The following is a 72089-nucleotide window of genomic DNA, read 5'->3' on the forward strand; positions in this document are numbered from 1 at the left end:
TCTTCTTCCTCACTAACACACAATGACACTTTTAGCTCAAGAACACTCACACACAAGCTTAGAACAAAGGTTGGCTCTCTCTTAGGGTTTCACTCTCTCAAATGGTGGCTGAGGATAAGGCCATAGCTTTCTTTATATAGGGCTCAAGTCTCATTTAGGGTTTTGAGTCTGGACCCGCTACGCCCAGCGTAGCCTAGGGTACGCCCAGCGTACCGGGTGGAGTCCGCGTCCAAAACACGCCCATGGGTACTCGCAACGTACTCTTCAGTACGCCCATCATACTCATTTGCCACAATCTACTTTTAAGGGCTAAACAAGACAACTTAGAAAGAAGGAAGGGTTAAATAGATATACCCAAATTCCCGGATGTTACAAGAGAGACATGTAAACACCTCTATTAAGGTGGGTTCATACCACTTGTAGAGGTGTGCTTGAGAGATGTAACATTGAGAGTGTTAGTGTGAGCTATTTATTTGTCTAGATCTACCTTATACTTTTTTGTAAAACCTTTTATGATCGAATGCATCTCTTAAACACCCAAATCACCATGTTCTTTGTGTGTTCTTTAATTCCGCATGCCAAACCAAATGCTCATAATTCACATCAATTTGTATTAGAGCGGGTCTTCGAAGATTGAAGTAGTTTTTGAAGAAACGGTTCTCGATTTGGCAACAATCATCACAATTAGAGCATTTATGGTGAGTCTCTCAATGATCTCTTTAAATCTCTTTGATCTGTGCATCACGTTCTTGAATTTTTGATCATTTTGACTCATTGGATCATTTTAAAAAAAAACCATTTGTTATGATCCAATAAATTTTTTCGTTGATCAAAGCCCGATCCAATCTCATATCCGTTTGTTTGATTCGATTCTAAATTTGCAATGGTTCATTTTAATCCAGATTTAGCCCAAAACCATTTTAAATTCGTTACTGTTCATCATTGGTTTTAAGCTCATAATATTGTGATCTGATTACTATTCATATTTGTTCAATTGTCAAGCCCAATTTTGTGATCTTTTCACTGTTCATCTGATCAATTGGCCCAAAATCAAATTGTATCTGAATTCATTATTAAGCCCAAGAGATGATTAATTCCTTCCGATTTCTAATAGTCGCTGATTGAGTCCACTTTATCATACACATTAAAGAGTTGTACGTTCTTGATTCTCATCGTGTTCCTGTTTCCTGTGTTCCATTTTCATCGACCATTTTGAATAATCGATTGATGCTTGTTTTGATCATTAAAATAGCATTCTTAATCGATTTTATATTATGTGCTATATCTTAAAAACGATTTTGTTCAAATCTTAGTCTAGAAGTCGACAATTGAGTTTTTGAGTTTGATGAAATTGATCAAGAACTTTCAAAATTTTGTGAAGAACATTTTTAGAACAATTGTTTGAACACTTTTTGATATGAAATTGGACATTAGATTCGTCAATTTCGTGTTTATTGATGTTTGACTTCGAAAAGTCAATCCCAGAAAAAGTCAAACTCGACTTATATGGGTTGATTCGTTGAATTGAAAGGAGAAATTGGCTTGTACAAGTTATTTTTGGGATATGAATTCCGAAATCAAGTTTGATTTGGGGTTCTATTTCGAAAATTGGTTAACGGTCGAATGGTTGAAAACGTAGAGTGTTGGAGTGTTCGTTATCTTGGTGTCGAAGATTTTAAAAGGATCAATATCAAGGGTGGATGTTGATTGTTGTTTTGGAGTCGATTGGTGAACAATTGGAAATTCGATATGCACAGTTGAATGTCGATGTTGGTAAATGAAAAGCGAAGGTAGAATTTAACTTGAAGCGTATGTCGACTAATGGGTTAAGGATTGATTTTTACTGAAATCGGTTTTGGTTGAGTCGAAAGCTATGTGGAGTCGACATCGGAAACATATGGTGTATTGGAGTCGACATAAGAAAGAGATTGATAACGTAGGTGTGATAATCGGATTTTGGTGTGTTGATTTCGAAAGTTTCAGAGTGAATAGATGTCGATGATTTTGGAACTGGGACGTAAAATCGAAATTTTGATGTTGATAGTTGTGGGATGTGATTTCGAAGGTTTTGTTAACAAATGGGTTTGGCTATTGCTTGAGTATATACTTTTGGAGATTTTGGAGTCAAGACTAAGAGGCGAATTTCGAAGGTTTTGATGAATTGGGTTAAAAAGTTTTGAAAGTTTTGGTTATGAGAATCGGGTATCGACTAACGAAGATTTTGATAGCTTACTTTCGAAAGTTTGATAACGAGTTGCAAATGGACGAGAAGTCGATAGTCGAAGATTATTACCAAGTGTCAATGTTTCGAAGGGTTATATGTTCGTGACTGGTATAACGAAGCAATTGAAGAAGAAGATAATGGAAAGTTTCGAAATGGGTCCTTAAAGTTTTGATGGTTTGACAGTTTGTAACCACTTTCGAAATGAGGACTAATTTTTGACATTTTGAAGAATTGTGCAGAAGTTTCGAAGTTGGTCCCTACAGTTTCGAAGATTTGGTAGAATTTACCTAACTTCAAAATTGGGCTTAAAATTCTGAGAAATGGGATAATTTTCGAAACAGGCCCATGCAGTTAATGCGAAATGACGCTTTCTACCTAGTTTCGCAAATGGGGGAGAGTTTCGCATTTTTAGCTGTTTTGGGCGCACCGGGTCACTGCAGAATTTTAAAATTGACAATTTCTACCAAAATTTGTGAAATTTTGTCAAAGGCGGTCCGTGAACGAAGCTGAAAATTGAAGATTTTTTGGATTTTCCGGATTGAAGCAAAATGTTTATGTCATGTGTAAAGGGGGAGTTTTGGATAGAAAAATTCCGAATTGAGCACTTTCTCATTCCATTTTTGGTTTTATAATCATTTTTTCGATTATAAAAAGGGGGAGAGATTTATATATGGAAATTTGAAATTTGAATTTTTCATATTACGCGGACTTGAAGACCGAAGTGACCTCGGGTATTTGAAGTTTATGAAATGATTCGATTGGAAATTCGGAAGTTATTTCGGTTCATGATGGGTTTGGACTTATTGAAGATTTTTGGGGTGTGGTTTTATGCTCAACTTTAGGGTGATTATTTGGAGATTGAGAAACTCCTAATTATCCGTTGATGCTCGGTTTGTATAGTCTCACATTCTAGAACCTGGATTGAAAAATCATTGAAGAATTGAAGATTTGAAGTTTATCCCTACATGTGTCACGCTTGAGGCTCGGTTCGTGAAGTTGCTTGATGTTGGAAGATTTAAAGCGGGTCATCCATTCCTAAATTTAAGGGGGAGAATGTTGGGTAAGAAGTTATCCATGTATGAATTTGTAAATGGTTTGACTTTTGTAGACCCACTTGCATGTGGTAAAGTAGCCTTGTGACATGAGATATATAGAGAGAGAGACATGTAAATACCTCTATATAAGGTGGGTTCATACCACTTGTAGAGGTGTGCTTGAGAGATGTAACATTGAGAGTGTTAGTGTGAGCTATTTAGTTGTCTAGATCTAGCTTATACTTTTTTGTTACACCTTTCACGATCGAATGCATCTCTTAAACACCCAAATCACCATGTTCTTCGTCTGTTCTTTAATTCCGCATACCAAACCAAATGCTCATAATTCACATCACATGTCCACGACCTGAAATTACCCAGAACACCCTATAAATAGCAAGTTCGACCCTTTCATTCCTTACACCAAACCTTCTTTCCTCTCTCTCGTTTGCTGAAGCCGTTCCGCGTCCCGAGTCAGACGATCATGAACCACTGACCGTTTGTAGTTAGATTATATCAAATCACGCTATTAAGGTGAGTGCATAGTTACATTCATCTTACGCATAGATATGAAGCATTTAATATAAATTATGTGTTATGTGTGCATATTATCTGTGTTCATGATATCTATGCTAGATGAACGATTTATACATGTTTACGTGATTTAAATTGAATACGTATTTTTATACTTATAAATATATATTGGGTAGCGAGTGGTGATGATAGAATGGTGATGATAATTAGGTGATGATAGATAGGTGATGATAAATAGGTGATGTGAGATGAGAGGAGATACCATAACCTTGACCGGCGATGTAGTCATCTACCGGAGTATAGATGGCGGCCATAGACTATTCTAGACAGTCGTGTGGAAACACCATCAGGTTCATAACCTGTAGGTGATGAATTACGAGTTCAGGCGATGTTGTAACTACGTATTCATGCAATGATACTCTAACCCTTACTAGACACGTATTGAGGAAGTAACCCCCGAATCATTACTGTCTATGCGATGTAGGAGATAATCCTTAGGAAAAGTCCTTAGGAACAAATACATAAGAAAATGCGATGTAAGGAGATGAAAGGTAAATACGATGTAGGAGATGACCCTTAGGATGAGTCTTTAGGGAAGTTTAAATGAAGAAAATTGGGATGGGTAATCAGGTTAATTGAGAGACATAAATTATTTGAAGAAACAAATTAACTATATTATTATGGGTTGAAAACCCTATGTACTCACCAGGTTTCCTAATCTGACCCACTCAGTTTATTTATATCACAAGTATCGATCGAAGCTACATTACACTAAGAGATTAAAGAAGATGTAAATCACTAGTGTAAATGAATGTAAGGTCTGTTTATGCTTATGTTTCTGTATTGACGATGACATCCCAAAGTTTTAATATAAACAAAATACATTTCTTCATAAATGCTTTAATAATATATTTATCATGTTTTCTGGGAATAAATTCCTCAATATATTTTTTTTTAAAATGAATACTCTGATTTTGAAATAAGCATAAATAAAAATTTTAAAATGACTGTGAATTTGGGGATGTCACAGTTGGTATCAGAGCATTAGTTTAAGCGAACTAGGAATTTGTAGGATTTCTAGACTTAAACTTAGAATGCTAAGCGATGATCGTGAGGAGTGTGTCTATTATATTTTAGGTAGTACACTTGAATTGACACACGCACTAGCTTACTTTAGGATTAGATGCCTAAATTGCTTTTATGTGCTAAATGATTTATGTTATAGCCTTATATGCTTTATGATGCTATTATTTTATCGGATCCATGGGCTATTGCCGACCAGATCTGGAAATTTTATGTGTTCAGATTTCTAAACGTTTAATTACGATATTAGAACTGACATATAACTTTTCGGAGTGATAAGGGGATTTATACGTCTATCATAAATAAAGCTTTCTTATCTAAATTATCGTCACTGCACACTGAACGTCTGATTTGGTGCATATATCGACATGGTGAGTACTCGAAGCAGATTCGGAAACGGTAACCCGCAACATGCGCCACAAGTGATTGAGTGTGCACCAGAAGTAGCAGCTGCACCTGAGCCGATCACGATGGCAGGAGTGCAAGCGATGATCCAAATGATGTTGGATCGTCAGATGGAGGAAACAATGCGTTTACTTCAACAGAATAAGGATGATCCTACTATGCCTGTTGAACAACCCGAGCTGAACATTGAGCAATCTGATGAAGGGAACTATAGTCAGACTGTAAGTCAAGCTGAACTACGAGTGGGTAGGAAAAACCACCACAACGAAGGGAATGATGGACAAGGATGCAAGTACAAGGATTTCATGGCATCCAAGCCACTGAGTCTTTCTGGAAGCCCAACACCGTTGGAAGTCATGGATTGGATCTCCGAGATGGAGATGATGTTTGAGAATTGCGACTGCAGCAAGAAACAAAAGACCGCCCTCGTAGTTACCCTGTTAAAATCTGGAGTACTGAGCTGGTGGAAGCTACTAGCTGATACGATGCCCAAGGGAGAAGCTAGCAAGATGTCTTGGGAAGACTTTTTGGTGTAACTGAAGATACAGTATTGCTTGAGCAGGATCTACTGGAGATGAAAAATGAGTTTCAGAACCTAAGGAAGGGAAGAATGAGCGTTACCGAGTATGCTACATATTTTACAGAAAAGATGAAGCTTTTTACTTAACTAATTCCAACTGAACTCTCCAAGGTCAACAAGTTTGCCAATGGATTACCAGCAGACTTTCGTGTAATGGTTAAACAAGCAACCACCTTGAAAGCCGTCATCTGGGCATCTAAGAATTTAGAGACCCAGATAAGAGAAAAGAGTTTAGAAAAAGAGAAGGCAGGAGAAAAGAAGAAGCTTGAAGGATTCTCGAGATCTGATGATAAAGGAAGATTCATGAAGTCTAACCTGGACGACCAAAAGTATGGAGGTAGTGGTGGAACCAAGTGGTGTGAGAAGTGCAAGAAGAAGCACTTCGGAAGATGCGATGGAGAAGTGACCTGCTACAAGTGTGGTAGGATCGGTCACTATTCCAAAGATTGTACATTCGAAAACAGGAAGTGTTACAAATGTGGAGATGGTGGACATATTTCGAAGAACTGCCCAAAGAAGAACGAACCTGCAAGGAAAAACGCACCGTCGAAGCCAAAGGCAAGAGAATCCCAAATGATCCTCGACGAAGCAGGTGACAAAGCGAGGAATCAAGGATTAAGACTTCATATCCGAAGATGAAGATATGAAGTAGCCATAGTGACATGTGGTGTAGCCTGTTAGAGGCATTGTATAGGTTAAACTTGAACGTTTATGTAATCGTTTCAAGAAATAATATAAAGCTTTGTTATGTTATTCAATGTGTTAAATGATTATGTGAAATTCTTGTATGGTAACTTGGAAAACTGCGAGACAATACTTGGGACGAGTATGAGTAGGTGTGAATGGTAGTAGAGGCCTATACTACTGGAAACACAGGACTCACACTTGGATCAGGGAAAGTCACAAGGTTACCAAGGCGCTAGTAATTGATTCTGTTTCATTCAAATATGTCGTTACCATCGTTTCGGTAATGACTAAGAAGATGATTGTTTTTTCGACCCTAGTGGTCATATCAAATCGAGTCCGACTAAAACGAGTATGTTACGTGGTTCAGAGAACCAAGTTCGATGTAACATATGACTTAATCCAGAAGATTGAAGTGAAAGATGATCAAAGCAATCAATAGAAGTATCACAATTATTGTTAAAGTAAGAAGCTTGTAGCTATAAGTGCTACATGCTAGAATGTGATTATATCACATTAGATTATGAAGGAAGGTATCTTTCATTCTAGAATTTGACTCTAAAAGACTTGAGTCTAAGCGTTGCATCATACGATGAGAGGTCATTAGAACATGACCCATCAATCTATTATGGTAATCGAATGAAAGAACTTATCTTAAGTCTATTTAAGAAGAAGTAGGAGTCTCCAGTATGGATCGATTTTGTAACTCTAAGGTTATGATTGAAAGTCCAACATAGGATAAAGAACGGGTGCAAGATTGAGCACCGCCTGCAGACAAGAATTCCAAGAGTTAGATATTCATTCAAAGAAACATGGGAGTTACGGCTATTACCTAGGATGAAGAGATAACATATGGAGTCATTATACAAGCCATGTTTTGTTGATGATTCCGGGACGTAATCATCCTAAGGGGGAGATAATTGTAACACCCGCAGATTCGGGCTAGTCAATTTAGAGATAATGAGCATTAAAAATGACTTTTTGATAGAAGATTATTTAGAGTAAATAATCTTAACCAAGTTATATTATATGTCACAAGGGTTCCGTACATATAAAGTACGCCGAAATCCGAGTTATAACGAAGAAGTTATGACCTGTCGCAGTTTCGCGACAAAACTGACATGATGCTATGTGACGTAAAAAGTGAGTTTACGATAAAGTACTTTTTAGACTTAGCGATATATACTAAATTCGTCGTATACATTAAACCGAGAACGTGCATAAAAAGAACGTCCAAATCTAACTTCGTATGATGAAGTTATGATTTTTCCAAGATTCGGCATAGCAATATGCAGCCCGGGGTTCAAATATTAGATCGAACGATTTTTACCCAACACAACCTAAATGAGAATCGAAGATCTCATTAGTAGGAGCTCATCGATAAAAAAACAGACGAAAACGTAAATCGGATGACAAAGTTATGAATTTTTAACGAACTTTTCCTGTCCCGACCTGTTAAAAATATTACTTTAAAAATAAATTCAAAAATAGCCAACTGAGTATAAATGAAAGTTGTAAAGTATGTCTCCACCTATGCGTGGATATAAAGAACGTAAAAACCGGAGCTCGTATGCAAAAGTTATGATCTTCCAAAGATGTAGCTGTCTGAGGGCATGACACGTGGCAGAAACCCTAGCCGCCTTAAGTCCATGACGTGAACATTAAGTCCACGACATGAACATTTAGTCAACGATGTGAAATTAGTCAAAGACACTAATCAAGGCTAGAAAACATGTGCTAAGGCTACGGCATGACTCATGGAACTCCACGACGTGAACCTAACACTTCCACGACGTGGAAGTGTCATCCGGACACCTTTCGAAGTTAGAACGCAGATGGCAAGCCTACGAAGTGATTCATCCATGAGCCACGACGTGAACATGTCATGTGCACGACGTGAACATGTCATGTGCACGACGTGAACTTGCCAATAACACCCTATAAATAACAAGTTCGACCCTTTCATTCCTTACACTAAACCTTCTTTCCTCTCTCTCGTTCGTTGAAGGCATTCCGCGTCCCGAGCCCGACGATAATGAATCGCTGACCGTTTCTAGTTAGATTCCATCAAATCACGCTATTAAGGTGAGTGCATAGTTACTTTCATCTTACGCATATATATGAAGTATTTAATATAAATTACGTGTTATGTGTGCATATTATCTGTGTTCCTAATATCCATGCTAGATGAACGATTTATACATGTTTACGTGGTTTAAACTGAATACGTATTTTTATACTTATAAATATATATTGGGTAGCGACGGGTGATGAGAGATAGGTGATAATAGAAAGGTAATGATAGATAGTTGATGATAGATAGGTGATGATAAATAGGTGATGTGAGATGAGATGAGATACCATAACCTTGACCGGGGATGTGGCGATGTAGTCATCTACCAGAGTATAAATGGCGACCACAGACTATTCTAGACAGTCTTGTGGAAACACCATCAGGCTCATAACCTGTAGGTGATGAATTACGAGTTCAGGCGATGTTGTAACTACGTATTCATGCGATGATACTCTAATCCTTACTAGAAACGTATTGAGGGAGTAACCCCCCGAATCAGTACTGTCTATGCGATGATCCTTAGGAAAAGTCCTTAGGAACAAATACATAAGAAAATGCGATGTAAGGAGATGATAGGTAAATACGATGTAGGAGATGACCCTTAGGATGAGTCTTTAGGGAAGTTTAAATGAAGAAAATAGGGATGGGTAATCGGGTTAATTGATTGACATAAATTATACGAAGAAACAAATTAAATATATTATTATGGGTTGAAAACCCTATGTACTCACCAGGTTTCCTAATCTGACCCACTCAGTTTATTTATATCACTGGTATCGATACGAAGCTAAATTACACTAAGATATTAAAGGAGATGTAAATCACTAGTGTAAATGAATGTAAGTTCTGTTTATGCTTATGTTTCTGTGTTGACGATGACATCGCAAAGTTTTAATATAAACAAAATACATTTCTTCGGAAATGCTTTGATAATATATTTATCATGTTTTCTGGGAACAAATTCCGCAATATTATTCTTTAAAATGAATACTCTGATTTTCAAATAACCATAAATAAAATTTTTAAAATGACCGTGAATTTGGGGATGTCACACCTTTTGAAGAACCGATACCTCTTTCTCCCCCTTGCGAGACGTGAACAGATTGTTGAGCATTTGCTGGTAGTCGAAGAACTAAATTCAAGATTGGAGCCAACTCTGCTTTGAAACTTGACTCAATATTCGAAACTATTGCAGAAATAGAATCTTGAGAGATGGAAGATTGAGACAAAAGATAAACTTTTGATAAAGTTTATTTAAAATCAGTTAGAAACTCTTCAACCTTCTCAAACACTTTGTGATCCTTCTCAGTCTTGACCTTGAGATCATTTAAATAATCCTTGTTGAAAGCAGTAAGTTATTCTATCAATCGAGTTGTTGCACTGGCCACTACATCAATCTTTTTATTCACATAAACAAATATTTATCTAAGTTCTAAACTTCTTTTGATATCAAGTCTCTAAGCTTATTCACCTTCAAATCAAGAGAAGCTTTCGATTCAGATACCATCTTTTCAAAGAGATCATGACGTTCTTTCGCAACATAACGAAGTTTAGAAATCCCATGATCAAAATTACGAGCCTGATTTGCCACTCGCTCTTCACTTTTCTTATCAACACTATGAATCAAGGTTCTCAGAGGAGAATCTTGAGACTTTAAAAGATATTCAACCTCAAATCCACTAACTGAGTTCTTGTCACCAATATCAGCCAAAAATTAAAGAATATAGATCATTTTAGAATTAAGGATCTTGAATTTTTTACTCGACATGATTAACTCATCAAGTATATCATATTCTTTAGGGTTGAACTGCAAATCAGCAAACGAAACCATAACATAATCAACATCTACTTCATCTTCCGGAATGGTCTTCTCAGACTCAATGGATTGAGATGAGAATAAGGCAACAATCGATTCTTGCATTACAACAACAAATGTAGGAGAAACTGTTGTAGTAGATGTAGGTGGAATAATAGATGTTTGTGGTGGTGAAGTTGGTGGTGGTGGTAATGCAATTGAAGTAACAATAACTAAAGTTTCGATGGTGGAGCTCCCTTCATCCATTGTAACGTCCCATTTTCACAACCAAAAATTCCCATTTTTATTTAAGTAAATCTTCCCAATTATAACTCCGTTATGGAGAAAACTGTTTATTCCAAATACATTTATAAAAATAAGAGTAATATTAAAGCACGAAAATCTTCATTGTTGCTGATCAATGTATACAGTCACGCCTTCGCCTTCCCATGATGACTGATGATACCTGAAACAATAAACAACTGGCTAAGCACAAAGCTTAGTGAGTTTTCCCTAAAATACCCCATACGATAAACATACAAGAATGCATCGGGTCCACTCAGCCATCGGGCTGGAATACCCAGGGTTTGTTGGCCTACCGCCTCAACCCAACCACTCTTCTTGAGCCTCCGTGCCAATGGTTTACAGCCGACCCGCACCGGGTATCTTGGCCTACAACACAAAGCAGTACCGCCTTAACTTACTACTACCATATGTCGACATATAAACAATCAAGGCCCAAGTAGGCACATAATGCACACAAACATCAATCATACAACTCACTACCGCATACTAGTCCCCTTATAACATACAGTCCTGCTACCAGCTAACCTCCATAGAATGCGTAAGCATAAGTAACCAGAGGTGGGATAGCCACCCGAACAGATGATCCTACTCTAGAGCCACAAACAAACAAGGAACATGCAAGAAAGCCTAGATCAAGAGTTCTCAGGCTATCCTACATGACCATAGACAGTACCTAGGGCACTCCACTAGATGATAATCCGCAAGTACAGATGGACACACATATCTATAGATCACTACTACATAGCAACATCCTAAATAACAGGATACAGATCTAACATATCACTATAACATAGCAACATACAAATTACCAACAATCCAAGGAATACATAAACGTATATACTTAGAGGTGAGATAGTCACCCGGATAGGTGATCCTACTCTAGAACCACAACCAAACAAGGAACATGAAAAAGAGCCTAGATCAAGAGTCCTTAGTCTATCCTAAATGATTATATACAGTCCCTAGGGCACCCTCTACTAACAGATAACCAAAACTAGTGGGCCGACATTGGTGCCTTCGACCCACGGTACAGTGAGGCGAAACTTACCTGCATCGAAGAACTATGAACACTACGATATGACCCGTTTTCAACACTGCTTTCTCCCACGAGTCCACCAACACCAGAACCAGATAGAATCTCAATAAATAGCCCAAAATCCTCAAGTTTGACCCAAAGTCAAACTTGGTCAAAAAGTCAACAGTCAATGGTCAACTAAAGTCAACAGTCAGCAGACCCTCACGACGTGACCATCTATGGCTCATTTCGTGAGCCAGTACAGGACAAAATAATCGGTTCTCACCACCCTGACGACGTGACGTGCATCTCCTCACGTCGTGATGTGACATCCCCAAATTCACGGTCATTTCAAAAATTTTATTTATGCTTATTTAAAATCAGAGTATCCATTTTGAAAAGTAGTAATGTGGAATTTGTTCTCAGAACAAAAACATGATAATAATATTATCAAGCATTTCCGAAGAAATGTATTTTATTTATATTAAAACATTGGGATGTCATTATTAATACCGAAACATAAGCATAAACAGACATTACATTCATTTACACTAATGCTTTACATCTCCTTTAATCTCTCAGTGTAATGTAGCTTCATATTTACACCTGTGATATATATAAACTGAGTGGGTTAGGTTGGGAAACCTGGCGAGTACATAGGGATTTGAATCCCACAATGTTATATTTTATATATTTTAGAACTCACAATATATACAATTTCACCTCATATAAGCAAGTTTACCCTACCCCGTCGATCCTCACAACGATACAAATCCATACTCTCGGATCTAAAATTCATGGCTTTACCTGATCCATACTCCCGGATCAGGTATGTCAAATCCATGCTCTCGTATACATGACAAATAATTATGCCCAATCCATACTCTCGGAGTAGGGATGAATGACTATGTCTAATCCATGCTCTCGAATCAATGACATATGACTATTCCCAATCCATACTCTTGGACTAGGGACGAATGACTATGTCTAATCCATGCTCTCGGATTAATGAGAAATTTTAAAGTTCGACCCTCCATGTATATCTCACCCATACTTATAAGGAGATACTACCAGATATTCATCTCAATTAATTTAGGTTTATTTTGTATCCTAAATTATCATATATTATCATATATGCTCTTAACACGTATTTCAGGCAATAACAAAGATTTCACACACAAAGATATATTTAATACTTTAATCAATACTTGTATTAAAATCATGTTCATGAAAGAGACTATGCACTCACTTGATTAGTAGATCGAAAAAGGATTTGATGCTTCGGCTTTTTCTAGGAAGCGATTCTCCAACGCTCTAGCGTTTCTACGTTTCACTCGAGAACTCAATTCACAGTGACTGAGATCTTGAAATAGATATATTTGATAGGGAAAGTTGTGACGAAATGAGGAGACTTGAGTCCCTATTTATAGTGTTAGGATTTCTTAGCCACTAAGTTTACTTAGCCATTAAGCTTAATTAATTCGTTTTTATCCATATTATATATATATATACTTAGCCACTAAGTTATGATTTTGCTAAAATCATAACTCTCTCGTACGAACTCCGTTTTTGACATTCTTTTTCTCAAAATTTTTATTTTAAAGAGTACTACGATTTTCTTTTTGGTGGCTTTAGCTAAAAGTCAACCATTCTCTTCATAGCTTTTTACGTCATACATTCGTTATGTGCGGCTGATTTTTATATCTTATAAAAATCATATCTGATTCATACGAAGTCGGATTTCTACGAAATTTATATTTTCGGGATCGGGAAGACGTGTACTTTCTATATATATATATATATATATATATATATATATATATATATATATATATATATGTGTGTGTGTGTGTGTGTGTGTGTTTCGGCGCATTTATTTTTACGATTTACAGACGATTCGGCTGATTTTTCCTATTTTATTATATTATAATAATCATGAAACACATAATATTAATATAATTCTTCTTTATTACGTCAAATAGGTTACAATTGTTGACCCTAACTATTTCTTTGGTTAAGGTTATTTATCCTAAATAATATTTTATCAAAAAACAATTAACGCTTGTTATATCTTAACTAAGTAGCCCGAATCTGCAGGTGTTACACGTAAGATCCCTCTGAATTCCATATTGATCCAAAATCTTCTTAATCCATTAAGCCACTAATCAACGTTTTCCAAGAGTCTTCCTAACACTCAAAGGATCATAAAAATCGATGCTTTAAGGTCTTGTATGTCCATTACAAGACTTGAACGCAAGCTAGGTCATTTATGAAGAAAAGGAAGTAATTTATCATGCATGGACTCAAACATCCTCCAAACTTCAGATCCATGACATATAAGCATCAAGGGACCCTAAGGACCTATAAAGTTGCCAACTTTATGGAGTCCCAACACTCTCACTCTTAATTTATTGGATACATATGCATAAAACTTTAGATATAGTAATAAGGAAGCATAAAGCTTGGATCTTGATTACTCACATTGGTCCAGAAGTGTAGCTAAGGATTGAAAATGAAGTTTCAAAGTTGAAACTATGCTTCCATGGTGATCTCTTCCTCTTCAAACCACCAAAACTCCATCAAAGCTCTAGAAACACAACGAGAGGCTAGGGTTAGGGTTTTACTGAGTTTAGGGATGAAGGAGGCTGTTTTGGAACCCTAAAGTGAAGTTTATGGGGTTTAAATACGATGGAAACCCTAAAAGATCGTGGGCTTGGGCTGCAGCGCATCTCACGTCGTGAGCTCATATTGCTCACGTCGTGAGCTCATTTAAATCAAAATCTTCATTTAATCCCTTCTTACGTCACGAGCCTTGGTATTTCCCCAAAAACCATGCCTTTGACTCCTTGAAGCCCTAAATCGACCCGATCCGAAAACCGGGTGTTACATCCACGGTAACATTGGTGTCCTTATCAGATAAGTTCACAATGATGTTTGGAATTTTGACCTCCTCCATAAAGGACTCAGTAGGCGAAACCCCGGGTGGTGTGACTTTCGTATTCTCATGGATTGAGGTACTAGGTTGTTAACCTAGATTGATGTTTACATCCGTATTAGATACGTGTGCATTGACATCAGGAGTACTTGTCTCCTCGAAATTCAATTTGATAGAGGTATCCTTCCTTGGTGAAATATGAAATGAACCTTCCATATCTTTATCAGTGCCATCACTGTCATGGTCAGATTCCACAACAACATTCTCAATTTGATCTTCAACAGGAGTAGGCTTTCGATTCTTCAACTTTTGTGCAACATCCAAAGCTTGTCTCTTTTTGGATGCTGGAGAACTAGGACTCAGAACCTCTCAAATTATAACACCCCTCCTTGTAAACTGCAATTTCTTAAATTTCTTTGAAACTCCCTTTATAACAATAGTTTCGACTGCTTGAGTGACAACTTTTGGAACAAAAGTAGGAATCTCCTTATCAACTTGCTCTGCTTGTGTCACCACGGGTTCTTCAGTTGGTTTCATGGGTTCAAATTCAAATTGTTTCTTGGAAGTAGTTTTCTTCGTCCTCTTAAATACCCCTTTTCATGTCTTTGTGGGTACTGTCTCCTTAACAACCTCTTCTTCTACTTCCTTTGATTTCACATCTTGTTTCTTTTTCTTATTTCCCTTAGATGCTTTCGTTGAACCTTCAGGACCTTTAGAAGTAATCTTTGGTGGAAGAATGCCAGTTGGAGTGGAATCTATAGAAGCTTGATACTTAACCAACAATTTATTAGTAGAATTCACTAACTTGAGCATCAAATCAGGAATTCGAGCAACTATTGGAAAAATCATAGCATCATCCAACACAACTTTAGGAACTGTCATTGATGGAAATGAAGTAATATCAACAATGTAAGGAAAAAGAACATCTTCTTGAGTATATACTTCCCTTAAAATCAGGCCCCAAAACCTAGCACTCGAAACTTCAAGCTTGGCCTTATCCAATCCTGAACTTCGTTATGTTAAACACCGTAGAGTAATTCCGAAGAAAAAACTCCAAACACATGGCAAACTTGACTTCTTGAAGTGACTGATAGTTGAAAGATTTGGTTGATGACCCATCTCGTTGAACATATGGATGACTTGATCAATGGTAAATTCATAGAACGTACCTATAGAAAGTAACTGCAGGATTTGGGCAAATTGCCTCTTGTTAAGTTTCTTCGTCTCGTTAGACATCAACTGCAACGTAACAACTTTTTTTGTTTTGTTGTAAACAACAGTAGAAGCAGCTAATGACATCCATTACATGGAAAAATTTAACATTAGGTTTCCTTTTGTTTATGATCTCATAAGGTGTAATTTTGAAACGAGGATGAATAAAAGAACAATTTTGCGAAAAGCAAGCTGTCGAAACTGCTTCTGTCCAAAAGTATTGTGGCAAATTCGCATATGTAAGCATCGTCCTAGCCGCTTTACACAAGGAACGATTCCTTCTTTCGAAAACACCATTTTGTTGGGGTGTGTAAGGAGACGAAAAGTTAAGTGAAATGCCCAGTTCAGTAAAAAACGAATCTAAAATATGATTTTTAAACTCAGTTCATTGTCGCTTTTAGTCTTACAAACTTTCCTTTTCAAACTTAGTTCAATGTTCTTGATAAAATCAATCTCCACTTGAGCGATTTCAGACTTCTATCGAAGAAAGAAGACCCAAGTAAATCGCGAAAAATCATAAAAAAATAACAAATATGTACTTATTCTTTTTGAGAGACTCAACAGTCGAAGGACCACACAAGTCAACGTGAAGAAGTTCCAACAATTCAATGATATTTGAATTAATTGTAAGTGGATGACCCTGGAGATGTTGTTTACCCTATTCACAAGTTGCACACAATGAATCATTGTCAAACTTTAAAATAGGTAAACCACGAACAAGATCATTAAGAACAAGTTTGTTTAGATTCTTGAAGTTAAGATGAGAAAAACATCGATGCCATAACCAACTGAGGTCAGAAGAGGCTTTTGATAGTAAGCACACAGAAGGTATGCCCATTATTAGTTTCATGTCGAGAGTGAACATATCACCCTTTCTTTTTTACTTCAATAACACTTCCTTAGTTTCTTTGTTTGAAATTGTGCTTCCTTCCTCATCAAAAAAGAACTTGATTTCCTATTCCAACCACAAGTTGAGATACGCTTATCAGGTTATGCTTCAACCCTTCGATATAAGCAACTCGTTTCACCTTAAACTTTGCATTTTTAACTATTCCATATCCTGACTTTAAATTTTTTATTGTTTCCAAACTTTACTACTCCAGCATTCTCCAACAAATGAAATCTCTCAAATTCTTCTTCCTCCCAGTCATGTGACGCGAGCATCCACTATTGATATACCAATTTTCATCATATAGCTCGACACATAGTACCTGCATTCAATTAGAGAGATTTAGGTCCCCAAGACCTTTTGGGTCCTTGGACATTAGCATGGAATGTAGTGTGTAATGATGAACCAAAAATCCAACTATGAACTTTAGTCTTAAGTTTATCAATTAAGTGAACTTCGTCAGCTTTAGGCATTGATATATATTCATGCAATGGCGAAGTTTCAACTTTGAGTTTCTCTTTTCAACCTTTCCTTGAGAAACATTAACTTTCGTTGCTTTGACTTCTTTCCATTTTAATACTTTCGACACAGATTCTTGAGATGAGGTTCTTCCATTCGAAGACTCATTTAAGTAATTCTCATAAGCCTCTTCAACTTGTTCTTGAAAATACTTTTTCGATTGACTTTTCTTCCTTTTCCCTCCAACCAATGATTTAGATTTTTCCTGTCATTTATGCCTTTGACAAAAGATACTTTCGATTTTTTTCTTCAAATCAGAATTTCGAAATTTTGGATCATCAGGTTTAAATGGTACATTTTTCTTTGCAACATTTGTCATTTTTGTAATTTCATATGTGATGATTGTTGTTGTGGTCGTTGTTGAAAGCAATTTTGATATCAATTTTGATAAACAAAATGAGAAACTTTTTGAAAAACTTTTCGATTTTGATAAAAAATCCTTTGTCCGTTGTTCTGAAAATGATTTTGAAAATCCTTCATCTTTTGAACATTTTTCTCAACATACTTTTGATGAAATCTTTCTTGTTCATTCTGTTGAGATGGATTTGAAATTTCCACTCCCTTTTTCTCATTCGCTTTTGGTAAAGAACCACTTTTATAATTTGCCTTGAGAGAAATGTTTTGAAATGTTCATTCTCTTGTTCATTCCATTTTTCAAATTGCCTTGAGAGAAATGTTTTGAAGTATGAATTTTTGATGTTTGTGAAAACTTCTTTTCAAAATTTAAAGAATTCTTGTCTTTCAAAAATTTTGCCTTTTGTTTTTCCTTTTGTAATTTCCAATAAGCTTTGTTTCGTTCTTTCTTTCCTGAAATTTCGTTTTTCAAATCAAATTTCTTAACATTTTTATTTTGATTTTGAAATTTCCGTTTTGATTTTTGAATGGAACTTTTTCACTACAAGAAAAACGCGACTTTTCTAGGGAAAGTCGCTATGGAACGTATTTTCGTTGTTAATCTGCAATGGATCGTGCTATGGAATGTCGTTTCATAGCAATGTTGCTACCACATTGTCTATACATTTTATTTCTGGTAGCGAGAATAGGACTTGCTCGGGAAAATGCTACCGACTCCATATCTGTTGGTATTATGCTACCGATAGTTCTATGGAACAAAAATTCGTAGCAATTTTCCAACGACATTTGTTACGAAATCACTTTCCGTTGTACTGCTGCTATGAAATTCATTATCGTGGTTACTATGCAATGGAGTTTGTGACGAAAACCAATTCCATAGTTGAATTGCTATGGAAGTACCATTCGTAGGTATTTGCTAGGGAATTCTGCTATGGAATATGATTTCGTTTGCTTGTTTTGCTATGGAACAAAACGCGTAGCTAATTTGTGACGACATTTGTTGGGATGTTGTATGCTTAATTAATCTTCTTATACTATGGATGAATTATTATTATGATCAATGGAATTTGTAAGATATGGTTTGAATGAAATGTTTTTGAATTGGTAATATGTGTCATAAACTAATGGCTAAAAAATGTAAAAATGAATTATAAAGTTGATATTGCTGGCAAGCGGACTCGAACTTAAGCTTATGCTAGAAAATGGCGTGGTTAAGCCAGTTGTGCTAATCAAGTTGTGTATAGTTTCTTGAAAACATAGTATATAATGAATAATTTACAATGAATTCATTACAAACTTATTTTTAATTACATAACCGGGCATGTTAAAGTATATAATCTATGTAGATTATTTTCCTTAATAACGAAATCATTACAAACGTATTTTTAATTACATTAACTACACTTCATCACAAAAATAACATGGGTTTTATGTATACTTCATCCTACTCAAACAACATAGCAAGCAAAAATGACTAAAATGCCCTTTTAACAGAATGATGTAAACACAAAACCAAAATAAATTTATAGTAGTACTATACAACTTCATATACAATACAATAAGAACACTAATATTCAATGTCCAATCTATTATCAACCATTAATATTTTTAAGAAATATACAAAACCTACCATACTCTACATACCAACGACAAACTGTGCAATATCTTTGTCGATCCTCATCCTGTTCATGGCCTATTGCAAATGCACCTTTAACAGAATGATGTGGGTCTTCACATTGGAATGTGATGTTATTCGTTGTAAGTCTATGAACAACATCAACAGCCTGCAACAACTCTTTGGCACTATGAACAACACCCGTGTACTCCCCATCATCCGGAACTGCCCAGCCAAAATAGGCATCAAGTAATTGTAAACCTACACATTAAAATATCCATCAATTAATCCAATGTATCCTTTTCAATACAACAGTAAATAATATACAACACAACACAACTAAATACTAACCTCAAACTACAAACATGCCTTAATTAACTATATACATAATTTAATTTACATATATACCATATATACATACCTTCATCACATTGATGAGGCTCTCTTGAAATGTAGATCATTCCAAGCAAATAAATTGCCTCAAGATGATCTTCATTTGCTGCTTGTCTCAACAAAGACAATCCTAAATCAAAATTGTCATAATAAAAGCAGTCATCCTGTTGACAGAATAACAATATCGATATATAACATAAATGACACAAAACATTAACAAATGGTATAAATTACATATAATTAATGAAAATACACATACAATTCCTTGTCTGAATATGGCTTCAATGTTATTATGCAATGCACATGTGCATATAAATGAATCAGCATTCTGATTTTTGGGACCCATTCCTTCAATCATGTCAATGCATGCTGTTCTGAACACTTGAGGATCACCCCCCGCTTCATACATCTTTTTTGAACTTCAAAAATTTAAATACATAGTAAATAACAAATAAATAAATTCTATTTCATCAAATATACATTCATTAGTTGATGTTTATTTAGAATTACCAAAGTCTTGCAGAGACGATGTCTTTCGCAGATTCTGACCATAATATTACAAATATCTGACTCAAAATCTCTAATGGGAGATCATTTAACGAACAACGACTTCTAGTATTCGAGATTCTACTTACAAAATAGACATTGGAGTAGTTGATTTCAATTCCTTTTTAAAAAAATAAGCGTAACTATGAAAACTAGTGCAACAGGGTATGAAAAAAAAACTTAGTTTATGATGATCTGGTCGCGAGGAGTACAGGAGTGTCTATGATCGGAGAAATTCGATTTTAAGAACGATTACCCTTCAATGATTTGGGGGTTTTAGTGTTTGTATGGAGATTTATCGTCCGGAAAAGTTGAGACGTTCTGAATGGTTGAAGAATTGATAACGTCGGTGTGACGTCAGAGGTATGATGGCGCCTTAACGCTTTAGAGTGCTAAAAGACCAAAGTGCCCTTGAAATCATTCCAAATATGTGAATACTAAGGATATTTGTGTCAAAACACATTATTCAAATAGTATAACCTTTTATAGGTAACAGTGGTATAATGATTTCATTTGATTCAACTTCATCTTCTTGGAAAGCAACGTCTTTCTGAGGATGATTTTCATCGGTCCAACCACGAGGTTTAACTTTAAATACAGCCCACCAGTCCGAGTTTTTTGTTTTCGAACTTGGGTAAGGAACGTAACACACTTGAGTGGATTGCATGGCTAAAACAAATGGCTCGAACTTGTTGTATTTTCTTTTGACGTTTATCTCGACCAAGTTATATTGTTTGTGAACCTTAACCCCTATGTTAGGTGTTGGATCGTACCAATGACATTTAAACAAACCCGTGGTTTTAATTGGGTAACCAGGCTACTCAACTTCTAAAAATTCCTCTACCTTACCATAATAATCACCTCCTTGGCTACTAACACACAATTCGCTATTGGTTGTTGATTTGTTCAGACTATGAGCTTCTGTGTGAAACTTGTAACCATTGAAAAAGTATACACTATATAATTTCACTTTTTTGAATGTCATTTTGGAAAGGTCAGATATATACTTGTTGTTTATCGGGATCTTACGTGTCTATATGAAAAATGGTAAAATACTTAATTAGAGTTAATTATAACCATAAATTTTTTTTTTAAAAAAATACTAAAATAACACCCACATAGTTTTGAAACCATACTGCAAAGTTCTTCTCAACTTCAGCTGTAAGGACCTGTTCATCCATATCCACCATAAGTTCATTCAAATTTTCTTCAAATACTCTGTATCACCAGTTGAATAACATTTTGAAGTTACTATGAACGTAATAATTAAAATCAAGCATGTTAATGTTATTAATTCATAGCAATTACACAACAAGTGATTATTATAATTAAAAGTGATGCATATGTTACGTACCTGATGTAATGCTTGATCTTATCTTCGTTATGGAGTATGTAAGTTTGGGCAGCATGCACTTCCTCATTAGACATCATTCTATTCGTGAATATTCCATAATGACGCCCAAGATATGAAAATATATCTAACATGTCGTTGTTAGCATCCGCTTGCTCATCTCCCCCTCTATCATCATTTCGACGCAACTTTCTATTACGTGTGGGGACACCAGTCTCGAAATAATGAGAGCAAAATATAGATGCTTCATGTAGCAAGTACGCGTTAACAACGGACCCTTCCACTGGAGCTTTATTTTTCACATCTTTTTTCAACTGATTTAGATACCTATAGTGAAGATTATTTAAATCAGCTTACAAAAATAACAACATACTTTATGATGTACCATACAAACCTTTCAAATGGATATATCCACCGATATTGGACAGGACCGGCTATCTTCGCTTCGTATGGCAAATGTACTGGTAAATGTTCCATGGAGTTAAAAATACCAGGGACAAAGATGGTCTCTAATTTACATAGTATTATTGGGATCTCGGTTTGAATCTTTTCCATGTCTTTTGTTGTGATTGATGTTGCTGTTAATGTTTTGAAGAAAATACTCAACTCTGTTAATGCTTCCCACACTTTTTATGGCAACATCTCACGAAATGCAATTGGCGTCAATCCTTGCATAAAAACATGACAATCGTGGCTTTTCATTCCGAACAGTCTACACCCTGTTAAATCAACACACCTCCCCAAATTAGAAACATAACCATCGGGGAAACGCAATTTCTCCACCCATTGGTATATGGCTTTCTTTTGATTCTTGTCCAGAGTGTAGTATGCTCTTTCATTATCTTCGAATCCTTTTCTCTTCCTACAATAGAGCTTCAGATCTCTTCTGGCTGCTACATTGTCCTTTGTCTTCCCTTTGACATCCTATACAGTGTAAAAAAAGTTTTCAAAAACATTTTTCACAATATGCATAACATAAAAATTATGTCTAATGAGGTTTGTTTTCCAATATGGTAAATCCAAAAATATGCTTTTCTTTTTCCAACCATGATCGCCACATCTTTTGTTTACATCATCAACATTTAGTTCAATCACTTTTACCAAACCTAATTCTTCAATCTCCCTTAAAGTTTGTTCACCATTCTTACTTGGAGGAGGACCTTCTATCACTTCACGATTCTTCTTGAACTTATTTTTATCCTTTGTATATGGGTGATTTACCTGTAGAAATCTTCTATGGCAGTCAAACCATGGCATCTTATTACCATTCATTAGTCTGAAAGCTTGTGTATGTTTCCCACAATGAGGACATGCTAGCTTACCTGCTGTAGACCATCCGAACAACATTGCATATGCTGGAAAATCGCTTATTGTCCACATCAAAGCTGCTCTTAGATGGAAATTTTGTTTTAAAGATATATAATATGCTTCTACGCCTTCTTCCCATAATTCCTCCAACTCTGCAACAACTGGTTGTAAAAATACATCTATTTTATGCTTAGGGTTTGACGGTCCTGGCACAAGTGCGGTCAAAAACATGTAAGGCTCTTTCATGCACATAGAAGGTGGCAAGTTATAAGGTGTTATAATAATAGGCCAAGATGAATATTGTTTTCCAAATGCTCCATATGGTGCAAACCCATCTGTACTTAGGCCTAATATTACATTACATACTTCTGCTGCAAATGAAGGATGACTTTTGTCAAAGTGCTTCCAAGCTTTTGAGTCGGATGGATGACACATTACTCCAGCATCATGTCCATGATTCTCGGAGTGCCATCGCATGGAAGCCGTTGTGGCTTGTGAAGCATACAGTCTCTTCAACCTTGGAGTCAAAGGAAAGTAATGCATTTTCTTGAACGATACGCGAGAATATCTGGCCAAATTTTTTGACCGTTTGTACCTATCTGCATTACAGAATTTGCACCGATAAAGATCTTTGTCTTGCCTCCAATATATCATACATCCAGACCTGCAGCAGTCAATCATCTCCATAGGCAAACCTAGTGCTTGTATTAACTTTTTGCTCTCGTATAAACTACCTACCATATTATTCTCCTCCGGTAACACATCATTTATCAACTGGCAGATAGCGTCATAACTTTGTTCAGGTATGCGATACTCTGATTTTATATTCAATAGTCTAGCTACAGCAGATACTTGTGTCACTTTTTTACATCCATGCGACAATTCTTTATCGGCTGCATCTAGCATATCAAAGAATTTTTTATCTAGTGCATTTGGCTCCTCTTCAAGATCACTATTATTTAAATCAGGAGTCATTGCATCTATGACCATTTTCTATAAGAACATGCACCTTCACTAAAATTTGTGTTTGAATCATCCACCCCTAAAAACGTATTGTCATCATCAATTAATGTTTCGCCATGTTTATCCCAACACCAATAATCCTCAACAAAACCAAATTTGTACAAATGATGCTTAACAGTATCAACTTCTGTATATGGTATGTTACGACATTTTATGCATGGCCATTTGATTTTATCTTCGTCCATGAACCTACGTTGACTGGTAGCAAAATCTATAAATTTTTTCACTCCTTGTATGAAAACAAGGGATATACAACTACTACTATCTTTTCTTGCATACATTCATTTTCTACTTGGATTGGTCATTGTCTTAAATCTGTAAAGTATAAATTTAAATAACACAATATTAATTGTATGTTCATTAATATTGATTTGAATTCATATATGACATTTGAAGTGAATATATAGTTACCATACAAACATCGCAAAGGTACCTTAACAACGACTCGTTTCACAAAGCTAATGACCGAATGCTGAACAAATCTTCAAAGTTTTCTAATTTGAATGGTTGAATAACTTTTATTATTGGATAAAGGCATAGAATAATAGTAGAAAGGTTTAATTGAGATCGACACTTGCAGAACACATATTCAAACAAAGTGTATATCGATTAGGGTACCTTCGATAACCCTTGATTTCAATGGGTTGGATGGATACTAGCTCGTATTATTGGGTCGATATTATTCAATACCAGGTTAAAACCCATGTAGTATACGGGTAATTATTAATTTAAATAACATTCATAATAAATATAGATATAGATCTACTTAAAATATAAATTCTATATATACAGTTTTTTCCTTAATAACGACTTGATTAAACACTTTTTTTTTTATTTCCATAGCAAAAATGGCACCTTCACTTTAGAGATTGCAAATAGACCAAAGTGCCCTTAAAATCTATCCAACTAGGTCACAATAAACTTTTGGTTAGTAAAATGAAAAAGAAAAAAATAACATACATATCAAAACTAACATATATATATATATATATATATATATATATATATATATATATATATATATTTACATTTAATAAAGTTATAAATATGTATTCCCAATGGCCCATATGTCATCCATGGACACCATAACCCATTACCATGTTGACCAATCATCCATATGTCATCCATGGACACCATAAGCCACTACCATGTTGACCAATGGCCCATATGTCATCCATATACACCATAAGCCACTACCATGTTGACCAATGGCCCATATGTCATCCATTGACATCGTAAGCCACTACCATGTTGACCAATGGCCCATATGTCATCCATATACACCATAAGCCACTACCATATAGACCAATGACCCATATGTCATCCATGGACACCGTAAGCCACTACCATGTTAACCAATGGCCCATATGTCATCCTTATACACCATAAGCCACTACCATGTTGACCAATGACCCATATGTCATCCATGGACACTATAAGCCACTACCATGTTGACCAATGGCCCATATGTCATCCATGGACACCGTCAGCCACTACCATGTTGACCAATGGCCATATGTCATCCATATACACCATAAGCCACTTTCATGTTGACCAATGACCTATATGTCATCCATGGACACCATAAGCCACTACCATGTTGACCAATCATCCATATGTCATCCATGGACACCATAAGCCACTACCATGTTGACCAATGTCCCATATGTCATCCGTGGACACCGTAAGCCACTACCATGTTGACCAATGGCCCATATATCATCCATATACACCATAAGCCACTACCATGTTGACCAATGACCCATATGTCATCCATGGACACCGTAAGCCACTACCATGTTGACCAATGGCCCATATGTCATCCTTATACACCATAAGCCACTACCATGTTGACCAATGACCTATATGTCATCCATGGACACCATAAGCCACTACCATGTTGACCAATGGCCCATATGTCATCCATGTTGACCAATGACCATATGTCATCCATATACACCATAAGCCACTTTCATGTTGACCAATGACCCATATGTCATCCATGGACACCATAAGCCACTACCATGTTGACCAATCATCCATATGTCATCCATGGACACCATAAGCCACTACCATGTTGACCAATGTCCCATATGTCATCCGTGGACACCGTAAGCCACTACAATGTTGACCAATGGCCCATATGTCATCCATATACACCATAAGCCACTACCATGTTGACCAATGACCCATATGTCATCCATGGACACCATAAGCCACTACCATGTTGACCAATCATCCATATGTCATCCATGGACACCATAAGCCACTACCATGTTGACCTATGGCCCATATGTCATCCATGGACACCGTAAGCCACTACCATGTTGACCAATGGTCCATATGTCATCCATATACACCATAAGCCACTACCATGTTGACCAATGACCCATATGCATCCATGGACACCGTAAGCCACTACCATGTTGACCAATGCCCCATATGTCATCCATATACACCATAAGCCACTACCATGTTGACCAATGACCCATATGTCATCCATGGACACCATAAGCCACTAGCATGTTGACAAATCATCCATATGTCATCCATGGACACCATAAGCCACTACCATGTTGACCAATGGCCCATATGTCATCCATGGATTGTAAGCCACTACCATGTTGACCAATGGCCCATATGTCATCCATATACACCATAAGCCACTACCATGTTGACCAATGACCCATATGTCATCCATGGACACCATAAGCCACTGCCATGTTGACCAATCATCCATATGTCATCCATGGACACCATAAGCCACTACCTTGTTGACCAATGGCCCATATGTCATCTATGGACACCATAAGCCATTACCATGTTGACCAATGGCCGATATGTCATCCATGGACACCATAATCCATTACCATGTTGACCAATGGCCCATATGTCATCCATATACACCACAAGCCACTACCATGTTGACCAATGACCCATATGTCATCCATATACACCATAAGCCACTACCATGTTGACAAATGACCCATATATGTCATCCATGGAGACCATAAGCCATTACCATGTTGACCAATGGCCTATATGTTATCCATATACACCTTAAGCCACTACCTTGTTGACCAATGACCCATATGTCATCCATGGGTATACCATGGACACCATAAGCCACTACCATATATATTGACATGACCCGTACGTCTTTTGTATATAAATTTCGGTTTAAACATAAAAGCATAAAGATGTATAGTTTATAAATGTTTAGTCCTCATATATAATTTTAAATTAAAATTATACTATGAACACATCGTTAGTCTATGTTCTTTCTTGACGTTATTTATATGTATATACCCTATCTATCAATCTGTAACTACTTCAATAAATTTGAATTACTAAATATTTAGCGGTAATTAGCACAGTTCGAATTTTTTATTGGCCGATGTTCAAAATATTTCACAATTCCTTTCCCTCCAACCTACACACGTTTATGCTGTATATTAGGGTAAGTTTACTGATTAGAAATAGGGTTTACATTTTCTGTAATCATCATCTCCGCCGGCTAATTGATCGAAATCTTTGTTCATTATACGTTTTGTGCTCTGACTTTGGCGATATAGGTTGTCACTCATCTAAAATTTATTTTTATTTAATTTACTTTTATTGTGATGATCGATCGTTTTTTGTTCTCTGATCATCTTCATGTATATTATCATCTTAAATTACAAGTAAATTGGTTTTGATTGTATTCAATAGTTTGCATGCAAAATAATGCCTTCATATATAATTTATTTTTATTGTTTGTCTCTCTCTTGTCATCAGTAGTTTATCATCTTTAATACATTGGTATTCACTACAGTTTTTTGTTAATTTTTAAGCCAGAAAGATGTCAACCTCGAAAGCAAAAGGAACATCTCGTGTGAAGCCAACTAAATTCATTGCACCATAAGTTATGAAACACAACAAGATTTCAACTACAAAATTCGTAAACAGACAGTTACAAGATGAAGAAATCGACTTCCCAATACCAACAACCACATCCAAAGCACCTATGACATCTACCAACAAAACCCTTAAACCTATATAATTAACATCACCCATGAATACCACTTCCTCGGCATCACTTACAACATCCACACCCTCATTAGAAAAAACATCTAAAACTTCAGAAACTGGAACAATACAATCCTCAACACTTACATCAATAACCAAAACTTCAGCACCTACATCATCTAAACCAACCTCAACACCGACACCCACTACCACATCATCAACACCTATATATACTACCACAACCTCAAAACCTGCATCTACACTACCATCCTCCATACAGTAACTACCACACCCTCCTTAAGTAAAGGAACTGCCACATCCTCAACATATACATCTATCCCAACACCTACCCCAGAATATACCCCATCAACAACACCTATCCCAAAATCTACCCCATCACCAACATAACCAACCATGAATGGATCTGTAGTGAAAAGTGTAGAAGGTGAAAACAATTCCTCTGAAGATTGTGGACCAGATGGACGTTTAACTGTTCATGTTTGGAAAAAAAACGTGAGTTACCAATCAAATCATAATTACAACTTTTTCTATGTATAAATTTTTGGTTTACACGTACATATCAATTCAAAACTTAACACATCACATGATTACTTGCAGGCTAATGCCACCAGGCCCTTGTGCACACTTTATTAGTCAGTCCTTTAAACAAAGAGTAGATCCAGAAGGGTACGCTTGGGCAAAAGTAAGCAAAGAAATGCGCGAATTATATTGGGAGGAGTTTTAGGTAATTAACTATATGTGATAAATTGTTGTTTGGTAAACATTTACACTTAAACTTATGTTTATATTGTTAATGTGTAGAAAAAATGTTGTTGGGATGAAACAATAGACTCGGTGGTGAGGCAAGCTTGGGTAAGCAAAGCGGCAGAAAGTTATGGTCAATATCTCTTCAACATGGGGAGCCCAAAAAGAAACAAACATGACTTTAAACCAGCTCATATTCCACAGGAAGTCTGAAACTCCTGGCAATTAAAATGGAATACAGAAGAATACAAGCTAAAATCTGTGACAGTCGTCAAAATTCGAGTCGGTTTTAGATTTGACTAAACTTAGTTGCACATATAGGCACTACACATACTAGACTTAGTAACTAGAAGCTAAGTTATAACCTACTAGAAACTTGGAAACAATTAGAATCAATGGATAGTGTGCATAGATTTCACATTGATATGTGAATTCTATAACTACTTAACTGTAGAGACTATCCATATTCGGGTCATTCTTTGACTCGAACACCATTTCATGAATCATATTCACACATCATGCACTTGACCTAGAAGTAGAAATTAGGTCAAAGTCTCATAGAAACTTAAGTCAAAGTTGAAGAGTAGGACTAGTATACTTGATTCCTCAATTTCGTTTGAATCTCGGAATCACTACATAGAATGCCAATAAACCGCTAAAAATAAATTACAAACAATATTTCTAATTTGAATAAGAGTTATGAAACTCTAAAATAGTTTGAAGTCTCAAAATTCAAGTAATTTTGATATCCAAAGATTTACAAACTCTCAAAAACCCTAAATGCCCTAAACACTCACATTTATAAACTTTGACCTTAAAAATTCTATAAAAATAATCATGAACCTTATAATATGATCTTATAACAATTAAAATTATGAAAATGCATTCAAGGAAAATGAAATTTAACTCATTAACATTTACCCTTAATTTATAAACCAAAAATCAAGAGTTTTATGCATAAAAACTAGGTTAAGGTGCACATTTTATAAAAAGTTGGATATTTTTATAAAAGATTTGAATTTTTATAAAAGAAACAAGAGAGAGGGAGCCTCTCCTCCCCTAAAATCGGATCCCTCTCTCCCCATATCTCTCTCTCACACTCTCATTCTCCAACACACACATCTCTCTTCTTTCTCTCTCTCTAGAAAACTCTCTCTACCTTCTCTCTACTTTTTCTCTCCAAACACCACTCCATTCTCTCTTCCTCCCTCTAAAGAACCAAGAAATATTCCAGAAAACAAACCCAAGAACACTCCTCAAACTCGAAATCTTCATCATCTTGTGGTATTCTTGAAGGTAAAATCGATTTCTACTTCACTTTTCCTTCAAGTTTTGCTCTTTTCTTACACTTTCTCCTTCTTCATCTTCTTCAAACTTGTTTTCTTTTTGTTAAAATGGTTTTTAGAACATGATGGATGTGTTTTAACATCATGCATGTATGATAAACAAGGTTGCATGTTCATGATCTTAGTGCAAAAATCGATTTTAAGGATTAAAACATCAAACTCAAGTTAAGAGTTTTTGAGAAACAAAATTTTGTTCATAAATGAATGTATACATTTTGATAAGTTTTAATCTTTTGATCTCTGGAAACATGACTAGAATATAAGTTTATCATGATATCTTTTAAAATATTTCAAAAGATTTACTCAAAGAAATGATGAAAACTCATTTTTCTAACCAATCACCATGCATGCAATCTGCCAGATTTCTTTACCTGACTTTAAAGTGTCATATCTCACTCATTTCTTAACCAAAATTCGGGATTCTTTTTCTGAAATATAATATTTTGAGTTAGCTTTCAAACCCATCTGACCTCACTGGAAATTCAAATATTTCGATTTTTAGCAATTTTTACAAAACTGTTGCTCAATCAGCACCTTTTTGTGAATACTAGTTTTGTATTGCATGTTCAAAGATCTTATTCATCACTAAAAATCAAGGAAAAATTAACTTGAGCACTTAACATCATGTATTAAGAGGTATAAAAATATCTTGATTCAAAAGCCTTTGGAACATGTTGCAAAAATTCTCAAAGTAACATCAATAATTTTTACCAAAATCACAAGAATCAAGTTTTCTCTATAATTGTTTGAGCCTTTAGGCATGTTTTTCGACATCAAAAATAAGAAAACAATTTTTCATTGTTATTAAATTGTTTGAAGTTGCATTCTGGAAATTTTCAGCTCAATATATATTTTCTTTATTTTTACATGAAAATAATAATAAAATAGAGTGTTAAAGCATATAAAATACTTAAACTCGTAAATAAATTTTGGAAATATTTGTGGATGACCCTTTAAGTTAATAAACATCTCTCATGAAGTTTCATCGATTTTTGTTACTGTTTAGTATGGTTTTTAATTTTCTTTTTATTTAGCTCTAATAAATCATAAAACCACTTTAGGGAATGTGAAAATATTATTTCTTATTTTTCGCAGCTTGTACCTTATAGTTAAGACTCCGAAAAATATTTTGGGAATTTTTGAAAATGTATATCTATTTTTCTTGAATTGTTGTGTTTATAATGAACTAAAAACTGGAAAAATAGTTTTACTCATCCAAAATTCATGAAAATTTACCAGAAACTCTTATAATATGTTAGGATGATACATAAAAATTTTGATGATTTTTATCTTCTGTATGCTATTTTTCTTCTATTTTCCCAAGATTTAATACACTTAAATGTACAAAAATCAGAAAAATTGTGTTAAACTTTGTGGAAACACATATTAATATTTTTCCTAGATTATGTACACTGTAAAATAGTTACACAAAAATTACAAGAATTTTTCATGATAATTTACTATTTTTCCATGATTTTATGATTATTCATGGAATTAAATGGTGAAAAATAGTTAGACAAATCAAAAATTCAAGAAAATTTATCTTAAGGTGTTTGACTTCAATTAAAAATGAAATACAAAGTTTGGGAAAGTTTAGAACTAAATTGATTTCGTTTTGAATATTTAATCGTTGGAACACCTCTAAAATGTTAAATATTAACATTTCAATAATGGAAATTTTCCCACTTAAATTGTTATATAACAATTGATTCTTTGAAACTTAATTTCCACAGAAAAATGTTTGTAACTTATCAATATTAAATTTTGACACATTATTGGCATAATTCTATTGTAGTAGTAAGTATACTAGTATTAGATTTCAATTAGAGACTCATTAGTGTGTAACATCGTTGTAGGAAAACGATAGTGGTACGAGTGGAGCGTAGATCAAGGCATCATTTGCATCATCTCAATGCATTGTGAGTATTCACGCACTCCCCTATTTTCAGTTTTTATGTTTTGGGGTGGAAAAGCATGTCCCGAAAAACTATTATTTGAATGTTGTATTTAAATTGATTTGTATCAAACATGAATGCTATTTTATTGCTATGTCTCTCTATGTATGTCTATGCAACACGGAACATGAGAACTTATCGTACTAAGGCCCTTCCCTTATCTCTAACCATTAACTCTTTGAGCCAATGGTCATTATGGATAGCGCTATTAGGAATTGACAACTCCTCACTCGCCCTATTGCTGGAGTGCATGATACCATATTCATCTATGGAACGATAAGCATAGATCTTGATAGGGCTTCAGTCACAGGTTTGGTTGAGACTCATTGTTTGCTCATACACATACAAACTCGTTTCTCGTTATAGCAATAAACTTGTTATTTATTATGGCAATAAACTCGTTTATCAATTATAGCAATCAACTTTGTTTCTCGTTATAGCAATAAACTTGTTATTTATTATGGCAATAAACTCGTTTATCAATTATAGCAATCAACTTTGTTTCTTATTATAGCAATAAACTTTGTATCTCATTATAACAACGAACTTTTGTTACTAAATACTTATTTACTTGTTTTAGCAACAAAATTGGTTGCTTCTTATAGTAACAAACTTGTTTGCTCCTTGTAGCAATGAAACTTGATTACTCATTTTAGTAACAAACTTTATTTCCCATGAGGATATGAACGTTGCATCTCTTTTGGGCAACATACTTTATTTCTCATGATGACAACAAACTTTGTTTACACAAACTTATTTACTCATTTTAGCAATATATTTTTATCTATGGAAACTTATATCAAAATTTGATTTCGATTCATGAAACCAATATTATTTTTAAACTTGTGAGTACTCACCAACTATTTTTATAGTTGACGCTCGTTTTACATGCTTTTTCAGGAATCATCGAGCAAGTGGCACTTAGGGACACTTCACTTTTAGGAGCATTCGCATGTGTTGTATTTCAATTTACATTGTAATTTCTTTTAAAAGTTGTTCAAACCCATTGTGAATTTGTAATGATTTTTAATACTATGGTTGGTGTTGTCTTTTAACTTTTGCGATGAAACCCTTTGTACTGCCACGCCCTGTGTTTCCGCTTTAGCGGGGTGTGACAGGAAATGGTATCAGAGCCGAAGGTTATAGAGAATACCGGTTTTCCTTTGAAGAACCACAACTATAGCCAAAAATTTTCAAAATGTTTTTAAAATACCGAACATACTCCTGGTATAACTAATTCGAGTACGCATTATTGGACTTTAATTAAGTATAGCCTGGCCAACTATGCTTAATTAAGGAAGGTTAATGTGAGGCTGGAAACGGTTATACTAGAATTATGTTCCAAACAATTTTCAACTTAAACTTTTGAAAAAAACAAAAATTTTCGGTGTGCGTACATGCATTGCATATTATAGGCATTCATCTAGATACACTTAGAAACTAAGTGCACTTTTATAACAATGCCTTTATTTAGAAATATTCTTACCCCTTATCAAGTGCTAGGTTAACCACTTAGGTTATATCACTAGTCACTCTAGGAGCAATGCACTTAGTACTGAGAATGAGTATTCCTCGGTAGCTATTGACTTTAGATATAAGGTTAGTAGTTAGATATACACTAGTAATAATCTTAAGTCGAAACCAATACCAATTATCCCTCAATACCTCTTCATCGTCTTCGTACTAGAGTTACAACTAGGAAAAAGCGTTTCGATACCGACACGAATGATAATCGGAGCATCGCGTAAGGATGTAGATGAGTCACCACTAAGTAATCACTTGGATACCATTGGCGGGCATTCCGGATTCGACTCACAAGGAGACACAAAGGTTTAACCTATTGCTACTAATACGTGAGACCTTATTACTACGCTACGATTTAGCTTTAGGTTGTTTCCACCTTCAGGTTAAAACTTAACATAGGATATCCCTTTGACCTCTATAAAAGGCCACGAAACTGCATTGACACCATAAAACGTTTTTCAAACAATTTTTCTTGCCCTTTATCTTAGGGAAAAAGACATCGGTACTCGTCTTATACTCGCCTTGTACTCGCCTTAGTATTTAGGTACGATCAGCTACACTAATATACTTATTCCTTACTTCTTAATCTTCCATCGAAAAATTATTTCGTTTCATCGGTTTTATTTATCATCGATAAAATACTTTATAACCACTTCATACAACTTACTAGACATTTCCTAACAATGTAAGCCATATTCTCGCTAAAAATCTTTTGACAACTTACTTTAACTTAACACTTTTCTTCAAAACTCAATTTAACCAATATTGGTTTTAACCTTGCTATTTCAATTTCATTTCAAATTCATTTCAATGGATTGATGTGCTTTTAAGGGCATATAAACCATTTTAAACATTGCTTACCATTTTGACACGTCTTCGAAAAACTAGAAACATTTTCTTTTATAATCGTGTTTAAACTCTTTACTATAAAACTTAAACATATGACGTTAAAGTTCATATTATGTGTAAAAGCTTCATCGGATCTTCAAACCACTTTTGTTTTAAGACTTTTGACTACTTCCCCATTTAGGCATCGTACTTTACTTAAATGTGTTTTCTTGAAACCCAACATGGTATTTTTTACAACTTTCTACTCCAAGCGTGATTACAAGGCATCACTAATGCGTACATTTCAAAACACACATTATTTGTATATTTTATTACAAATTAGTTAAATAATCTGTAAAACTTCTAAAATATAAAGCATTGCAAAACTTATTGTTCACTTTTAAATTTCCAGTGACGCACCTTCAACAATGTATAATTACTCTTCTAAATCTATTGAGTCTTTACCTTATATGTTTTAACTATTATTGAACTCCATTCTAAAAAGTCAAATTGTCAGATTTTCAACTACCGTTTGTAGTGCTTCTTCTTTTTCACAAATGGAGTTTAACTTAATAGATCACTCATGATTTTTAGCAAACACTTTAAAAGTTCCACATGTCTATTTAATCATCAACATAAATCAAATATTGAAGTTTGAAAAATATCTCGACTTGGCTTTAAATCTACCTATACATATTATTCTTAAAATTTTAACGATAGCAATCATTGTCGCCGGTACCTTCCTTTTCTATCCCCCGCACTTGATTTCTTGCTCTCCTTCTAATTTTAGATATTGCACACCCATGATAATAACATAATACATTGACTAACTTTGTTTCTGTCTATTTTGCTTCTCATGGTATCATGTTCGTACACATACAGACTAGAAGTCTACCCTTTCGTTTTGAGCAATTAATACGTGTATAGTCGTGAGACATAATTTTGATTTAGTCAACTTTGATATATTCAATTACGCCTTTTATCATATACATCTTGTTTTTATTTTGAAATCTACTATAAACAAGTGATCCTTATTTACATTTGCTCTTTCGTTCTAAATTCGGAAACTTGATTTAAAATGCAAGTTTCATTATGTTTTTCCTTATAATTAATACACAAGATGAAGACCCTTATGCTTATAATTTTTCTATATCCGGAAAATATATGTCAAGAATACATTTCTTATGTTTCATCTTTTCTTTAAAATCATAAAAAGTTTTAAATCTTACGATTATCTATTTTCTAAATGATTGTTTTTGTAGAAACACTAAACTAAGAATGCACTATTTTCAATGATCGGTATTTTTATTCATTTCTTAAAAATAGCATTCTACTTTGCAATTTTCAGTGAGTTCCTAAACTCTCAAACTTGTTTTCATAAATATTCTGACTCCTCTTAAACTTGTATTTGTCATGACTTAGACAATTAGTCAATTTTACAAAAAGCCTAATATCAATATTTCTATAAATTTTTTTTCCCTTAATGACGACTTAAACATTTAACTTTAATTTATCTTTTTATTATTTTACTACTTTGTTGGATCGCCACACATGTATCTTCATTATCTTGGAATTATTACACATTTTGATAATAGTGAGATTAATTATCATTTCTAAACAAACATTTTGATAACAATGAGATTTTTAATCACTTCTAAACACTTAAAATGTTATATACACAATGTGATTTAATTTATCATAAATTTTCATCGCCTCCATTTGCACCAATGACTCTCTAAATATATTTATTCTTCGAATATGGTTTTATTATTGTAAGAGTAACCGTAGTAGTAATTATAGCCTCGGAGATGCTCAATCATTCGTAATTTATTTTGTCGACGACACTTAATTAGCCTTTACATTTGAGATGTACCAAAACTTCGTTGCCTACCCTTAGTACGTATTTTAGGAACTTACCCTCAATCGCTTCTCTTTCATTCGTGCTACCCCTTCTTATTTCAAAATATATCCTTTCCAGATGTAGTAGCCAACCCGGAAGTGAACAAATTGTTCCTAATATCTTCTTTATTAGGCGGCAAATTCACACTTAGTGCTAATTTAGAATGCAACTTAAAGATCAATGCGGATTTAACGCTAAATGCAGTTGGTGCTTCGGAAAAAAAAAATTTATAACTCTCTTGATTCAGATAATATCTAATTAAATAATCCTTTTCAACTAGGTCGCCATGGTTGGATCATGATTTCCATGATCCTAATTTCTCGCAATCTAGACTGTAGAACTCGAATTAAGGAAACATTACTTTGATTATAGCTAAAGAACTGGGCTCTTCCCTTGGAGAATTAACCCAAAATAATCAAAGAACACTTCAAGTCACCACCTCCTGAACGATACAATTGTATTCGGCTGAGTTCTAATAGAATACGTCACGAATTTAATTTCGGGACGAAATTCTTTCAACCGGGGGAGACTGTGACAGTCGTCAAAATTCGAGTCGGTTTTAGATTTGACTAAACTTAGTTGCACATATAGGCACTACACATACTAGACTTAGTAACTAGAAGCTAAGTTATAACCTACTAGAAACTTGGAAACAATTAGAATCAATGGATAGTGTGCATAGATTTCACATTGATATGTGAATTCTATAACTACTTAACTGTAGAGACTATCCATATTCGGGTCATTCTTTGACTCGAACACCATTTCATGAATCATATTCACACATCATGCACTTGACCTAGAAGTAGAAATTAGGTCAAAGTCTCATAGAAACTTAAGTCAAAGTTGAAGAGTAGGACTAGTATACTTGATTCCTCAATTTCGTTTGAATCTCGGAATCACTACATAGAATGCCAATAAACCGCTAAAAATAAATTACAAACAATATTTCTAATTTGAATAAGAGTTATGAAACTCTAAAATAGTTTGAAGTCTCAAAATTCAAGTAATTTTGATATCCAAAGATTTACAAACTCTCAAAAACCCTAAATGCCCTAAAAACTCACATTTATAAACTTTGACCTTAAAAATTCTATAAAAATAATCATGAACCTTATAATATGATCTTATAACAATTAAAATTATGAAAATGCATTCAAGGAAAATGAAATTTAACTCATTAACATTTACCGTTAATTTATAAACCAAAAATCAAGAGTTTTATGCATAAAAACTAGGTTAAGGTGCACATTTTATAAAAAGTTGGATATTTTTATAAAAGATTTGAATTTTTATAAAAGAAACAAGAGAGAGGGAGCCTCTCCTCCCCTAAAATCGGATCCCTCTCTCCCCATATCTCTCTCTCACACTCTCATTCTCCAACACACACATCTCTCTTCTTTCTCTCTCTAGAAAACTCTCTCTACATTCTCTCTACTTTTTCTCTCCAAACACCACTCCATTCTCTCTTCCTCCCTCTAAAGAACCAAGAAATATTCCAGAAAACAAACCCAAGAACACTCCTCAAACTCGAAATCTTCATCATCTTGTGGTATTCTTGAAGGTAAAATCGATTTCTACTTCACTTTTCCTTCAAGTTTTGCTCTTTTCTTACACTTTCTCCTTCTTCATCTTCTTCAAACTTGTTTTCTTTTTGTTAAAATGGTTTTTAGAACATGATGGATGTGTTTTAACACCATGCATGTATGATAAACAAGGTTGCATGTTCATGATCTTAGTGCAAAAATCGATTTTAAGGATTAAAACATCAAACTCAAGTTAAGAGTTTTTGAGAAACAAAATTTTGTTCATAAATGAATGTATACATTTTGATAAGTTTTAATCTTTTGATCTCTGGAAACATGACTAGAATATAAGTTTATCATGATATCTTTTAAAATATTTCAAAAGATTTACTCAAAGAAATGATGAAAACTCATTTTTCTAACCAATCACCATGCATGCAATCTGCCAGATTTCTTTACCTGACTTTAAAGTGTCATATCTCACTCATTTCTTAACCAAAATTCGGGATTATTTTTCTGAAATATAATATTTTGAGTTAGCTTTCAAACCCATCTGACCTCACTGGAAATTCAAATATTTCGATTTTTAGCAATTTTTACAAAACTGTTGCTCAATCAGCACCTTTTTGTGAATACTAGTTTTGTATTGCATGTTCAAAGATCTTATTCATCACTAAAAATCAAGGAAAAATTAACTTGAGCACTTAACATCATGTATTAAGAGGTATAAAAATATCTTGATTCAAAAGCCTTTGGAACATGTTGCAAAAATTCTCAAAGTAACATCAATAATTTTTACCAAAATCACAAGAATCAAGTTTTCTCTATAATTGTTTGAGCCTTTAGGCATGTTTTTCGACATCAAAAATAAGAAAACAATTTTTCATTGTTATTAAATTGTTTGAAGTTGCATTCTGGAAATTTTCAGCTCAATATATATTTTCTTTATTTTTACATGAAAATAATAATAAAATAGAGTGTTAAAGCATATAAAATACTTAAACTCGTAAATAAATTTTGGAAATATTTGTGGATGACCCTTTAAGTTAATAAACATCTCTCATGAAGTTTCATCGATTTTTGTTACTGTTTAGTATGGTTTTTAATTTTCTTTTTATTTAGCTCTAATAAATCATAAAACCACTTTAGGGAATGTGAAAATATTATTTCTTATTTTTCGCAGCTTGTACATTATATTTAAGACTCCGAAAAATATTTTGGGAATTTTTGAAAATGTATATCTATTTTTCTTGAATTTTTGTGTTTATAATGGACTAAAAACTGGAAAAATAGTTTTACTCATCCAAAATTCATGAAAATTTACCAGAAACTCTTATAATATGTTAGGATGATACATAAAAATTTTGATGATTTTTATCTTCTGTATGCTATTTTTCTTCTATTTTCCCAAGATTTAATACACTTAAATGTACAAAAATCAGAAAAATTGTGTTAAACTTTTTGAAAACACATATTAATATTTTTCCTAGATTATGTACACTGTAAAATAGTTACACAAAAATTACAAGAATTTTTCATGATAATTTACTATTTTTCCATGATTTTATGATTATTCATGGAATTAAATGGTGAAAAATAGTTAGACAAATCAAAAATTCAAGAAAATTTATCTTAAGGTGTTTGACTTCAATTAAAAATGAAATACAAAGTTTGGGAAAGTTTAGAACTAAATTGATTTCGTTTTGAATATTTAATCGTTGGAACACCTCTAAAATGTTAAATATTAACATTTCAATAATGGAAATTTTCCCACTTAAATTGTTATATAACAATTGATTCTTTGAAACTTAATTTCCACAGAAAAATGTTTGTAACTTATCAATATTAAATTTTGACACATTATTGGCATAATTCTATTGTAGTAGTAAGTATACTAGTATTAGATTTCAATTAGAGACTCATTAGTGTGTAACATCGTTGTAGGAAAACGATAGTGGTACGAGTGGAGCGTAGATCAAGGCATCATTTGCATCATCTCAATGCATTGTGAGTATTCACGCACTCCCCTATTTTCAGTTTTTATGTTTTGGGGTGGAAAAGCATGTCCCGAAAAACTATTATTTGAATGTTGTATTTAAATTGATTTGTATCAAACATGATTGCTATTTTATTGCTATGTCTCTCTATGTATGTCTATGCAACACGGAACATGAGAACTTATCGTACTAAGGCCCTTCCCTTATCTCTAACCATTAACTCTTTGAGCCAATGGTCATTATGGATAGCGCTATTAGGAATTGACAACTCCTCACTCGCCCTATTGTTGGAGTGCATGATACCATATTCATCTATGGAACGATAAGCATAGATCTTGATAGGGCTTCAGTCACAGGTTTGGTTGAGACTCATTGTTTGCTCATACACATACAAACTCGTTTCTCGTTATAGCAATAAACTTGTTATTTATTATGGCAATAAACTCGTTTAGCAATTATAGCAATCAACTTTGTTTCTCGTTATAGCAATAAACTTGTTATTTATTATGGAAATAAACTCGTTTATCAATTATAGCAATCAATTTTGTTTCTTATTATAGCAATAAACTTTGTATCTCATTATAACAACGAACTTTTGTTACTAAATACTTATTTACTTGTTTTAGCAACAAAATTGGTTGCTTCTTATAGTAACAAACTTGTTTGCTCCTTGTAGCAATGAAACTTGATTACTCATTTTAGTAACAAACTTTATTTCCCATGAGGATATGAACGTTGCATCTCTTTTGGGCAACATACTTTATTTCTCATGATGACAACAAACTTTGTTTACACAAACTTATTTACTCATTTTAGCAATATATTTTTATCTATGGAAACTTATATCAAAATTTGATTTCGATTCATGAAACCAATATTATTTTTAAACTTGTGAGTACTCACCAACTATTTTTATAGTTGACGCTCGTTTTACATGCTTTTTCAGGAATCATCGAGCAAGTGGCACTTAGGGACACTTCACTTTTAGGAGCATTCGCATGTGTTGTATTTCAATTTACATTGTAATTTCTTTTAAAAGTTGTTCAAACCCATTGTGAATTTGTAATGATTTTTAATACTATGGTTGGTGTTGTCTTTTAACTTTTGCTATGAAACCCTTTGTACTGCCACGCCCTGTGTTTCCGCTTTAGAGGGGTGTGACAAAATCTGAGCATAACAAGAAAAATAGGCGTAACGGTGTGGCTGATGGAGTAGCAAAACCTACACATAACGCTGGATGCACAAATCATTTGAACATAGCTTCTGATTTGGTAATTTCTCAAATGGTACATCGTATCAATGTTTGTATATGTTTATCTGTATATTTGACATTTTATATGGTATTTATGCAGAAGAGGAAATTAGGACATGAGCCACCCCATAGTGAATTGTTCCTGTATACACACACGAAGAATCACGATGGAGTCACTTTCACAAATGAAAAAGATAGAGAAATACATGTAATATTCATTTCAGTTTAAACTTTTATATTGTAGCTACTCCATAATATCATTCCTAAACTTGGTAGGGAATCACCCCCACGAAATTTGCTAGGGAATCACCACCACGAAATTTGCTAGGGAATCACCACCACGGAATTTGCTAGGGAATCACCACCACGGAATTTGTGATGGAATAACTACCATGGATTGTGCGATGGAATCCTACTACAGAATACACGACGGAATACCACCTACCACGGATTTCATTCCGTTGTCACATTTGTGACGGAATTATGTTTTCCGTTGCAAACCCTCGCTACGGCGTTTTTAGGGACGGAAATAGGTCGTTGCAAATTCCGTCTCTATTCGTCTTTTGCAACGGAATTTCAGCTTTTCGCAACGGATTCCTTCCATAGCAAAAACGCGTTTTTCTTGTAGTGTTTGAGAAACTGATTTTTCTTTCTTCTTAAAATCATGAGCTTTCGTCTTTTAATTACTAGAATCATTAGAGAAAGATTGCTCACATTTTCCATCAGTTTTACTTTCGACATTTGATTTTTTTGTTTTCACTACCCAAACTTTGTTCGAATTCTTTTCAACTCTCGATTTATTTTCATTCTTATTGAAAAATGACTTCTAACTCTTTTGTCATTAAAAAACATGTGATCTTTTTTTAACCTGTTCTCTTCCATATTTTGATTTAAGTAAAAACCTTCATCAATCACTCTTTGATTATCCTCTTTTATCAATTTGTTTACTTTTGGATCAAAATTATCAGCATTTCCTTTCTTCGCAAACAGTTAATTTGGAAGACCTTTGATGCATGTAGGATAAAGAACAGTATTCGTTTCCAAATAATGTTTTCCTTTTTATTTCAAAATCTTTGAGAATTCCTCTGTATCCTCATACACTTGTGCTTCCACAATTCAAGGAATTTCCTTCTCACAAGAATCATCGTCATCGTCACTTTCAGTGTTTGTTATGTACTAAACAACAACATTTTCATTTTGAGAGTCACAAGTTTTAGTTGTCGAAGATGACTCATCATTTAGCTTCGTTTTTGAATCAACAACAGCTTTGTATTTGGCTAACGAAGTAACATTAATGACAGATACTTTCGAACAATCAACACATTCCTCTTCCTCGATTTCACTAATATTATCAGAATCATCTTCAATATCAGCAAAATTTTGTTGAGTACTTTGTGTCGAATTTTTAGTCTTGTTCAAATTATTGATTTGTTCATTCTTAGTCAAGGCTCATTCACAATGTTAACAAGTTCATCAACATTTAAACCATCATTTATGTTAACAACACCATAAACATATGAATCATTAGGAATGGTGGCATATTCAACTACTTTACTCTCACAGTCGAATGTAGTCTCATCAACTAACTCTCATTTGAAAGTAATGAAAGGAAGCAACTTCCTATGTTGTTCAACACAAATGTCAGCATAATGATAAAGATTTGTTAGCTTACCATACAATCTTTTTGTTGTGTTACAGTAGATATTACATTGTTTAACTAACATTTTATTGTCCATTCTAAACTTGTCCCTATCATACATAATATTTGTAGTATAAAGCTCTAAACTCTCTATCTTAGTTTTCTTCTATTCTAGTATATTACGAGCTTCATAAAGGGACGCCTTAGATTTCCCTTCTTCACTACTCATCGAAATAAGCATATCATTCAAGTAAGAGCAAGTTTCGTCAAATCAATATAAAAAATATGATAATAATTCAAAGGAATATTAAGTGAGACGAAAAGGTCACGTAACTTAGCAGTCATTGGAGATTTTGGAGTCGTCAAAATGAAACATCTCCCTGTTTTCTCCTCTTCGTTTTCTCTGAACTTTCTCATTCATCTCTAATTTCCCATCATCATCACTGTCTTCTCTATCTTTCTCAACCAAGCTCTTCTCGCAAGATTCACCTTCTTCATACTTTGCAAATAACATGTCATGAGTAAGATGATGCATCTCTTCGTCATCAGATCCAGACGACCAAATTTGATATGTACCATCACTTTTATTTCCGTTTTTGGCCATAAGTGAAAGATTTTCGATTGAGCACGAACTTCCTCTAATCTCTTCGCATAATATGCCTTATCTTTCACTTTCTCTTTTTCTCTTCCATCTTTCTCAACATGCAATCCTTAACCAAGTGATTGTGGCCATTACAATAATTGTAGTTGTAGCCAGAATCTCCTTTCACTTTAACTTCTGATTTCTTCTCTTCTTCTTTCTACTCAACTTTCATCTTCACATTTTCACTTCCACTAACATTCGACACTTGTTTCTTCTCAAAGTTGTTCTTAAAACTTCCACTGATTGGTTTCTTAAAAAACTTCTTCACCTTATCGTTTGAGTAATAAGCAACTACTTCGTCATCGGAATTTAGCAGAAATCCTTCTTCATACTCATTTGCATCACCCACAGACTCATCTTCATTTACATTTGCTTTCGACACCAATGCCATTGGACCACCATAGTTCAACTTGTTATCCTCAACAATCTCCATTACCTCTGATTCATGTGTTTTAAGAATATTGTACAAATTCGATAGCAAAAGAGTATCAAAATTCTCCTGTGTCTTGGTCATCAAGCATATGTTTCACCATTCCTTTCTGCTTGAAATCAACAAGTTCAGACAAACATTTCGTCATAGAGCTTTTCTTTTTCCTCTCATTGCCTTGATACTTTTATTTCAACACATCCCATATTTACTTAGCAGTTTTACATCCACGAACATAGTTGTAGACGATAGGAGGAAGTGCTCCTTTCAAATCACGAAGAACCTTCTTATCATTAGCTATCCATTTGTTAACTTGTGCAACCATGTCTCCAGCTGCTCTGTCATCACCCACGGCTTTAACCAGATTGTGACGATAAGGTCATTTTTCAATTGTTCTCAACAGATTTTCATCAATTTCATTAAGGTAATCCTCCATCTGATCACCCCACTGATCATAATACTCTAGGATCAGCATTGGGATCTTTGTTGCAGATCCAAGAAGATTCGTGTAGTCCATCATTGTGTTCACATTGAGACTGGCCATTTGATTTGATGAAAAGAAGATTTTTTTCAAAAGAAGTTGAGATGATTATAAGATTGATTGAAAAAAACAACAACATAATCGATTAATCACACTTGATTAAACAAAGAATTTCTCTTTCAATTTTCCTGAAAAATGAAATGGAAAGAACGATTCAAATTTTTTTTAAAAAAAGATACAAATTCTTCTATCAAAGTGATGATTCCTGCTCTGATACGAATTGAAGAGTGTTTGAAAATGTGTTTAAATCAATCGAATCAAAGAAAACAGAAAAGAACACCGAGATCTAAATAAGATCTATTTAGCTCAGTATCTTGTCTGAAAGAGTACAAAGGTATTCGAGTACAAAAACATTCTAAGAGTGTTCGTTTCCCTAACACCTAAGTACTTACCCTATTTATAGGGTACGTCTCAGACCAAAAAATACAAGGACTAGTCTATACAATGCAAAACTTGATAATGCCTTGTAAATAGATAAGAGAATAAAAGTCCTTAAACTTTTGCTATTTACAGACGCGAAACCTGAAGACATAGATTTCGAATACTCACTACAACTTTTGACTCTAAAATATATTAACAAATCACTTTCTCTCTTTCTATCTCTCTCTCTCTCTCTCACACACACACACACACACACACTCTCTCTCTCTCTCTCTCCCAATATAATTTCTAGCTTATTTCTGGTTATGAGGGAACCCAAAAGGACTATGCTTTTAATTACAAGTAATACCAATTTAGTTATGAGCTTAGACACCTTAATCCAATAGTATTGCACTTGGATAAGTATATAACTACAATTGCATGTATAACCTTAAATTAAACAACAAAGTGTGCTCTCCAAAGCCACTGTCGAACTCTGATTCAAATCAAATGTTGGCCCTAAGATAAGTGATCAAATATTCCTCCATTCTAATAGATATTGTATGAAAAAAGTCATTGTCACACCCCCAGCCGTCGGCGGAAACACCGGGTGGTGTAACGTCATTCTTCCTATCACAATTATATAACATACACTGAACAGTACTAAAGAAAATACATACCTTTATTGATGATTTGAAAGTTACATTATTGTTTTCCTAGTACTTATTACATAATATCCGACTATGGAGTACTTCTTAATGAACAGAAAGGTAATAGTAAAACTTCTCCTGTTCGAATACATACCAGCTTTTCAATTTCCTGAAAACACATGCATTTAAAAATACGTCAACATAAAGTTGGTGAGTCCACAGGTTTTGACTCCATATAAAAACAATATATTTTCCATGTTCAAAAGTATAGTTTTGAAAGTATCATTTTGACTCTCCAACGATTAGTAGATATATTAAGTATAATAGTTTACTTAACAATTAAGTTATATATCTAAACGTTCCATGTACTTAGGGTATAAGTATGGGGAAACTTATACTTAACATTTATACTTGTATGACGACAAAGTATAATGTTTCTAACAATTTGCTACCATGAGCCTGTAATCGCTGCTTTTACATAATACCTCTGATAAAACCCACTCATGATTTCCATGAGGACAACCCACTCATGATTTCCATGAGGAACACCGCACGCTTCATCGATGCCGGAACAAATAACAAATAAAAGGATAGTTCGTCACTCGCTTAAATTTGATTGTAGCTAGCAACCATGAGTGGGGTTGTCAACCCGTATACTAATTATACACGACTTCCTCGCTCACACGGGATTAACGGTTACAGTTCAGAGGATTTTTGCTAATATCCCCAATCTTAGTTGATGAATACAATTACTCATGTAGACTTCAACGGCTTCCTATAGCTCTAACAACAAAAGCATTTTCGTGTCTAAAACCCTATGTTATTAGACTTTGCTTTTAAACATTACTCCTAAGTTTATATTACTTTAGGTAGTATAACAACTATAACTTGAGGAAAAAACCAGGTTTTATCATAAAACCAACAACAACATATAACATACCAAGTTTTATCTTGTCATAAAACTAACAATAACTACATATAGCATACCAAGTTTTATCTTGACATAAAACCAATAATAGCAACATACTTTATAAATTAACATATAGAACTTCTGAATATAACTTCGGAACTATATCGCACACAGCATATATATAGAATCCTAAGTATAACTCAAGATCTACATTAGTATAATAACATACTAACAAGTTGATAATAGTTGTATATATTCAAAATATTATATTTCAACAACTATATCCCGGTTAATATAACTATCTACGTTGATACTAATATAATATCATATAGACATAATATTAACGTGTATACAATATTTAGCATGCGTTTTCCCCCGAAAATATTAAAAAGTGGGGTCGTGAAACTCACCCTAGTAGCGTGATTTTATGTAATCTAAGCAGAAACGGTCAGCGGTACGAGGTCGTCGGGGCTCTGGATGCAAGAGGGCTTCAGTAAATGAGAGAAAGGAAAGAAGTTCAGGTGTAAGAATGGCTGGGGTCGAACTTGCGATTTATATTAAGTTTTTGGACTCTTACGTCGTGAGTTTTATAAGACTCACGTCGTGAGTCAAGCATGATCATCTCGTAGACTTGCCGTTTGCGTCCCTAGCTTCGGAAGGTGGACAGATGAGTCCTCACGTCGTGATATATCCTTGCTCACATCGTGAGTTAGGAACTTATCCCTTCGTATCCTCATCACGCACCTTCTAGATCCAAAATGTGGCAAATTGACTCCTCACGTCGTGAGTTTCTATGCTCACGTCGTGAGCTCAGTCGGATTAGGGTTTCTAACAACTGTATCTTCGGAAGGTCGTAACTTTCACATACGAACTCCGTTTTTGATGCTCTTTATATGCACGCGTAGGTATTTACAAGTACTACAACTCTCTTTTAGACTCCAATAGCTAATTCTAAGTATATTTTAAATTCCTCTTATTATTGAGATTTATAGTGTTCGGTTTATCATAGCTTCTTTATGCGAAGTCAGATTCAGACGTTCTCTATATTTTTGGAATCGTATGGACGTATACTTTGAGTTGCATCATAAATAAAGTTCATATTTGTATTAGAATTTATCATGAACTACATAGCACTTTTATCACATTACTATTTTAACAAAATCACATTACATGATTGGCATAATCACATGTGATTGTCTATTGACCTATTTTGACTGGTGTTACAGTCATGGATTAAATGATGCAACCCTTTGTACTCCTAGCACTTGAATCTAAGTGTGTTCCATATCTTTGGGTGTCTTTACTTACATAATTAGTTGCTTAAACACTAATTATAAACATATATGTGTCATTCTATGCTCAATAGGATCAGTGTGTGCTCAAGTCTTCACTTGAGACTTAGCATCCTACACCAATCTTACATTTGAATAACTTACAACAGGTGAGTTCATACCCCCGTATTTTCATAGTTTTTACTGTTTTAAGTGGGGAATACAAGTCTAACACAAAGATTTTGTGTTATAACAAATGATTTCAAATGGATTAGAGTTATTATAACAAAGGATTTCAAATGGATTACAGTTATCAAAACAAATAGTTTCAAACATCTTATCAAAATTAATTTCAGTATCATCAAATGAAGTGGTTTAAAGTGTTTGTTTCAAAAAGGCATCAAGTCATCAAAATGGATTTCAAAATATAAAACTTCTTTTAACTGTTTATTACACTTATATTTTCCCCAAAAATCATACTAGTATATATATATATATATATATATATATATATATATATATATATATATATATATATATATGTAAATAAGATTTAAAAGGCTTAGGACTGATAACCCACTTTGGTTCCTTTTCCTTGTTTGGATGTGAGATTACAAGTATCAGTTATTTGTCCGAGTGTCATTTAAATTTTAGTTATATATATTTGTATATGTATACAAGTATAAAAGTTTATTCAGTTAGATTCAATTACCCTTTGTACACGTTGAGCAAAGGATCCCATACATGAATACTCGTTATCAAATCAGAAAGTACATATAAATTATAATAGGTATAATTTATGATACACATAACATTAATTCACAATACTAGTATACTAGAGTACATGGTTTTACAAAAAAAAAAGGTTTAATTCAAAACTATTCAAGGGTATACATTCTTTCAAATACATGTTAAGAGTACTAATTCAAGGATATACCATCAATCATTTACTTCAGAATGATTGGGTTTTTCATAACTGTTATACATGTAACGTTATATGCTTTTATGATACAAGTAGTACAGTTAGTTTAATTCATTTTAAACGATACATTAAAGTCCTAATATTCTAACCAGAGTCTCCAGCAGGGGATCGAAACAATGGGTGTATAGATCTATATTGGGATTGACAATCCCGCACTCGGACTGCTAGCTATAGTCAGGCATACATGCCTGTGAGTGACAATTGTTATCATCAACTTTCAGCGCATACATAGCGTTGGGTCAGGCCATCTAGTTAGTATGGTTATAATAACTCATTAAAAGATATTAACAATACGTTAGTGTATAATTAACTAAACTTAAGTACATTTTCAAAGTACCAGTTTACAAGATACAGTTTACAAGATACAGTTTACATAAAGATTACAAACACAGAACACTGGTTTACAAATTGAACAGTTTTATACAAATACAACTACTTTTCATATACAACAGAAAATATAGGATTTTCTGGAAACAGTGTACATATTCAAGAAACAGAAAGCATTCTTACAAAACATAAATACTTATGCACTTACTCAACTTTATGTTGATACTCTCTTTTCAAATTACTTGTATTCTCAGGGAACCCGTAGACAGGTACACCCCGAGCTTTTGAGAAGATGGAGATGTTTATGTTTTTTCTTCGTCTTTTGTACAACTTTTAGTTTCAGTATACAATATGAAACACATGTAAATGTTTATACTTTTTTTAATGTAATGGTTGTTTGTACTTTGATTACTATATTACATGTGTTGTGATACTACAAATGAAGTCCTCCACCCCCGGACGTTTCCGCCGTCTGGTTTGGGGGTGTGACAGATTGGTATCAGAGCAATGTTTATAGTAAACTCAGTATATCAATCCATAAAAGATATACAAACTATAAATACATTTGGGGCGAATAGCTCTGACTACAAGTATACTTTTAAAAATTTAAGTATTTTTACAAGAATTATACTAACACTCATACCTACAAGTACAGTATCACAGACATAAGAACTTAAAAGTATTTGAATGTTGAACACTACAGTCAAACCTGGACAGTTATGTAATCATATCTGGGATTAATATAACCTGATTAACTATATTGGTTTGAGATATGACCAACATGTGTTTGGGAGTGATAGTGGTGTTGTGGCGTGTCTAAAACTTACCATACATACTCGGTAGAACTTTAGAACAAAACATAAGCATTAAAATACTATAGGGGTATTTTAGGCACTATATACTAATAACAAAAATGTGAAAACAATAGAACAATTAAGGGTAGAACTATAAATATTAAGGGTATATTACAATTATATATAATTAAAGTTATATAGACTTAGAATATGTGATTTAGTTTCATTTCCTGTTCCTTGTTTGGTTGTGGATTTAGAGAAGGGTCATATAATTGAAAGTCGGTTATACCCAAGTTATATATAATTAGTATACACTTTATAGTTATAGAAATACCTAAGAACAAGTCATACATAATACATTACTTGATAACTATAGGTCTCTTTTGTAGTCAATTGTTACTAACTATATTCTATATCTCTTATCCCTATTCTCGCTTAGATAACACTGGCTGAGTTGAGATTTTATCCAAATAATACCCGTCGCCATTAGGAAATACTCTACTCGTTTCACTCTTTTGGTGATAGTTAAGTCTATGGATAGGTTTTAGTGTTATTTTTCAGGTTTTTCAGTAAGACCACGAAAATTTTACTTTCGATAGGTCTATATGATGTCAATATTTTTCTTAGAATTTGGTGTATTGTAGACCTGTCTAGGGTCAAGTTTTCCAGACTTATGTATTCAATATGCCAATGTAATCGACATGTATTTTCGTACTCTTGAAAAATAACCTTTCAATTTCATATTATTCAGTTACAAGTTACACTTGCCATAGACTTCTATTTCCAATTCATTCCAAGATTCATATTGAACTATATGTTTTAGTTTAGAGATATCAGAATTCATATTCGCTCTTGATATCTTATCATCTTTGTATCTTTTGACTTTTATAGAAAAAGATGCCTCCTCGTAGAAATCCAAGACGACAAAATGTTAATGAACCACCGGTACCACCTCCACCACCACCTCCTCAGTTCGACCCCGCTATGTTCCAAGCGGCGGTCACGGCGGCCGTAGCTGTTGCTATGGTTCAGATCAATACTTCTGGAGCTAGTGGTTCAGGAGCTGGTGCAAATTCCCCTAATCAGGGTGAAGGTCATGGGCATTCGCGAGAATGCACTTATAAAGATTTTACCAATGCTAAACCCAGGACCTTTAATGGAACTGGAGGAGTTATGGCATTAAGGTAGTGGATAGAGAAGACAGAATCAATTTTCAAAATTTGCTCCTGTCCTGACAACAACAAAGTCAAGTTCGCTGCTTGCACTTTTTCGGAAAGAGCTTTGACGTGGTGGAATGGTCATGTTAAGTCACTTACTCTTGTAGTGGCTAATTCGATCAGCTGGGAGAATTTCAAGGGTATGCTTATGCGGGAGTATTGTCCGCGAGGCAAAGTTCAAAAAATTGAGGAGGAGCTCTAGAGTCTCTCAATGGTTGGTTCTGATATATCAACCTATACTAGTAGATTTTGTGATCTGGCAATCCCTTGCCCGGATATGGTTGCTCAAGAGAGCAAAAAGATTGAGAGATATATTTGGGGACTGTCGCCCCAAATTCAAAATAGTGTTTTAGCTTCAAGGCCTGTTACTTTTGACAGTGCCAAAGAGCTGGCACGATCTCTTATTGATCATGGAATCCAGCAACACTCGGTGGTTGCTACATCATAACAACCAAAGGGAAACAACAACAACAACAACAACAACAACAACAACAACAAGAAGGGTCGGAACAAGAGGAAGGGCAAGTTTTCACAGGATTCCTCAAAGAAACAACAACTGGCTACAGTCAATGCTGCAACTGTACCTACTGTTGTTCCTGTTAATCCAGCACCAGCTAAGCCATATGCTGGTAATCTCCCTAAGTGCAACAAGTGCAATTTTCACCATAATGGAAATTGCAGGGAAATGCAGTGTCGTAACTGCAACAGAAATGGGCATACCGCCCGATTTTGTAGAACACCACCCCAACCACTTAATCAAGTACCTGCTGCTGGAGTAGGTCAAGCGCGCTACAATTGTGGTGAAGTAGGACATTTCAAGAGAGATTGTCCTAAAGCTGGAAATGCAGGTGGAGTGGGGAGAATTCTAGCCTTGGGCCAGGAAGAAGCAGTGGCAAATCCCGCAGTAGTTACGGGTACGTTTCTTCTCAACAACACTTATGCATGCATTCTATTTGATTGTGGTGTTGAGAAGAGCTTTGTGAGCCATAATTTCAAACACTTGCTAAATCAAAACTCTCAACCATTAAAAGAAACATTCACGGTCGAAATGGCTAATGGGAAATCCGAATCCACTAACGAAATATACATAGGATGTACTCTTACCTTGAATAACTTTTCGTTCCCGATTGACCTTATGCCGGTCTTAATCAAGAGTTTCGACGTAATAATAGGTATGGATTGGTTGTGTCCTAACCGTGCTGACATCCTATGTTATGAAAAAGCCATTCGTCTGAAATTACTAACTAATGAAACTCTTATTATTTACGGCGACAAACCTGGAACGAACCTCCAAATCATTTCTTGCATCAAGGCACAGAAGTACCTTCGCAAAGAGTACTGTGCTTTCTTAGCTCACGTGGTAGACAAAAAGCAAGAAGTGAAAGATATCGCGAAAATTCCTGAAGTCTGTAACTTTCTCGATGTTTTTCCCGATGATCTTCCAGGAGTACCTCCTGAACGACAAGTCGAGTTCAGAATCGACTTAATTCCAGGGGCTACCCCTGTCGCCAAATCTCCTTATCGTCTTGCACCTTCAGAAATGCAGGAGTTATCCAGCCAGCTTAACGAACTCCTTAACAAAGGTTTTATAAGACCAAGCTTCTCACCCTGGGGAGCACCGGTTTTGTTTGTGAAGAAGAAGGATGGATCGTTCCGTATGTGCATAGACTACCGCGAGCTGAATAAACTTACCATTAAGAGTCGATACCCTCTGCCTCGCATAGACGATCTGTTCGACCAAGTTCAAGGTGCGAGCTACTTCTCAAAAATAGACTTAAGATCCGGGTATCACCAGTTACGAATTTTGGAGAATGACATTCCCAAAACCGCGTTCAGAACTCGTTATGGTCATTATGAATTCGTAGTGATGCCATTCGGATTGACAAATGCACCTGCTGTGTTCATGGATTTAATGAACAGAGTGTGTCGTCCATTCTTGGACAAATTCGTCATAGTCTTCATTGACGACATCCTTATCTACTCAAGAAGTGAAGAGGATCATAGCTAACATCTTCATCAAGTTTTGCAAACTCTTAGAACAGAGAAACTTTATGCGAAGTTTTCAAAATGTGAATTTTGGATCAAGAAGGTTGATTTCCTAGGTCACGTGGTCAGTTCAGAAAGAATACACGTCGACCCTTCCAAAATAAAGGCAATTGAAAACTGGTCAGCACCCAAAACACCTACATAAATCCGTCAATTCTTAGGTCTTGCTGGCTATTATCGCAGATTCATCCAAAATTTCTCTCGAATAGCTAAACCTCTTACCACTCTAACGCAAAAGGGTGTAACTTTTAGCTGGGGAGAAAAACAAGAAACAGCATTCCAAACGCTAAAACGAGCCTTGTGTAGTGCACCAATCCTGTCTCTCCCTGAAGGGACAGAGGATTTTGTAGTGTACTGTGATGCTTCAAATCAAGGGCTTGGATGTGTTCTTATGCAAAGAGGAAAAGTGATATCCTATGCCTCAAGACAGCTAAAGACACATGAAGTCAACTATACAACACATGATCTTGAGCTGGGAGCAGTAGTATTCGCTCTGAAGATCTGGAGACATTACTTATATGGCATGAAATGCACAGTATTCACGGACCATAAAAGTCTCCAACATATCTTCAATCAAAAAGAGCTGAACATGAGACAACGACGGTGGGTGGAACTACTGAACGACTATGATTGTGAGATTCTTTATCACCCTGGTAAAGCTAATGTTGTAGCTGACGCCCTTAGCAGAAAAGAATACTCGGGACGCCGAGTAAAGTCGTTGACCATGACAATCCATTCACATCTGTCCACACAGATCAGAGAGGCTCAACTCGAGGCCTTAAAACCTGAAAACGTGGCAGGTGAAACTTTGAGAGGAATGGATAAAAATTTCAAAGTCAGGGATGATGGAGTCTATTGTTTCATGAACCGGATCTGGACACCTAAGTTTGGTGGTTACAGAGAAGTAGTCATGAATGAAGCCCATAAAACCAGATACTCCATTCATCCAGGTTCAAACAAGATGTACCTGGACCTCAAGAAACTTTACTGGTGGCCACACATGAAGGCCGAAATTGCTACCTTTGTGGGCAAGTGCCTTACTTGTGCCAAAGTGAAGGTAGAATACCAGAAACCTTCAGGTTTATTGCAACAACCTGAAATCCCTGAATGGAAGTGGGAGCGGATTACAATGGATTTCATAACCAAGTTACCCAAGACATCGGGTGGTTATGATACTATTTGGGTAATCGTCGATAGATTAACCAAATCCGCACACTTCTTACCAATCAAGGAATCAGACAAGATGGAGAAGCTAACAAGAACTTACCTCAAAGAAATCGTTAGACTGCATGGTGTTCCAAAATCTATTATTTCCGACCGAGATAGTAGATTCACTTCTCGCTTCTGACAGTCTTTACAAAAATCTTTGGGAACTAGGCTGGACATGAGTACAGCCTACAATCCTCAGACTGACGGAAAAAGTGAGAGGACGATTCAAACTTTAGAAGATATGTTGCGATCTTGCGTGATAGACTTTGGTAAGGCATGGGATATTCATTTACCCCTTGTCGAATTCTCGTACAACAATAGTTATCACACTAGCATAAAGGCTGCTCCTTTCGAAGCTCTCTATGGCTGTAAGTGCAGATCCCCTCTGTGCTGGGCTGAAGTGGGCGATACGCAATTAACTAGAAGTCAAGTTCCTGACGGTGCCCTCACTGGTCCGGAAATCATTCGCGAAACCACAGAGAAAATCGTACAAATCCGGGAGCGACTTAAAGCTTCCAGAGATAGACAGAAAAGTTACGCTGACAAAAGAAGAAAACCTTTGGAGTTCCAGGTTGGTGACCGTGTCATGTTGAAGGTCTCATCCTGGAAAGGCATGATACGTTTTGGAAAGCGTGACAAGTTAAATCCAAGGTACATAGGACCATTCAAGATTCTCTCTAGAATCGGTCCCGTAGCTTACAAACTCCGTCTACCTCAAGAACTAAGTAATATACATCCTGTTTTCCACGTCTCAAACTTGAAAAAGTGTTTGTCCGACGAGACTCTTGTTATCCCACTTGACGAGATCGAGATCGACGAGAGCCTCAACTTCGTGGAAGAACCTGTAGAAATCATGGACCGAGAGGTCAAGCAAACGAAACAAAGTCGTATCCCAATAGTGAAAGTTCGCTGGAACGCCAAGCGAGGACCTGAATTCACTTGGGAGCGTGAGGATCAAATGAAACTGAAATATCCTCACCTTTTTACTTAGTTATTAGTAATAACTTAGTTACTTAAACTCTAATTTCGGGACAAAATTCTCTCTAACGGGGGGATATTGTAACATCCCGTTATTTTCTGTTGTAAAGTCAACTCTAGTCAACCAAAGTCAAACAAAGGTCAACTAAAGTTCTTTTATTGTTTGGGTTTTTAATTAAGGTTATGAAATACCTTTAATTTCTAAAATCCTTATAATATCCATAGTTGAATTTGGAAAGAAAAGGCTTGAAAATCCGAGAAACTTCGCAAGTATCCCTTCACTTCGGACCGCAAAGAGTTTACGACCGTAAACTCCTCGCAGGCCGTAAACTAGGCTTCGGCCGTAAACGTCAAACCGACTTCAGACCGTAAACTCCTCGGCCGTAAACCCTCGCACGTATATATATATTTCCTTCATTTTCTCACTAATTCTCACACATTCAACCCAAGAAAATCGGTTTTCTCTCAACTATCATCAATATTTACACCTTAATCTTCAAATAAGTAAGTGTTTCTCCTATTTTATTAGTTAATACCTTGCTTAATCTAGTGAAACTCTATGATTTCATCCATGAAATCATATCTTTTGCTTAGATCCTCAAGAACACCAAGAACACTTAAGTGTTTTGGGTCGAAAACACCCCTATTTGCCTTCAAAACGTAAGTACACTATCCTTAACTGGTTGTATACTAGAATCACTTGTTAAACATCTAGAAAACATCAAGAAATCATGAACAAAAGGGTGTTTACGGCCAAGACAATCTCCCTTGGCCGTAAACTCTAGTTTGTGGTGCAATGTTACCACAACTCCTTCCTAAGCCTTAGAACTAAGCCTAGAACACCTCAAAGAAAAACATAAGACCTTAAAAACACGAAATGGTACAAGATACCATGAGTTTACGGCCGTAAACTCATTGGGCTGTAAACTCATTGGGCCGTAAACACTTTGGGTCGTAAACCCTTGGGCCGTGAACTCATGGGGGTTTACACTTGGGCCGTAAACTCCAATGTGAGGCCTTACACTCCTTAGATGCAACCCTTTGTACTCCTAGAACTTGAATCTGAGTGTTTTCCATGTATTAGGGTGTCTTTACTTACATAATTAGTTGCTTAAACACTAATTATAAACATATATGTGTCATTCTATGCTCAATAGGATCAGTGTGTGCTCAAGTCTTCACTTGACACTTAGCATCCTACACCAATCTTACATTTGAATAACTTACAACAGGTGAGTTCATACCCCCGTATTTTCATAGTTTTTACTATTTTAAGGGGGGGAATACAAGTCTAACACAAAGATTTTGTGTTATAACCAATGATTTCAAATGTATTACAGTTATTATAACAAAGGATTTCAAATGGATTACAATTATCAAAACAAATAGTTTCAAACATCTTATCAAAATGAATTTCAGTATCATCAAATGAAGTGGTTTAAAGTGTTTGTTTCAAAAAGGCGTCAAGTCATCAAAATGGATTTCAAAATATAAAACTTCTTTTAAATGTTTATTACACTTATATTTTTCCCAAAAATCATACTAGTATATATATATATTTATGTAAATAAGATTTAAAAGGCTTAGGACTGATAACCCACTTTGGTTCCTTTTCCTTGTTTGGATGTGGGATTACAAGTATCAGTTATTTGTCCGAGTGTCATTTAAATTTTAGTTATATATATATTTGTATATGTATACAAGTATAAAAGTTTATTCAGTTAGATTCAATTACCCTTTGTACACGTTGAGCAAAGGATCCCATACATGAATACTCGTTATCAAATCAGAAAGTACATATAAATTATAATAGGTATAATTTATGATACACAGAACATTAATTCACAATACTAGTATACTAGAATACATGGTTTTATAAAAAAAAGGTTTAATTCAAAACTATTCAAGGGTATACATTCTTTCAAATACATGTTAAGAGTACTAATTCAAGGATATACCATCAATCATTTACTTCAGAATGATTGGGTTTTTCATAACTGTTATACATGTAACATTATATGATTTTATGAGACAAGTAGTACAATTAGTTTAATTCATTTTAAACGATACAGTAAAGTCCTGATATTATAACCAGAGTCTCCAGCAGGGGATCGAAACAATGGGTGTATAGATCTATATTGGGATTGACAATCCCGCACTCGGACTGCTAGCTACAGTCAGGCATACACGACTGTGAGTGACATTTGTTATCATCAACTTTCAGCGCATACATAGCGTTGGGTCAGGCCATCTAGTTAGTATGGTTATAATAACTCATTAAAAAAGATTAACAATACGTTAGTGTATAATTAACTAAACTTAAGTACATTTTCAAAGTACCAGTTTACAAGATACAGTTTACAAGATACAGTTTACATAAAGATTACAAACACAGAACATTGGTTTACAAATTGAACAGTTTTATACAAATACAACTACTTTTCATATACAACATAAAATATAGGATTTTCTGGAAACAGTTTACATATTCAAGAAACAGAAAGCATTCTTACAAAACATAAATACTTATGCACTCACTCAACTTTATGTTGATACTATCTTTTCAAATTACTTGTATTCTCAGGGAACCCGTAGACAGGTACACCCCGAGCTTTTGAGAAGATGGAGCTGTGTATGTTTTTTCTTCGTCTTTTGTACAACTTTTAGTTTCAGTATACAATATGAAACACATGTAAATATTTATACTTTTTTTTAATGTAATGGTTGTTTGTACTTTGATTACTATATTACATGTGTTGTGATACTACAAATGAAGTCCTCCACCCCCGGACGTTTCCGCCGTCTGGTTTGGGGGTGTGACAAAAATCGAACACATTAATTTAGTCCGAACCAGGCCTGGTTCTTACATATCAACTCAAATCACCAAGGGGCCCAAAAAGGAACAAATAAACTTAGACTACATAATTATAACATCAAGTTACTGATGTGTTTACGAATACCAATGCACAACCGGCTTGCAAATTACAACTTATGTATCTCCATTTGAAGAATAGATATCGTCTTAGAATTACTCATGATAGAATCCATGAAGTAATCTATAAACATAGGTTTATCCAATACTTAAATTCCTATTTCAAGTACTCACAAATATACCAGAATCAAATGCTATGTCCAATCACTATGGACAATCTAATAACACCCCATGATAGTCCTAATTCAACACCTTCTCCTGAAAGTATGACAGACTGTGGAATTTCAGATAATATTAAAATTACACAGGGATGTAAACATACAAAGTGAAACACAATAATAAAATAATTAATTATGGTATCAAACCCTTTGAATATAAACACATCCCTGTTATTTAATCACCATAACAATTATGAATTTGTTCATTGTAGATTGTTTTGTGTAATCAAATAACCACTTAAATTAAATAACATCAATCATTCCATGTTATAAACATTCATAGTATGCCTCTCGATGGTCCTTCCTTTGTGAACAGATCGACTGGACATTACTCTAATGGTGCTCATTTCACAATTCCAAATTCTTATCTTTATTTAAGATGTAGTGGAAGTTCATCTTTACATGCATTGACTTTCTGTGATGTCGAGGTTCTAAAGTCAGAGAGACTGAGCCTTCAATATTATAGAATGTTCCGCTGCAACTTGTTACTCGAAACAATTCCATGGTAATGAAGTCTCAAATTCAAGGTACACTCCTTGGACACTTTTGTTGCATTAAAGTTTCCAACTCACATGTAGACTTTACAACCACCTCCCATTATGGAAATATTTCCATATTGCCATATGACCATCAATTCTGACCAAGAATCATCTCAATCCAGAACGTGTCATATGGTCTATCCTAAATAATATAATACTTCCAACTGTCCACAAACAAACAATCTTTGGTAAAACCTTAGAATGTTCTTCACAGTTGTTTAACAACTTTAGTCACATAAAATTCTAATCCTTTTCCCACAATGCTTAAGGCATTTGAAAAATTAAAATAATCGAATATTATAGCATATGTGATCGTTCCTGTATGCTGAACCATTTCAACATGATATTAATATATTTCTTTGACTAATTTCTATTAAAATATACTATCTAAACCTTTAGATTTGAAACGAAAATATGAGTGCCCTCTCCCCCAGGTTTACCATAGCGAAACATTTCCCTAGAGACAATGTTTCCTATAAAAATATTGTCATCACGCAATACCAACAAAACAATTATGATCCTAGAAGATTTGACATGTACCCATAAATCAACTGGACTTCTAGAAATCAATACCCTTTGACTTTCTTATAGAAGTGCAAAATCCTATTACACGATTCTTTGTGAAGTCTATAATTAGAGTTCTCAAGCTTACGCACTTTAGTCGGATATTATATGTGTCCAAACCCTTCTAGACATGATAAACACATCTCTTCAAAGTTTAAACAATTCCTAATATGAAGAGGGATGCTGTAATCATATCATGAATAAGATAATTCAATTAATATAACCAATATCCATATTGATCTTTGTCAGATATTTAAAATCTATCAGCGAAAGTATTTGCTCATAACCATATTCATGAATTAGAGCGAAACCTTTTTCCATTTAGATTTGAAGGTGCATATGTTCCCATCCATGTGGATTTTTGACTTTCAACCTACATTCATAAGACTAGGTTTAGGAAAAACCAAATTCAGATTTGGTTCTTCCTTCATGGATTGAACTTAGCTATTCTTAGTTTCTTGCTCCTTGGCAGCTCAAGGCCAACTAGTGCTTCCGTGTCATTAGCAGCTCACTCATATAGATCAGTGTACCTTCACTGACCAACACGCTTTGCTTCTACAGCTGAATAGAACTTATAAGTATAGTCAACCAACTTAACAAGAAATAAACATAAATAAGAATGTGTCAATTAAAACATAACATGTTTTCAACCTCAGTTCGCGTGCTAGTGATAACTAAAATGATCATTTTCGGATAACTCTTGTAATTCTCAAGATCACTACGACTCCACCGACTTCTTGAAATGTGAGCTTTCTATCAAGGACCATTCCTTGACGAGCTAAAACAAAATTCAGAAGTTCGTTCGGATTTCCGATAAGAAAACACTTCATAGAACTGTGCTCAGTTTATCTTTTGTTTCTCGATCAACGAAAACATCACGACTCCAATTCTAAATGTGCTTGAGTAAGGAAACCAAAATTACTCTACATATTATGAGGAGTTAAAAACCTTCTTTGTTTGAAATGAGTTTCAAGATACGATTTATTGTTACTAGAGCACAGTTCTAAACCTTGATTGGAACAAAACATGACACATCTATTATCGAACCATTTGCAACAATGTTCGATTCCTCTTCTTAGTCATACAAATACACCAATATGTTCTTTGAGGATTAATTGTGATACAATTCCATAATTACTAAGATGATCATAAATAGAATACTAAAGTACTCTCCTTTCCTTTCAAATTGGAGAATCTTTTTATCTTTCTACCTAATAGATTCTTCCCTTCGTTATGCTACTCTTTGAACCTTTCAAAAGTATCAGAATGATGTTTAATCTTATAAACATAATCATATTTAATCAAGCATCAGTCAATCATGATGAATAGAGCTATCGTCCCTTGCTTTGGATTTGAAAGGTCTATATCAATATATACTACATCAATCAATCATTCACTTGCTTCACATAAACATGTGAAAAATGATTTAGTTATAGTTTTCCAATGAACAAGATTCTCATGCATCATGCAATTCGAATTGTATGACTCAAAGTTTCTGTCTAATTAGTGATGAGATTTATTTTCACTTGGTCAGTTATGACAGTACAACAAGCGCGGTATCATAAGAATCAAATCCACAATTAATATTGCTATTATTAGAAACATAATTAACACATTTATTAATGTTATTTCAAAATTAAGACAACTATATAAACCAAAACTTTACTTTTACTGAAATAAAATGAAAATTAGAACTTGTCCTTACAATGCATAAAATGAAAAACTATGTTTCTAAACATGTTCGGAAAGTAACAACAATCTATTAAATTATCCTAACTTCTTAGTAGTAGCTCAAAATTCAGACCATCGAACCATGCGACAAAAGTCTATTTCCCACAATCAGATTTCTCTAACTTCACTTAAGTTTCCTTCTTTCTTTTAGATCCTACAATACCATAAAAATGAGATCATCACATTATGTATTAAGAGTTTATGAATAGGAACTTATTAAAGTGATGGAGTTAGATAATGGATGTACCTGAAGTGGAGTCACACGACTTGATTTTACTATCTTCAAGATCCTTCAGGTATTTTGGGCAGCTTCATTTCCAATGTCCCTTCAATTGGAAGTAGAAACAAATGGAATCATTGGGGTCAATATGGGGAACGATCTTAGAATCAACCTTTTCTCTTTACCATAGGACCAAACAGTTTGACCTTGGCCGATCCCTTTCATTTATGAAAAGAAATATTTTCTTGATCACCAATATTATCACTATTAATGTCCATGGAAATCTTTGTATTAGATCTCTTAAGAATTTATGCTTTAGTTGTACTCTCAAGCATTTCTACTTCAACAGTTATCAACATATAGGTAAGATCAGTTAGGGTCACGTCAAGACTCCTCATATGAAAGTTCTTAACAAACTGACCATATGACTTCATAAGTGACAGAAGAAATAAATCATTGGCTTGCTCCATCGGGAATACGACATCCATTCTTCCCAGTTTTTCAATGTATGATTTCATTTTCAGAACATGCACATGCACAAAGTCTCCATATTCGTGTCTACATGTCAACAAGGCTTGAGTAGTTTCATATCTTTCAACTTGATGGAAACGTGATGTGAGAGTCACAGGAGGAGGAGATAGAAGAAGAGTTGAAGGAAGATGATGTCCAATTCCACCATTGACCAGAGAAGGGAATGCATTTTCACCTTGATCGGAAAGTAGAAGACCATCTCTAGAAGAACGAGGAAAAACATTTCCAAAACAATGAGGAAGACCATTTCTATCTTGACCAGACATCTAAAATGAAAAAGAGAGAATTCAAGTTAGGATATTTTAACCCTTAGTTATTAACCCACAATTTTAAATTAAGGCTAGGATCCATATTTTCATTTCGTAATATGAAGAGGGACGTCGTAGTCATATCACGAAACTATTTTAGGTAGGTTGAATTAGTTCACCAATTTGAATAACATGAAACTCCTATGAATTAAACATTTAATTAATTAATCTTTAAACCGATCATGGATTTAATATTGTCTTTTAATTAATTATTTAAATAAGTGTATTGATAAAATCCATAAAGGATAATTCAATTTAATTATCTTATAATTAAAAAAATGTATATTTAAACCAATTATGGATTTAATATTGAGTTTTAATTAATCATTTAATTAAATGTATTATTAAAATCCATAAAGGATAATTCAATTTAATTATCTTATAATTAAAATTATATTTCTGTATTTATCTCCTCAAAATACAAAATAGGGTTTTAATCATATCTAGTTCATTAAAAAAAATCAGATTTTAGTAGTTTAAAAAACCAGATAATCACTAAAATTAAACCTACATTTGGATCAGGCGGCACCAAAAATGAAAAATTGAAATGCGCAACACGTGTTTGTCGATTTTTTTTATTTTCGATTCATCTCATTTACAATTAATTGTAAGACCAAAGCTCTGATACCACTGATGAAATATATAGGTTAAGAAAATCATGTACTTTCGGAAAAACACTTAACACTTAAGGGTATATGCAACCTATATGGATCTATGTCTTCACACATTGAAAGCAACATACAATGAACTACAAGAACCCTAAATATAATAAAAATTGCTAAAATTAGGGTTACATACCTTTGTATTGTTATGGCAAACAATACCCTTGAATCCTTCCTTGAACTTAAAAAAAAGCACCAAAAGTATGATGTCTTCAATGGCTCACACCCAAAACCCTAGAAACCCCAGAATGAAGAGGAGAGAGGACCAAATAATTTTCAGCCAGGGTAACCCCTTGGGAAAGTTATGAATGAAAATTACAAGCCTTGAGCTCCTTTTTATAATGTGGATGACATAAGGAAAACCCTAGATTGACTAATAAAATAATACTATTTTATCTATTCAAATATTATAATCCCTATCAATTAAGCAAGCTTCTAAAATCATCTAAATGCCTTGCAAATCCGGCCAACCCTAATAGAGTTCTAGAATTTTCTTTCCTTGCTCAATTAACAACAATTACAATTCAACCCTTGGACCTTTAATTAATTCTAATAATCCAGAAGTTAATTCCAATTAATTCTGATTAATTCTAAATTAACTCTTATTGATTTTATATTAATTTATTAACCTTATAAAGTAACAAATCAATTATTGATATCACATTAATTTACTAATCACATAATAAATTAACAAATCAATTATTTATTTCTAATTAATATATTAATCATATAATATATTAAAAATCATTATATATATATATATATATATATATATATATATATATATATATATATATATATATATATATATATATATATATATATATATATCTTTCTCTCTCTCTCTCTCTCTCTCTCTCTCTCTCTCGCCTAATATCATTTCTAGCTTATTTCTGTTTATGAGGGTAACCCACAAAGAACTCTGCTTTTTATTATAAGTATATACCAATTTAGTTATGAGCTTAGAATCTTTAATCCAACAGTTTACTCCTTCTAATGGATTAGAATTAGAGCTAAGTTTGGTCGTATATTAGGTTGGATCTGTTGGTTTTGTAACTCTCTCGAGGCTTGTTCCTCTTTTTTGTATACTTAGCTTCTCGCTCGGCTGCTTCGTTGGCTTATAATGTTGTTGTTAAAAAAAATCCAGGGCTTAGAAGATAAAATCTCTCTATTCTCTCTATTTTTTCGTTAAAGAACAAAAGCACAAAAGCATGTGTATAGCGTGTTGGGGGATTTACGTAGTTTTGATGTGAGATCGTGAGGATGTTACAAACTCATTATATGGTTTTAGAAACATTATGTTGTAACTGATGATTTTGTAAAGATTGATGTGTCTAGGGTGTTATAGAGTCATTATATGGTGTTAAAAGAGTGTGATAGTACAAAAACATCTTACATGGTTAGAAAACTTTGATCTATTCAAAAATCACATAGAGCCCATAATAGGGTTTCCAAATGGAGTTTGCATTATTTTGATAAACTTTTTGTATGCCAAATCTAGCCCCCGTGAAACTATTTGGTTCCTAAGAAAAAAACTATTATGCAACCATATGACTCCTCTAGATGGAAATTTTTAATATTTGCATAAGATGTGGAAAATGGTGAATTAGACTGTTATATGACATAAGAGACTTATTTTTATACATTAATTCAGTTTATGATGGATTATATATATATATATATATATATATATATATATATATATATATATATATATATATATATATATATATATATATATATATATGGGTGTAATTAGGAGTAAAGAGAGTTGTGATGTTGTTTTCTTCGCAAAACAAGTATGTGATCTCGATGATACGAGAAGAGTTCGTAGGACACTTCATACACTTCATCCTTGGTAAGAAGTATCCGAGAATACCAACTGCCAGTGGGCACAAACTTATCCGAAATTTTGAAATATGATGGGTCGGGAGATCTCGATGATCATATCGAAAATTATAAATGGACGATTGATGCCTACTACCTAAATGAAATATACTAGTATATATTCTTCCCAACCACACTGTCAGTATGCTTTGGTACAAAATCCTACCAATGGAAAACATACATTATTTCAATCAGTTACGAGAAGTGTTCAAAGGATACTTCATATGACAACGAAAATATACAATAGGGGCTCAAGCCATCCTAGGATGTAAGCAACGTGAGGACGAATCATTACATACCTTCATGTATAGATTCAACAAAGCAATGCTAAATGTGCTAGAACAAACAGATAACATGGTAATTGCCACTTTTACTTACATATTACGTCTTGATGTATAGTTCAAAAAACTAGTTGGCAAACCACCTAAGTCTAGGAAACATTTTATGGAAAGGGTTCATCGTTTCATGAAGCAAGAAGAAGCGACATCCGGGAAGATAAGGAGTAATCAGGGAGATTATATGTTCACCAAAAAAAGACACTTGCATACCATACATGAAGCCGCTAAACCAAGAAAAGCAAAGATATTGCAAGACCAGGATGTAGCGACAAGCCAGGTTCCCGCATCAAGGCGGAAACTACCCGCCAACAAGAATGAAGGTAGATATGAAGTACCAATAATTGCAGAGAGTAAGAAGAATAACAGAGTGAATCAAGCAGACATGTTGAGTGGAAATAATTGCAGAGAGTAAGAAGAATAACATGTAGATATGAAGTAGCAATAACATGAAGTAGCAATAATTGCAGAGAGTAAGAAGAATAATAGGTAGATATGAAGTAGCAATAATTACCAGGCAAGATACCATTGAATGCACTATGCTAAGGAGGGAACTAGAAACCAAACTTTAAGCAGGACAACTAAGTGACTTGATACGAGGGATCTGATCCAAACAATTACAAAGTAATGCGCCAACGGAACCCAAAAGCAAGAGTTCAGGAAAGAGTGAGATTTTCATATTTAGAAAACCAGAGAAATTGGAAGCCATCCAAGACTGAGAATGAGACACGTTCATATTTGATGAGTGAGATTATCATAACAATAACCATTAAGGAGACGAGCCGGTAGTCATAGAAGGATTCATAGGGAAGAAGTATGTAAGTGACATATACATAGAAAGTGGCTGCTCTACAGATGTTATGTAAAATCACTTTTACAAACAACTCCCAAGTCAAATACAAAACAAGATAGAGCCGACAAAGACACACCTAATAAGTTCTGCCGATGACAACGTATGGCTAGAGGGAACAATAACTCTTCCATTAACATTATTCGATTACAACAATGGCAGCAACGGAATCCGATCCTAAGCTTTGTTATAATTAATGCATCCTTGCCGTATGACGTCATTTTTATAAGATCCACAATGCACAAATTCAGGGCCATCGCCTCCACCATTCATGGAATGGTCAAACTGTACATGATTTCATGAGTTGGCATGATCACAACAAAAAGAAAAGCAGGAAAAATAAAAGAAAATCAAAATCAAGAAGATGAACATGAAGAAAATGATCAACAATACATCCCGCATTGCCGTACCGACCAGCCGTTAAAAGTTGATCAAGAGAATCTATCGGGCAATAAAATAACAAAAACCAAGAAGAGAAAAAGTTGGGAAAAAGCATCAAATTGGGGAAAAGATGGAAACTTAGAACATGTAATTGAAATGTTGGTGAAAACCAAACCATTTTTGAAGAAATGTGTTTTATTTATAAAACTCAGGATGTCGTCGTCAATACAGAAACATAAGCATAAACAGAGACTTACAATGTCTCACTATACTAACGGTTTATATCTCTTAAATATGTCATAAATCATTATCAATGTATCTTTATTCAATAACATGTGATTCAAATAAACTGAGCTGGTCAGGTTGGGAAACCTGGTGAGATACATCGGGTTTTCAACCCACAATAATATAGCTAATTTGTTTATTCACATATTTCATTTTAAAGAATTAACCCGATTGCCCATCCCATTTTTCTTATTTATTCCAACCTAAGGAATTATCCTAAGGGTCATCATCTACATCGCATATACCTATCATCTCCTATATCGCATTTCCTTATATGTTTGTTGCTAAGGACTTTTCTTAAGGATCATCGCCTACATCGCATGAACAATACTGTTTCGGGGATTACTCCCCTAATACATGTCCAATAAGGGTTAGAGTATCATCCCATGAATACATAGTTACTACGTCGCCTGAACTCGTAATACATCACCTTCAGGTTATGAGCCTGGTGGTGTTTATACTGGACTATTTTAGATTAGTCCATGGTCGCCATTTATACTATGGTAGATGACTACATCGCAACATTGCAAGTCAAGGTCAGGGAATCTCCTAGTCATCTCCTATTTATCATCACCTATGTATCGTTACCTATTTTCATCACCTATCTGTTATCTCCTATATACCATCCCCTATCTATACTCAATACATATTTATAAGTTTATAAAACTTATATGATTAAATCAATTTAAATGTCATCTCATATTATTTTATCTAACACATAACATTTTCAGCACAGATAATAAGAACATAAAGCATGTACTTATCAAGATACTTCATATCTATGTATACGATGGATGTAACTATGTACTCAGCTGATAAAAGTGGACGAATGGCAATTTTGGCAGCGTTTTGCTTTGTACTTTGAATAGACCTAGATGCATAAAGTACTAAGCCTTAGTCTAGTTTCGTAATCCCGGTGACAATAATACTTATAGTCTAGATTCCTCACTAATCCCAATGTCTACATCAAGATCTATCAAATAAGGATCAGCCAGGTAGGATAGTTGGGAGGCATGATCATTTCGGCATAATAGCGTTTCTGAAGTCCAACAACCAAGCCAACATGACCATACTAGACACTTGTCCCATAAGTAGATCAATCAGTATAACGATATGGAATTACTAATAAATCTTATTTATAGATTCATAACAACGACTATCAATATAAATATAAATTACACTAAAATAAGGATGAGTGTAATTTAACTTAGAGGGAATTCCTTCACAAAAGTCTGGAAATTGCACTGGCAGAACTCCAGATTGCTAGCTACTAGATGTCGGGCTCTCAGGAGCCTCAGGACTTGGACAAAACACACTAAACCTAAGGAATTTTGAGATAAATGTAGAGGGATTTGAGGGAGAGAGTTGGAGAAAGTGTGGAGAATGAAAGAGCTCTTGGGAGTTATTTATAAGAGATTTTTGAGGTGCAAATCGCTCATTTTAAGTGACGTCTCCCCAACCATTTTGTGCCACATGTCAGGCTCTCAGTGGTCCCCATTTTCACCTTCTAGAAGCGCGCGTCGCGCACTGCGCCATGCAAAACACAAATTCTGTAAATTTCGTAACTTCTTCGTACGAACTCCGTTTTTGACGTTCTTTATTTCCCTGAAAATCTCTCGACGAGATCTACAACTTTCCTTTAGACCCTAACAGGTAATTCTTACTTTATTTGTCGTCCATATTTTTATAAAATTAAATGATTTTGATAAAATCATAACTCTCTCGTACGAACTCTGTTTTTGACATTATTTTTCTCAAAATTCCTTTCTTAAAGAGTATTACGATTTTCCTTTTGGTGACTTTAGCTAAAAGTCAACCATTCTCTTCGTAGCGTTTTTAAATCTCACGTTCCTTGTGCGCGACTGACTTTTATATCTTATAAAAATCATATCTAATTCATACGGAGTCGGGTTTATGCGAAATTTATATTTTCGGGATTGGGACGACGTGTACTTTATATATATATATATATATATATATATATATATTGTTAAGGCCAATATCCTCAATCCTATCCACGATCCCGAATCTCAAAGATATCTAAGGATCCTTAAACCTATCCAGGATCCGAGATCATAAAGGAGTCTCAGGATCCCGAACATACATCAGGATCCTGAACATCACCATTATTATATCCTAGCAAGTTTAACGACTATATTTCTTGTTTATTTATCACATGTGCATAAACGGTCAACATAAGACTCATTATCAATGAAGACACGTTCCAATCATGCTTAAGACCCGAAAATACCAAGTCAAAGCATGTGCAAATACCAGCTCAACAGGATCCCAGAAATCTCGGACTTATAGTTACTTAACCTAGACTGTAAATACACTTGTAAATGACACACAACGGGCAAAACCTCTGTACACCTTACATACTTAGAGTTATAGAAACACTTGTACTCATATACTGATCATCATCTCTATGTTATTATACGTTCAAATCAATAAAATTAAACAAAGCAGGTGATCATTATCACCTCCCAAAGTTTTATGCCGAAGATCCTAGCAAGGATCAAGGGCTTTTCTTGTTAATCACTTGTGCAATTTTGTTCTAATTTCGTTAATCACCTCACCTACAACGCCACATCCTCTCATGTAATTTGGTTGATATCCATTTATCAATTTTTGACCAAAACAATTTGGCGCCCACTGTGGGGTTGTGGTGTTCATAATTCTCAAAAACCATGTCTACACAACCAAATTTACCTTCTTCCTCCATTCCTTCTATTTCCTTAAAGAATCTTCCACCACCTCTAAACAGACCTCCTGGTCAGAGGAAAACTCTAGATACCTCTAAAATGTATACCTCTCCGATCATCGGCCATGGAAATCCAGGATCCTTGGGGTTCCAGGATCCTCCTGTTCCGATATTTAACAACGAACTCTTCCCCATGGTGAAGATGGTAAAGCAACAACTGAATCAATGGTAGGAGGACAATAGGACGGTGCTCAAGGAAATAGAGAGAATGAGGGCATAGATACATAAATGCCAAGGAGTATCACCCTCGATCTTGCAACCTAATATCCCGAACTTTGACAATGCAGGATCCTCAGGAAACCGCCAGGAGATAGGATCCTCAACACCAACACCTGCTCCCACTTGGGGTGTAACTCCAAATGAGTGAGCCCATGCGATCCAGGATCCTAACGAAACCTTCACCACTCCCAATAACAAGGATCCTGGTAACTTCCTGATTAATCATACCTTTAGTACTAACTCTATGGATCTTGATGCAGGAATGAGTCCGGTCATGGCCAAAGAACATCAACAGCTGAGGCAAATGATCTCAAACGTATCCGAGGTAGTCCAACCTATACTCGAAGTATCCCCCTACAATCAAAGGATCTCAATATTTTCTCCTACAATAGCTGATACTGAAGTCCCAAAACATTTCCAAACTCCCAACATGAAACCTTATGATGGGACTATGGATCCTGAAGAACACGTGGAAGAATACAATGATAGAATGGAGATCATCCCCATTCCTTCATAATTGAAGCAAGCTTGCATGTGCAAGGGTTTTGGTTCGAACCTCATGGTATCATCCTTGAAATGACTACTTAATGTTCCTCCTTACTCTATTACTTCATTTAAACATTTAGTTAATATTTTTAACAATCAAATTTCTTGTAGCAGAACATTCGAAAAGATCACTAGTGATCTTTATCAGACAGTCTAGGATCCTAAGGAACCCCTTAGGGACTTTGTGAATAGGTTTGGCAGGGAAGCTTTGAGTATCCCCAACATCGACACAACAACTGCCGTAGAAGCCTTCAAAATAGGGCTAAATAAGGACTCTTCTATCTACGAAGACCTTGTAATGACTCCATGCAAAAGATGGATGAAGTCAGAAGCAGAGCACTAAGGTTCATAAGGCTCAAAGAAGACAAGGAGATCTAGAAGAGTAGAAACCCTCCAAGCTCATATGATAACCCTAATAGGAAAGCCGAATCCTTGACTCAAAGATTCCATAAACCTAAGCCTTATTCCAGACCCAATCATCATAGGGTTAATGCCCTTGAAGATGAAGGGGAGGAAGAAGAATTTCCTAAGATCACCGACTACTATTTTTCTATGACAAAGAGAGATGGCCAAGAAAGGGAGAATTTCCTAAGATCCTAAGAATTTCCATGCAGGATCCTGACTCCAAAGTACTCATAGGATCGTCAATACAATAGGACATCTAAAAGAACCTAGTTACATTTCCAAAAGAAAGAAGGAAAACCTTTTCATGGAAACTTGAAGACGTAAAAGGTATATATAAGAATATTATAACTCATAAACTTAAGATTGATCCTTCTTTCAGACCCATACATAAAAAAGAAGGAAGTTTGCACCTGAAAGGAACCTGATCATTCAAGAGGAAGTATAAAAACTTCTCAAAACAGGGATGATCAAGGAAGGTTCCCGATATGGCTAGCCAACGTAGTGGTGGTCTAAAAAAATAATGGAAAATAGAGAGTTTGTGTGAGGACTATACGGATCTCAGTAAGTCTTTCCCTAAGGATTATTTCCCTTTACCACACATAGACTCGATGATAGATGCCACGACAGGACATGGGCTACTAACATTCATGGATTCCTTGCCAGGATTCCAAAAAATTCAAATGGAACCATCTGATCAAGAGGATACCACCTTCATAACTCCCACAGGTATATATTGCCATATTATTATGCCATTTGGTCTTGAAATGCAGGTGTAACATATTAAAGACTAGTGAATCAGATGTTCAAAGACGAACTGGGGGACACCATGGAAGTGTACATAGATGACATGGTAGTCAATTCCAAAAAAGATGAAGATCACCTTAGGGATCTTGAAGAAGCCATCAATATACTAGATGAGCACAACATGAAGTTAAACCCTTAAAAATGACACTTTGGAATGAAACCCGGTAAGTCCCTTAGCAACCCTTTTATTTCTGAACATATGTTAAGACCCTAAAGTAATTTTCTAAGGTTTATAACATTATCATGTTATCCTAAGTTGGGAACCTCCCCAATAATTTTCTAAGGTTTATATCATTGTCATGTTATCTTATGAAGTTGGGATTTTCCCCAGTTATTATCTAAAGTTGGGATTTTCCCCAGTTATTATCTGAAGATGGAATTTTCCCCAGTTATTATCTAAAGATGGATAATCCCCAGTATTTCTTAAGTTGGGATATTCCCCAACATTTATTAAGTTGGGATCTTCTTCAGTATTTCTTAACTTGGGATCTTGTCCAAGATTTCTTAAGTTGGGATCTTTCACATTATTTCTTAAGTGGGATATTCTCCAATATTTCTTAAGTTGGGATTCTCCCAAGTAAAACTATAAATCGGGACATTCCCCAATGAATTCCGATGTGGGATCTTTCCCAATATTACCTGAGTTAGGACTTTTCCCAGTAAGTTATAAAGTTGGGATCATCTCCCAAGAGCATATTCAGAAAAAATCTATTCAAGATAGTAAGATCGGAATCCTAAAGAGAAGTTCAAAGAGACAATTAAAAGTCTAATGGAAATCTTAGAAAAAAGCTCTCTCCACCTTCTATCTATCTTTATGTTCTATGCTTACTACGCCTAAAGTTGTTCCTAAAACTAAAAAAATATATATACTTTTCCTCTAAAGGTTTTCCTACTTTTCAAACCAAAACTTACCTCTTCTAAAACCTCGGGATCC

The sequence above is a fragment of the Lactuca virosa genome, chromosome 4, assembly GCF_052849685.1.
Source record: "Lactuca virosa cultivar CGN04683 chromosome 4, Lactuca_virosa_CGN04683_v6, whole genome shotgun sequence".
In the NCBI taxonomy this organism is placed as follows: domain Eukaryota; kingdom Viridiplantae; phylum Streptophyta; class Magnoliopsida; order Asterales; family Asteraceae; genus Lactuca; species Lactuca virosa.